Source organism: Eumetopias jubatus, unplaced genomic scaffold (genome assembly GCF_037043125.1).
Source record: "Eumetopias jubatus isolate StellerSeaLion01/CBP00866 unplaced genomic scaffold, mEumJub1_p1.0 scaffold_10, whole genome shotgun sequence".
Classification (NCBI taxonomy): Eukaryota; Metazoa; Chordata; class Mammalia; order Carnivora; family Otariidae; genus Eumetopias; species Eumetopias jubatus.
In genome coordinates this window covers 68,091,754-68,163,554 of record NW_028274816.1, presented here as the reverse complement: position 1 = coordinate 68,163,554, position 71,801 = coordinate 68,091,754, and the positions used below count along the sequence as shown (strand labels likewise).

Sequence of the window (71,801 nt, the reverse complement as noted above, 5' to 3'; positions counted from 1 at the left end):
TGGGATGCAGGAAAGGCAGTCCTAAGAGGGAAGTAGATAGCAACACAAGCCTTTCTCAAGGAACAAGAAAGGTCTCAAATACACAACCTAACATTCCACCTAAAGGAGCTGGAGATAGAACAGCAAATAAAGCCTAAACCCAGCAGGAGAAGAGAATTAATAAAGATTAGAGCAGAAATCAATGAAATAGAAACCAAAAGAACAGTAGAATAGATCAACGAATATGGAGCTGGTCCTTTGAAAGAATTAATAAGCTTGATAAACCCCTGGCCAGACTTATCAAAAAGGAAAGAAAAAGGACCCAAATAAATAAAGTCATGAATGAAAGAGGAGAGATCCCAACCAACACTGAAGAAATACAAACAATTATAAGAACATATTGTGAGCAACTCTATGCCAACAAATTAGGCAATCTGGAAGAAATGGATGCATTCTTAGAGACATATAAACTACCAAAACTGAAACAGGAAGAAATAAAAACCTGAACAAACACATAACCAGCAAGGAAATAGAAGCAGTAACAAAAATCTCCCAACAAACAAGAATCTAGGGACAGATGGCTTCCCAGGGGAATTCTACCAAACATTTCAAGAAGAATTAATACCTATTCTTCTGAAACTGTTTCAAAAAACAGAAATGGAAGGAAAACTTCCAAACTCATTCTATGAGGCCAGCATTACCTTGATCCCCAAACCAGACAAAACCTCACCAAAAAGGAGAATTACAGACCAATATCCCTGATGAACATGGATGCAAAAATTCTCACCAAGATACTAGCCAATAGGATCCAACAGCACATTGAAAGGATTATTCACCACAATTAAATGGGATTTACTCCTGGGCTGCAAGGGTGGTTCAACATCCAAAAATCAATCAATGTGACACGCTACAAAAATAAAATAAAGGACAAGAACAATATGACACTCTCAATAGATGCAGAAAAAGCATTTGACAAAGTACAGCATCCTTTCTTGATCAAAACTCTTCAGAGTATAGGGATAGAGGGAACATACCTCTATATCATAAAATCCATATATGAAAAGCCCACAGCAGATATCATTCTCAATGGGGAAAAACTGAGAGATTCCCCCTAAGGTCGGGAACACAGCAGGGATGTCCACTATCACCACTGTTGTTCAACATAGTACTAGAAGTCCTAGCCTCAGAAATCAGACAACAGAAAGAAATAAAATGCATCCAAATCAGCAAAGAAGAAGTCAAAATGAAGTCACAGATGACATAATATTCTATGTGGAAAACCCAAAAGACTCCACCCCAAAACTGCTAGAACTCATACAGGAATTCAGGAAAGTGGCAGGATATAAAATCAATGCACAGAAATCAGTTGCGTTTCTATACACTAACAATGAGACAGAAGAAAGAGAAATTAAGGAGTCAATCCCATTTAAAATTGCACCAAAAACCATAAGATACCTAGGAATAAACCTAACCAAAGAGGCAATGGATCTATACTCAGAAAACTATAGAACACTCATGAAAGAAATTGAGGAAGACACAAAGAAATGGGAAAACATTCCATGCTCTTGGATTAGAAGAACAAATATTGCTAAAATGTCTATGCTACTTAGAACAGTCTATACATTCAATGCAATCCCTATCAAAATACTATCAACTTTTTTCACAGAGCAGGAACAAATAATCCTAAAATTTGTATGGAACCGGAAAAGACCCTGAATAGCCAAAGGTCTGCTGAAACAACAACAACAACAACACCAACAACAAAGCTGGTGGCATCACAATTCTGGACTTCAAGCTCTATCACAAAGTTGTAATCATCAAGACAGTAGATACTGGCACATAAACAGATGCATAGAATGGAACAGAATAGAGAACCCAGAAACGGACCCTCAACTCTATGGTCAACTAATCTTTGACAAAGCAGGACAGAAAGGGCCACCTGGGTGGCTCAGTAGGTTAAATGTCCAATTCTTGATCTCAGGGTCATGAGTTCAAGGCCTCGGTTGGGCTCCACACTGGGCATTGAGCTTACTTAAAAAAAAAAAAAAGCAGGAAAGAATAGCCAATGGAAAAAAGTCTCTTCAACAAATGGTGTTGGGAAAATTGGACAGCCACATGCAGAAGAATGAAACTGACTATTTCCCTACACCATACACAAAAATAGACTCAAATGGATGAAAGACCTAAATGGGAGACAGGAATCCATCCAAATCCTAGAGGAGAACACAGGCAGCAATCTCTGTGAGCTCTGCCACAGCAACTTCTTGCTAGACACATCACCAAAGGCAAGGGAAGCAAGGGCAAAAATGAACTATTGGGACTTCGTCAAGATAAAAAGCTTTTGCACAGCAAAGGAAACAGTCGACAAAACCAAAAGACATGGCATGCCTGGGTGGCTCAGTTGGTTAAGCGTCTGCCTTTGGCTCAGGTCATGATCCTGGAGTCCTGGGATTGAGTCCCACATCGGGCTCCTTACTCAGCGGGAAGCCTGCTTCTCCCTCTGCCTCTGCCTGCCGCTCCCCTGCTTGTGCTCTCTCTCTCTCTCTGACAAATAAATAAAATTTTATTTAAAAAAAAGACAACGGACAGAATGGGAGAAGATATTTGCAAATGACAAATCAGATAAAGGGTTAGTATCCAAAATCTATAAAGAATTTATCAAACTCGACACACAAAGAACAAATGATCCAATCAAGAAATGGGCAGAAGAGGGGTGCCTGGGTGGCTCAGTTGGTTAAGTGACTACCTTCGGCTCAGGTCATGATCCTGGAGTCCCGGGATCGAGTCCCACATCGGGCTCCCTGCTCAGCAGGGAGTCTGCTTCTCCCTCTGACCTTCCTCTCTCTCATGCTCTCTACCATTCTCTCTCTCTCTCTCAATAAATAAATAAAAATCTTAAAAAAAAATAGGCAGAAGACTTGAACAGACATTTTTCCAAAGAAGACATCCAAATGGCCAACAGACACACGGCATAGCCATGCAATGGAATATTATTTGGCAATAAGAATGAATAAAATTCTGACTCATGCTACTACATGGGTGAACCTTGAAAACATTATACAAAGTGAAAGAAGCCAGATACAAAATTCCATCTATATGAAACATGCAAAATAGGGAAATCTATTGAGACAGAAGGTAGAATGGTTGCTGAGGCCTGAGAGTGAGGGAGGGATGGGGATAAAGGTGTGATAGCTAAAGGGTATAGGATTTCTTTTTGAGGTGATGCAAATGTTTTTGAGGTGAGGCAAGTCTTAAATTGACTGTGATGATGGTGCTTGAATATCTTACAAGCCACTGAATTGTACACTTTAGATGGATGGATTGTATGGTGTGTGAACTATTTCTCAATAAAGCCATCTTTTTTAGGGGTGTCTGGGTGGCTCAGCTGCTTAAGCGTCTGCCTTCGGCTCAGGTCATGATCCCAGGGTCCTGGGATCGAGCCCCACGTCGGGCTCCTTGCTCAACAGGGAGGCTGCTTCTCCCTCTGCCTCTCCCTCTGTGCTCTCCCCACCCTCTCTCCCTCTCTCAAATAAATAAGTAGAATCTTCAAAAAAGTAAAAATAAAAATTTTTTTTTAAAATGAGAGTATTTTCATGATCTTGGAGAAGGTAATGCTTTCTTAGGACACTAAAAGTGCTAACTATAAAGAGAAAAATGATAAACTGAACTATGCTAAATTAAGAATGTTTGTTCATCAAAGACGTTATTCCGAGAGTAAAATGGCGACCCATAAACTGGGAGAGTATACTGCAACACATATCCAGAATATATAACATCTCCTAATTTTTAGGTTAATTTTTAAGTCCCTTTGCCTATTCTGGATGTGTCTTGATTTTGAATCCCTCCACCAGCCTGGTTGTGTAGACACTGCTAATGGCTGTGCTAAAACCCACCAACAGCCCCTCCTTCTCTGCAACTCCCTACAATAGAGGCTAGGAAGCCCCAAATTCACTTCCCCAGTCTTCCTTCCAGTTAGTGTGACCATCTTATCTGGTTTGCCCAGGGCTTGTCCAGTTTTAGCACCAAAAGTCCCTGGCAAACCGAGATGGTTGGTTAACCTACCTACCTACAAGTACAAGTGCCCATATGACCCAGTTCTGGACCAAGATCTAAATGAAAGTCCCTTCAGAAGCACCTGGAAAGGCCCCTGCATCCCAATAAGAGGGATGACATGGGAAGTGAGCTTGTAGGTTTGATCTGTTCCCCACCTCCCTGCCTTGAACGTGGGTATTATTCCTGGGGCTATGGCAGTCATCAAGCAACAAAAGAATAAAAATGAGCACACCAAGGAGAGAAGCAAGAGTACAGATGGAGCCTGGCTGCTTAGGGAAACATTGCTGGACAGTTTAATCGTGCCAGCCGCTGGGGGACCCCAGGCTTCTATTTGTTTTATTCACCATTGGTTGCATTTTTCTCTTACTTCCAGCCAAAAGCATTTCTAACATTTTTTCTTCATTTGTTGTGATATCTCTTAAAATTCAGCACTCAGAATTGATCTCAACATCCACTTCCCTCCCCTTCCTCCCCAATAATCCCTGATTCCAATTGAGATCCATATGGTCCTGGTTCCACACCTGGATCCTAGGGCAAAACTAATTATAGGACTCAGTCTATGCTAACTAGAACATTCCATCCCTGGCCAGCGTCAAGTTGGTCCACTTGGAGTCACTCCATCTTGGGAACACTCCTGAACCTGAGCATGGGGCACATATCCCTGGGAACTCCAACACCCATCATAGGGCCAGGAGGAACTCCTCCTTCTCCCTAGGACAAGTATCCTCTGCAGAAGGCAGGGCAGAGAGACAGGGAGCAGGACCTGAGAGACCTCACTGAGCTTGGAGCAAGCCCTGCATGAAACAACACTGTTCGGGATTTTCTTTTCAGATACTTGAGCCCATGAATTCCCTTTCTTGTTACGTGAAAGTAACATAACAGACACAGCAGTTCCACCAACCTCTTTGATATGGATAAAATACCTATAATACCTAGCTGTGGTCACATTAGAGTTTTAGCAGTTATGTGTCCTTATTGAATTACCTCCCAGCACTTCACCGCACTCCGGACACCCATTTCCTCCCATGTGAAATAAGAAGCCTGGATTAACCCTTCCGCTCCAGCAAGCTGCTCAGGGAGGGTCACCAGGGCCCCAAGCCCCACGAATGAGCAGGCAAGCTTGAGGATTGACTGGAGTAGGTGAGGCCTGCCTTCCCCTAGATTGCCCCTCTCCTGGGTCCTGCTACCAGTCACAGCAGGTCACCCCAGGACAGCCCTAACTCCCCTCCAGGCTTTGCCTATGCAGTGCCACTGCCTGTAAACCCCTCTCCACCCTGCCCTCCTGGGAAGTCCAGCTCAAAAGCAGCTTTCAGTCCCTCTGTGCGCAAGTGTTTACTCCCCACTCTGGCTTCCCATGGCATTTTGTTCAACCTTTCCTAAGACCACATTCATCAATACCTTATATTATAAACTTGTCACAGGTATAAGTTTTCCCACAACACCATGGGTCATACATCACCTCATTATTTTTGTTTTGTGAACTTTACATTTTTACTATGGTAAAATACACATAACAAAAATTTTACTATTTGAACCATTTTTTTTTTACCTGCTCCATTTCTGACCTGGGCAGGTTCAGCCCTTCTTGCACAACCTGTTGCTTCTGGCCTCAAGTGATCCTCCTGCCCCAGCCTCCTGGATTGCTGGGACTACAGGTGTGCAGCCCTGTGTCTGGCTTAACCATTTTTAAGTGCACAGTTCAGCAGAATTAAGCATATTCACATTTTTGTGCAACCATCTTTATCATTCATCCACAGAATTTTTTCATCTTCCCAATCTGAAACTCTGTCCCAGTTAAATGCTAACTCTTCATCCCCTTTCCTCTAGCCCCTGGCAACCACCATTTCACTTTTTGTCTCTATAAATTTGACTACCGTAGGTGTCTCATGTAAGTGGAATCACACAGTATTTGGCTTTTTTTCACTTGGCAGAATGTCCTCAAGTTTCAGTCATGTTGTAGCAGGCGTCAGAATTCCTTCTCTTTTTCAGACTGAATAATATTCTCTTGGATGTGTAGACCATATTTTGTTTATCCATTTCTCCATCAGTGGACACTTGCATCATTCCCACCTCTTGGCTGTTGTGAATAATGCCTCTGTGAACATGGGTGTATAAAAACCTGTCTGAGTACCTGTATGCAATACTCGTGGGTTTTTTTTCCTTTGTTCTGTGAATGTGGTATATCATATTAATAGATTTTTGTAATCATCCTTGCATTCCTGGTATAAATCCCATTTGGTCATGGTGTATAATCCTTTCAATATGCTGCTGAATTCAGTTTGCTGGTATTTTCTGAGGGTTCTTGCACCAATATTCATAAAGGGTATTTGTCTGTAGCTTCCTTGTAGTTTCTTTGGCTTTGGTTTCAGGGTAATGCTGGCCTCATAGAATGAGTTAGAAAGTGTTTCCTTCTCTTCAAATTTTTTGAAACATTCAAGGAAGATTGATGTTTGTTCTTCTGTAAATGTTTGGTAGAATTCACTGGTGAGGCCATCAGGTTTACAGCTTTTGTCAGGAGGTTTGTGATTACTGATCTGATCACCTATTCAGATTTTCTATCTCTTTGTGATTCAGTATTGATAGGTTGCATGTTTCTAGAAATTTGTCCACTTCATCTGGCTTATCCAATTCATTGGAGTAAAGTCATTCATGGTTCATAGTACTCTCTTATAATCAGTTTTAATTCCCTAGAATCAGTAGTAATGTCCTCACTTTCATTCCTGATTTTAATAACTTGAGGTCCCCCCCCACCCCAGTCTCTCTCAGTCCCTCTAGCTAATGGCTTGTCAATTTTAAAAATTTTCTTATGTTTTGAAGAACCAAATTTGGTTTCATTGATTTTCTCCCTTGTTTCCTATTTTCTATTTTATTGATCTCTTCTCTAATTGTATTTCCTTCTTTCTGCTAGCTTTGGGCTTAGTTTATTCTTCTTTTTCTAGTTCCTTAAGTTGTCACATTCGGTTGATGACTTGAGATCTTCCTTCTTTTTTAATGTAGTCATTCACAGCTATAAACTTCCCAATTAGCACTGCTTTTGCTGTATCCCAGAAGTTCTGGTCCGCTGTGGTTTTCTTTACATTCATGCCTCTTTAAAGTCATTTGAAATCCCATTTGAGCAACCACTTACCCATAGATGAGGAGAAGTCAGAACCAATTAATTTTGGGATCTCTTCCCTCCCAGGCCCACAGAACAGATGAGAACTTGGCTACTCCAGGACTACATGGGCAGGTCCTGACTCTCAGGTGCAGGGATCCTCAGCTGGCATCACCCCTTGCTCAGACCACACTGAATGGCTGGTGGCCTCCAGTTCTCCCAGTCTCCAAGTGCCCAATGGCCCGGTCGGGTTCAGTCTTGGAGAACCCAGCCCTCCATTCCTGCTCCTTCTCAAATTTTTGGTGATGTCTCCAAGTGCCTGACAGCTTTACCTGCTCTTTTCCCGCCCTAGAATCCAAAAATCTTTTCCCACACCTGGGAGTCAGAAGGGTATGGACCCTTGTCCCAGGTGGGGCAGGGTCCCTTCTGGACAGGGGACCTGCCCTCTCTTCCTTATGAGGCTTTCACAGCATCACACAGTGAAGAAGCAATTTCTCAGTGTGACAGTTTACTCCAAAATTTAACTAAACCTCCGGGTTTTGAGTTATTTGTTTATATACTTTTCACTCCAACTCAATTATATGTACCTTTGTCTTGAATCCTCTTCCCCCCAAGGCCTGTAAGTTACTAAACAAGTGTGTCCAGAGGATGAATGAATAAATGATGGATGCCTGGAGTTGATTTTTTTTTTTTTTTAATCAGAGATGGTGTTAGGAGTGGTGGAGAGTAAGTGTCTCCAGGGATGGAGGACAAACAAAAAAGTGTGCCCTGCACACTGGGATGGGGTCTATACTGTCGACCTCAGCTTCTCCTTATGGATTGTAATGCTCACCGCTGATCCCTGTTCTTTCCTCATTGGCCCTAATCCGTCATATCATACCCACTGCCTCATCTGTCCGTGCAAATATCTGGGCAAAGCAGGGTCAGATATTATAACCAGAGAGGTCCCCTGTGTTTCTCAGGGTCATACCGCAAGGGTGGAAGAGCCAAGACCTTCCCAGTCATCGCTGACACTGAGAATACCGGATGATGCAGAGTAGCAGGCCCCACCCTGGGTCCTTCAGCATGCATGATCTCTCCTCATAACCGAAGAGGAAGCTGGGCTCGTAGAGAGGACGTCTCCTGGCCAAGATCAAGCAGTCAGCAAGCAGTGGCAGCAGCGGCAGCATTTGAACCCAGATCTGGCTGACTCCTACGCCAGCGCCTAACACAATACTCCCCTACCTCAGTGCAGCCCAAGCCTCTCCTCTCCTTTTAGAGAAGAGAACTTGAGAGGTAAACCAGAGCGGTCAAGTGTCCTGCCCAAGGTCACACAGCTAAGGAAGACACAGCCAGGGTTAGAAGTTGCCCGATGCCTAATTCAAAGCCCTTTCTGGGCACCCATGCTCCCCCAAAGTCCACAGCGAGCAGCGTCAATCTCTTCTTCCGTTTGTTGAAGAGCCTAAAGGGGACCTCAAAGTGTGGGGCCGGGAACTGGGAACTGGCTCTTCCGGCAGCCACGCGGGTGTCGCGGTCTCTCCGAGGCCGCCTGCTCGCGGGTGCCGCGGACGGCGGGCAGCACAGGGGCGGCGAGACGAAGGTGCTGGGGGTGCGGGCGCGAGGCAGGAGCGAGGCTCGGCGTCTGGGGCCCGGCCGGTGCGCGCGTGGCTCACTCGCAGCCCGCACGGTCACAGTCACTCCGGCAGGTGCACGCCAGACAGTCCCTTCCTGCCCAGCGCTCGTTGTTGGACCCCGGGGCCCGTCCCAGTGTGCACTTCTCCCACCTGGAGCGTGGGCGATCCAGGCCAGCCGGGAAGTCAGGGGGCCCGGGTTGAGCTGGGGTCTGCGCGCTCCCACCCCCGGAGTCCCACCTCCTGGCTGCGAAAGCAGATGCCTCCCCGGCACCCGCGTCCTGCTTCTCCACTCTAGACCCTGGGCCCTACGCCCCCGGGAGCAGCCCTCAGCTAATGACCCCAGCTCCCTGCCCCTCGGGGTTGGGACAACCTGATGCACGCTGAGAGGTCTCCCAGAGGTCCTGGGAAGAACTGAACCGCAACTGCACACAGTCGTAACCGGCTAGTCCCTACACACTATAACTGAACCCCCTTTTCTTCCCCCTTCTCATTTCCACTTCCCTATCCATGCTCCTTGGAATCACTTTCCAGATACACTTCTTGCATTCAGATCTTTGTCTCATCATGTGCTTTGGGGAAATCCACCTAAGATAGGGAATTGGCATTGTAGTAAGAGCTAGCACTAAATTGATTGCTGACCCAGACTCTCAACAATACCATGAGGAATCTTTGTGATTATTATTAGTTTTTATCGTTGCATCAGTCAAAAGAGTTATTTCATGCTGCAGTAACAAACCACCCCCAAATCGCAATGGCTTCATACCACAAAGGTTAGGTTTAGTGGGAAGGGTCTCTCTCTTCACAGAACTTCAGAGCACAGAGTAAGAGGTGTTTAGTGTCTTGTGACACCCCCATCTTGACATGAGGCCAAGTCGGACTTGGCCGACTTGTAGAGCTGCACAGACTCAGGCAGGACTAAGAACCACACATGGTTTTTTTGCCTCCAGGATGTGTCAGCTATCACTTTTGCTTTGGTTTCCCTGGTCAAGGCGCGTTGGCCACACCTCCTCTGGGGAGCGAGGGGGAAGGGATGGAAGTTCTGGTGAGCACTAGTTAAGCTGATCAGAGCCATCATCTTGCCATCACTCACTTGATAGAAGAAGCTCCCAGAGCCCCAGAGAAGCCAGCTCAGCAAAAGGTCCACAGCTACCCAATGTCAAATCCGCCAAGAAAGTGGAAACCTCATTGCCTTTTCTGTCCTCAGCCTCAGGTTGCTTTGCACATTCGATTGCTCCAAAGTGAGTTCACATTCACCCAGATTCAAGGGGGAAGGTGAGGTCACATTGCAGAGAACATGTGGGAGAGAGAGATTGGTGTGGCCACCACATCCTGCAAAGGGAGAGGTCATGGGGGTGAACCCTGGCCACATCCGGGCGACTCTGTTCCCACGAGGGGAGCTGAGAGGCATCATTGCTCCTCACCAGGACTACCTCAGAAATCACCTTGTACAGGTGGCCCCCCTACCCTGCGTGTCAACTCTCATGAATTTTCCGGTACCTGAAGTGCTCAGTTGATATCTGGACTAGAGTACATGAAACTTGGTGGCATTGAAGGGACCCTGAGTCTCATCAACTACATACATTTTTTTGTGACTTTGGAGTCCCACCACTGCTGTCTAAAGTGAGCAGGGTGAGCATTGTTACCCCCTCCCCCACCGCCTTTTGACAGATATGGAAACAGACCCAAAATGTTGCAAGGTCAAGACTAGGACTCAGGGATGCTGATCCCTGTCCCCACAGCCTCCCAACCCACTGCAAGGACCCTGGCAGGACCCCTCCTCCAGGTTAAAAGTGGAGCTTTTTTAGGGGAATTAGTCAAAAGATGGAGAGGGACAGGATGTTGAAACAGAGAAAGGAAGCTGCCTCCCCGTCACACCTGTCTCCTGCAGGGAAAAAGTTCTTGAATCACCCAAATTTAAACAAGAATCAACTTGTCCGAATTTCTCTTTATCACATAGTAGAAACTGAGGCACAGGACAAGAAGGGGGTTGGCTAAGGTCACACAGAGGGTGAGTGGCAAAGTGGGGGCTTGAGCCCGGTTTCCAAAGCCCCTGGGCCCTCAGGGTGGGGGGGGGATAGCATGCACTTCCGTGAGACAGAACGCAGATGTCATCCTGCTTTCCAAACAGAACAGCTGGGAACCCGACTTTTAAATTTTTTAATTTTTGTGTCTTTTTAAATGTTTTCGTCAGCCATCCCCAGGGCTGTAAAAATAGAGCTGCACAGACGCAGGCAGGACTAAGCCAGGAGCCAGCCTGAATATTCAACTGAGGGGTGCAGAGCTTCGGAAAGCAGCAAAACCCAATGAATTAACCAGTGTCCCTGAGCAAGGTGGCTGCCTTGTTCCCACTTCCTGTTGCTCCCTCCCGGGCCCTCAAACCAGAGGAGACAAGCCCCTGTCAGAAAGGGAATGGGCTGGGTCTCTAGGTTCAAGGGAGAGTGGGTCAGAAGTCCAGTGGGGCTAGAGGAGACAGCTACCTTGGGATCACCTCTTCCAGGGAGCCTTCCAAGGTTTCAAGAAGGTGTTTCCCCTTCCAGAAGAGCTGTGGAGACCTGATTTCTCTTTCTCCCTGTCTGGCTCCCTTAAGCACACTCTTTGGCTTAAGAGTGGAGGCCCACCCAGGGGGCTGCCCTACCCATCCTAGGAATTCAGGGATATAGCAAGGACACAGGTCTCTCAACCTCACCTAACCCTGGTTTTTATCTCTCTGTGAGATTGGATGGTTAATTGGAACATCTAATTCATTTATGGGTCCTGTGGACAATCACCAGGCACCAACCAGTCCCTGTGTCAGGTACAGATAAGGCTAAGAAGGACAGTCTGACCTGGAGGACACTTACAGTCACCCAGGGAGATAAGGTGTGGGCAGGTCACTGTAATAAGCTGGCTGATAGCTAAGGGTGCCATAACAAGCTAGGGTCACCAGATAGGGACAGGGTAGAGGTTCTGCCTACCTCTGCCTCTTCCTTCACCTGCTTCCTGTCCCCATCTACACTAGCCACCATATGGGCCTTGTTTCAGTGCCCGCCTATCAAGACCATGTCCCTCCTGCCCCAGGGTCTTCACACATTATCCCTTTCCCCTCACCCCTACCACCTCCTCGGCCTAGCTGACTCCTGCTCCTCCTTCTTGTCCCAGTTTATATGTCTGTCCCTCCCTCCCTTCTGCCCTCACTCCCTCTCATGGAATCCACAAAGCAGTGGGTAATCATCAAGGTGTCCACCATCAGGGACCTGATCTTCAGCTACCTGGATCCAGAAACTGTTTTCCAGGGGCTCCAGTGGGGAGGAGTTTCTGGGGGCTGGAACCTGGGAGACCGCTGTATCCACGGGAGAGCCAAGGTCCCCCAGCCAGTTGGATTGCTTGGGTGCAAGGTCCTGGTGTCCACTCAGTGCTGGCATATATGCCTTGGGGCTCCTGGGGCCTCCTGAGCATCCTCGGTGGCCACCCCTACTCGGAATCCATACAGGGAAGAGAGTGGTGTTCCTCATGGCCCACCACCACCTTCTCCTTTGCTTGTGTGGCCTATGCTCAGGAAGGCAGGGATGGGGTCTGCCTTCCCCAGCACGATCCTGCACCTAGGACAGGGCCCAGCATGCTGCAGACCTCCTTTTTGCCTTCCGCCCTCAGGGATCAGCTGGAACCTGAGCCAGAGCCCACGCTGAGAAGACAGCATGAGGCCTGACTCAAGTCTAATGCAGCCACAGATGAACGCCCAGCCTTCCTGCCAAAGAGGAGGAGAAGGAGGCCCACCAAGAGGCCAGTCACTGCCCCTGGAGGCTGGTTCTTCATCTGGAGGAAGGGCTTGTGGAATGGCCACCAGCCGGGTGTTTGTGTTATGTTCAGGCTCCAGCACATTGACACGTGGGCATGTGGGCACCCTCCCCCGCCTCTGTGTGCTGCCTGGGTCCTTGATGGGGCTGAGGATTATACTCACTGTTGGGGTGTACCCCTTCACTCGCAGCCTGCCAATGGGGACACAAACCATCTCACCAAGAAATTGCATGTGTTCCAGTCACACTGGAGCAAGATCATAATCTCTCAGCTATCTGTCAACTCCCCCAGGCTCAGCAGGCCCTTAAGGGCCACAGTAGCCAGGAAATATGGGATCTGATGACAGCCAGCCCTGAGAGGACCCTCATTCTGACCTTACCCCCCTGAGAGAGGCACTTCTCTCAAGAGCCACCATCTCTCCTACATCTGTCTGTTCTGGAGCCCAGGTCCTAATCTCTGACCGTCTTTTTTGAAAGTCAGAGGGGTTTTCTGTTGTTCCCAGGAGCCCAGCGATCTGTCTTAACCCCTGAGGAGAGAGACTAACTGTTTCAAGCCTATACTCCGCCCCTTTACTAGCTGTGTGGTCCTGGGCAAGTGGCTGAACCTCTCTGAGCCTTGGTTTCCACATCCACAAATGGGGACAATACTAGTACCTGTCTCAGGCCTTGCTACGAGGATGAAGTGGGACAATATGCATAGTTAGACCAGCAGCACACAGTAGGTGTACCATCCTTACCCTCATGACCTGTGGTCCAGGTGCCAGCATGAGGCGGGGGCTTGTCACCTGTTGGGACCCATGCTGCAGGGACACTGAATGTCAAAGAAAAGAGGCAAGCACAGCTGGAGCAGACTTGAGAAAGAAAATGCATTGGGAGGTCCGAGGGGTCATGCAGGCCCTGGGGGAGTGGGTCTGGAACCCAGGAAAGCAGATGCAGCTGCTGGGGGTGGGGGGCAGGGAGCTGTCCAGGAATGGGGTGCTGAACGTAGAGAGGAGGGGCCAGGAAAAATCCAGTCTGTTGTGGACTTCAGTTTGGTGGTTCCTCGACAAGTTAAGCATAGAATTACCATATGACTCAGGAATTTTGCTCCCAAGTATACACCCAAAAGAACTGAGAGCAGGTGTTCAAACAAAACCTTGTACATCAGTGTTCATAACAGCACTAGTCACAACACCAAAAGATGGAAACAATCCAGATGTCCTTCAACAGATGAATGGTAAACATTAAAATGTAATCTATCCACACAATGGAATATTATTAGGTCATAAAACAGAATGAAGTCCTGATGCTTGTTATAGCATGGATGAACCTTGGAAATATGCTAAGTGAAAGAAGCTGGACACAGAAGGCCACTGTTGGATTCTGTTCACATGAAATCTCCAGAATAGACGAATGCACAGATGGAAAGTAGACTGGTAGTTTCCAGGGGCTGAGGGAGGGGAGCATGAAGAGTGACAGCAAGTGGGTTTGGGGTGATGAGAAAGTTCTGGAACTAGATGGTGGTGCTGGTCGCGGCAGCATGGCAAATGTACTTAATGCTACTGAATTGTGCATTTTTTAATGGTTAAAATGACAAATTTTATGTTATATGTATTTTACCACAATTTTAAAAAGTCAACCCATTTGGCCACAGGCTGATGTCTTCTTCTGGTCCCTTTGCTGCCTCACAGGTTTCCTGGAGAACTGGGCTCTTCCTTCATTCCTGGACATCACACCATGGGAGGAGAGGCTGGACCATCGAGTTCAGGACCTTGAGATGGGAGGGTGTTGACCACTCCCTGGCTGCAACCATCAGCCACCAACCAGCTGTAGGGCCATGGGTGACCGGGGCAACCTCTCTGGGCCTCAGAGGCCCTATCTGTGATGGCAGGGTTGGACTAGAGAGGTGTTCTCAGATAGTCTGTCTCTCCTTTCTCTGAGAGCCTAGATGGAACCACGTGTCCGGTCCTGACTTGTGGGAGCATCAGAATGGCCAGCACAGTCTATCCCAGGACCTCTTGCCCAGGTTTCCGGTGGCCCCAGAAGCTCTGAGGCCAGCACCCTCCCCACTGCCAGGCTCTCAGAGTCCCCCCTTTCTAATTCGGGAAAGTAGCCCAATATGGGAGTCAGGGATTCTTAAAATTTCCTGGATCATAGACTTCCTTAAAGTCAGATAAAACCAACAGACTCTCTCCCTAGAAGGGTACACAGAGCAGGGTTAAGAGCACCTGTTTATGGTGATTTATGTTCTTCATATGGTTTAAAGATTGAGAGCAGTGTTGGCATCAGATGGACCCAAGTCCAAACCCCAACCCTGCTATGATTCACTATCCCTATGTACATCCTGGGTTTTCCATCTGCAAAATGGGTGCATTCATAGCACCCACCTCAAGGATTAGATCATTCATACACACCACTTGGAGACGCATGGCACTCACTAACCATTGGCAAGCCCAGACTCATCTGCTCTGCGCCTTCCCTACACTTGGGAGACAATCCCTCCCAGCTCTCACCTCCTCAGCCAGGACAGGCCTCCCATTATCATCTTGTCCTTGCTCTCCCTGCCCCTTGCCCCGCCTTCCAAATGTCATCTCTCATAATTGTCTTGCTCTTTCCCATTCCCACTGCCAGGGAAGCAACGGTTCTTGCATGTGGTCTTACAATCCCACAACTCTGCCATTGGCTCTTTCTCCCTTTTCTAAGGAGATGATCATATTGTCTACAAAATAATTTGCTTTATATTTTCTTTTTCGAGACTTCAATTTCATGCCCAGTCCCTGTATATTTGAAAATAGTGTAATTTCTTTTTTGAACTGTATATATAAATATATGTATAAAATACATAGTTATACACACATATATGTGTTCCTTATTTCTGCCTCTTTGATCTGTCAGTTTCTGAGAAAAAATATATTCAACTTTCCTGCTCTAATTGTGAAATTGCCCCTTTCTCTTTATAGTTCTATCAGTCTTTGTTGTAAACATTTTGAAGCAATTTTGTTAGGGGCATACAATTTCATAACTTTTATTTTGCTGGTAGATTGTCTCTTTTAGCAACATGAGTCCAACTTTGTCCCCTTTTAATGTTCTTCTTTGGATTCTGTCTAGTCTGATATTGATGTACACTCACCAATATTCCTTTGTTAGGACTCATGTAGTATGTCTCTTTCTATTCTCCTATGTACACCCTTCCTGAGTCGTTACCATTTATATGTGTCTCTTGAAGGCAGGATTGTATTTTTTATCTGTGAAGATTTTTCTTTAAATTTTAACCCATTCACATTTATTGCCATTTTTAAAATGTTTGAACTTATTCCTGATATTACTTATGTTTTCTATTTCTTATGTTGTTTTGTTTTTTCCTCTGTTGTTAATATCTGTGATCTTAGCTCCAGATTGTAATTAATTCTTACACAATCAACACTTACTTAAATTTAATAAATTTTATTGGTTCTTGGCTAAGCATTGTTTCTTGTATTTCATTTCTTGGATTAATTTTTCTTCTTGCTAGAGCACATCAATTAGTATTATTTTTAAAAGGGAGTTTTTTTCAATGCTAAACATTCTAAGAAATCACATGTCATCAGGATGTGGTTTTCTTCTTACATTTAGCTGGGTATAGAATTCTGAGTTTGAAATTATTTTCCCTTAGATTTTGAAGATAATCACTTTCTTCTTGTTTCTAGTATTATGTCATTTGCGGGTAGCCTGGTTTTTGTCCGGAAATATTTAGAATTTATTATCCCCAGTGTTCTAAAATTTCAATACTCTGTCCAGTAGTGAATCTCTTTCATTCATCCTGCCTGGCACTGGTGACCTTTTTTTTTTTTTTCTAAATTTAATTTATTTATTTGACAGAGAGAGAGAGCACAAGCAGGGGGAGAGGGAGAGGGAGAAGCAGACTCCACTGAGCAGGGAGCCCGATGCAGGGATGCGGGACTTGATCCCAGGACCCTAGGATCATGACCTGAGCTGAAGGCAGATGCTTAACTGAGTCACCCAGGTGCCCTGATGACCTATTTCAATCAGAGTTCTGGGACACTGTCAACCTCAACCCTGGACAATTTCTCCCCCACATTCTTGTCTCCTTTTGGACTAGGAAACAAAATTTCGTTCTTTGGATCTCCTTGTCCTTTTAGTGGTGCATTCTAGGAGTCCTCAACTTAATCTTCCAACCCACTATTGGCTATTCAGCTATGTCCATTCTGCTATTCAGCCTATTTATTGGTTTTTTTTTTTCCATGACTAGATTTTAATTTTCCAAATTCTTTGATCTTTTGGAGGGTCCAATATTCTACTACATCTAAGGATACTGACCACACCTGTTCTAAATTATTGTTCTGGCTACATAACTCCCTTCCCTTGAAGAAAGTCACCTTCATTCTAATTGTGTGTATCCCATTTGACACCTTTCCTTGGGTATCAATTCTCTTGTTTAGGACTTTGATGCCATCATTCATGGGCTCATCCTTGTATCTGAGTTTCACTCTAGCTGAAGACACCAAATCGATTTCCCACAGCCTGCCTTCCCTCATTCGGGGGGGGGGGGCGGGGGGAAGAGAATGTATCACTATGCAATCCCTAATGTTCTGTGCTTGGGGGTCTCCATTCTCCCTGGGTGTTACCAGCTTTCTGGGACACTGCCTATCTCTTCAGCTATAGCACCCACACTTGCTTCTCCCCAGTTCCCCAAAACACAGATACCAGAGTTCTCTGCTTGGCCCAGGTGTGTGTGTGTGTGTGTGTGTGTGTGTGTGTGTGTGTGTGTGTGTGTGTGACATGCATGTGGGTGGAAGGGAAGAGGGTTCAACTCACCTGGTGGCTCCCTAAACAGTTAGTTATTCTGCCAGGAGCCCAAGGCCCTCTTGAGTCCCCAGATCCCCCCTCCAGGGCCTCTGGCCACCCCTCTCCCATGGCTCCCTCCTTCCATCAGCCCCAGTTGCCTTCCACCTTTAAGGTGTTAGGCAGTTTCTGGTTCACCAGTGGCACCATTCCTGTTTGTCATGTTGTTGGGATTTGGGACCATGTGGGGAGGCTTCAGTGTGAGTCAGCAGCCAATTGACCCCTCCACTTGTGTGTGCCTGGGGGTGTTTTCCTTTCCACTCAGAGCAGCAGCTCTGGATGGCGGGAATGGCAGGGCTTTCGGAGTTGGGTGGAACCCAGGCTCCACTTTCTCAGCTGCAGTTTTCACAAACTTAAAACCAGATTATCCTGGTCTGACTTCATAGTTGTGTGGGAAGATTAATGACGTGATAAAGTGTCTGGAGTACACTCCAGAAATGTTGGATCCTTTCCCTCTTCCTCCTCTTTCATCCACTACACAGGAAACGCCTCCCTAGAAGTTTGAAGCTAGTGGTTCAGGCAGTTAGTGCTGAGGAGGTCAGAAGAGGGAGATGTCCCAGGGGGCTAGGGCAGTCTGCAAGAACTTTCTGAGGGGTGGCAGAGGCAAGCAGGGGTGAACTGAGTGGAGAGGAAAGGGGGGGGTTGCAGGCTGTGGGGGTGGGGCAGGATAGGAGAACAGGAAAGGGCCAGGAGTGGGAATGTTGAGCAAACAATGGTAAGCCTTGTTTCCAGTCAGAGGCCACAGGCTCAACTGCCACCAGAGGCCGGGAGATAACTCAAGCGTGTGGACAGGCCTGGGTCATGGAGCGAGTGGAGACAAATCCTCCAGCGCACACAGGAGTGAGCACATTCATCCCGAAGCTCCACTCGGCACTGCCCAACCAGAACAGCCACCAGCTGTCCCCGGCCGGACTGGGGGCACTTGAGTGGGAGGGTGTAAAAGTTCTCCTGAAAAAATGTTGTTAGCCAATAGCCCATGCCTCAGGACTCCAGCTTGTGCCTCTGGTTTGTGTGGGGTGCCTTGTGAAGGAGGGAAGGCAGCAAGCTTGGATGGGACCCCACAACAGTGTCATCTCCATGAGAACAGGGGACCCATAAGGTCTCTCAGCGCCTGCATTCTCCCCTAGCCAGGCCCGCCCAGGACTACAGTCTCCCACCTGCTCTCTCCCTGGAGCCTGAACTGCTTCCTTAGGTGAGGGTTAGAGCTGATGCCATTCATCCATCTACTCAGGAATCAGTAGCTGAGGTCCCCTCTGTGCACAGCCCAGGCTCAGCCCACAGGGGTTTCCAGAGCATACAGGGGTATCAGAAAGAGATGCACCTGGGTGGCTCAGTCGGTTGGGCGACTGCCTCCGGCTCGGGTCATGATCCTGGAGTCCCGGGATCGAGTCCCGCATCGGGCTCTCTGCCCCTCAGGGAGTCTGATTCTCCCTCTGACCCTCTTCCCTCTCGTGCTCTCTCTCTCTCATTCTCTCTCTCAAATAAATAAATAAAATCTTTAAAAAAAAAGAGAGAGAGAGATGCTGGTGGCTGGGAACACCAAGAGAGGACCAGAATACGGGTCAGGTCTGGTCCAGGAGGCCGACTACGCTCTGGGGACCCCAGAGAGGCACGGAGCAGCCAGAGCTGGTCCTCTGGCCCCATCCTGTGGCCATGGTGTGAACTGCAGATCCCGCGCTCCAGCCTGCATCACCGGTCTGTGCACAAAAGAGGATCCCAGCCAGGTAGGATGCTGCAGAATCTGCGAGAACACCGTTAACATCACAGGCTGCACCTCCTAAGCCCCACTTCTCCCCTGACCTCTAAATTTTAAGTACCCTGACTTCTGTCCCCTGCCCCAGCCTATGCTTCTGAACCAGCTTTGTGGAATCTAACCCAGGATTTTAAAAATTTTATCCGAATTGCTAACAGGGCTGAGGTGTTCACTGGACAGGTGATTTGGTTCCTATTTCTATGCGTTTCTATCCATAAGAGTCATTTCGTCACAGCCCCAACGTTATCTTTGGAGGGCTGCCACTCTGGGACTTGTGCGGATGTGTTCATCTCCGAGGCCTGGCCCCCAGGCCTGGGCAGCTCAGTCAGTTAAGCATCTGACTCTTGATTTCGGCTCAGGTCATGATCTCAGGGTCGTGAGATTGAGCTCTGCTTTGGGTTCCGCAGTGAGCATGGGGCCTGCTTAAAATTTTCTCTCCCTCTCCCTCTGCCCCCCGCCTGCACTCCTCTCTCGCGCTCTCTCTCACACACACACCCCTGCAACCGCAGTCACTAACTCGAACCAGCCCTTCCTTCCTGCAGATGGCGCAGGGCTGGGAGGGACGGCAGCCTGCCTCCCCACCAGGAGGTCGGAGGTCGGGGTTGGCAGAGAAACCCTCTGGCAAAGGGCAGCAAACAGCACGTGTGAAGACATGGGTAAGATGCATTCCAGTGGCCGCAGAGGTCCAGGGTATCTGAGAGACACGGGCAGGGCCAGGTCAGGGAGGGCCTTCCTGGAGTGCTGAGGAGTCTCCCCCTTACCCTCAGGGAGCCAAAGCTGGCTTGGGACCTGCACAAGCTCCTGACTCGGAAGCAGGATGCCTTTTCTCTTCAGGCCCCCTGAAGTCCCTGAAGGTGGCTGGTGTTTGAGGTTTGTGGCTGGAGACAGGGCATCCTGCCCACCAGGCAGGCTGGACAAGGGTCCTCGGCCTGACACCCAGGCCCCCCCCCCACCTCGTCCACAACAGCCCAGGAGGAAGAGGCAAGAAGAGCTGGTCCAGGAGGGCCAGCACGGAGCTTAGGGAATTTGGCCCTTCCTTCTTCTTTCCCAGCAATTGCCTGTGTACTCACTAATCACTACTGTCCCCAACCCCCCCTGCCCCCCCAAACACAATTTCAAGAGTGGGCTGTGCTGCCACCTGGTGGCCAAGCCAGGATAAGTGCCCCTGGTTCCCATCAGAGCCTCCAGAGCTGACAGCACGGACCCCGGTGGGGGGGGGGGTCCCCACCACCGATTTCACCAACTTGTTTCACAGAGCAAGTCCGTTTTCTCTAGGGAGGAATAAACGTCCTTATTTCCTCCAACCCTTTCTTATGCCACCATGGAAGCTGACCAGCTCTGGAACAGGCTGAGAGAGAAGTGGCTTTGCAGAGAGGTCCCACAGCAAGCTGGTGGCAAACCCAGTCCCAGACTCCCTGTTCCCAGGCCCTCCCACTGCCAGGCTGCCCTCTGGCTCTTCCCTGCAGGCTCTGGGAGCTGACTTCAGAGCCCATCTCTGCCCACTGGGTGGCCCAGGGCTTGTCAATTAACTTCTCTGAGCCTCGCTTCCTGGGCAGGTTGTGGGAGAAACCAAATACACGTAAGCAAAACTCTATAGATAATACCAAGCAGATACATGCTTGATATTAACTATGACTGCTAACGATTTTTTTTAATTGCCAACTAAAACTAACTCAGCCTCTTTCCACCTAAAATGGTCCTCTTTGGTCTCTCAGGCTGTTTCCCCCCGAAGCATTCAACTCTAAATCCTCGCTCCCTGGAGGGGCTGAGATCCCCTCTTGTTCTTCAGAGGGTCTCCCTCATTTCTGTCCCGGCCAAGAGGACATCTGGATCCAGGAGCTGGCTTCTGCTTGGGGCACAGGTCAGGTCTCATGTCTCCTGGCTTTAGGCCGTGAGCCTCACCCTACCTGCTTGCACTACCGAGTCCCTGCTTCAGGGGTAATGAGGGTCTGCTGTCGGCCCAGCCAGGTTGGGTGGTCCCCCTACAGCCCTCAGCCCCAGGGCCACCTGGCCTCTCCTTGGCGCCCAACTAATGGGCTCCCAGCCAGGGTCCTCCTCCATCTGCATCCTCTGCACAGACATGGAGGGACCCCGAGTTCATTCCCTTCTGGGCCAGAGGGAGAGCCGGGATCTTGGGGGCCACCTTGGCCTCACCTGCTCAGCGGCATCCCCTGCCTGTGAAACTGGCCTCCCCAACCAGGTGGGTTGGTTGCTGGAATTTCTAACATCCCTCTCACACCCCTGATGCACACACTTGCGAGAGGGTGGGGGGGTCCCTTCCCAGGACCCTTCCTGCTCATCCTCGCTCCAGCTGTGGTCACTCATCCCAGTACCAGCAGGCCACTTTCTCTCTAGTGAGTACTGACCCAGGCCATTTCCTCCTTCTTGCTCACCCCATGGGCTTCCTGTTCTGGACAACACGTGCCTGCCTCTCTGTGGGGCAGTGGGACTCCTGGCTTTGCCTGAATGGCAGGAACGCAGGGGAGGACCACTGGCAAATCAGGGGCCACAGGTCACGTACCAAGTGTCATGCATGCTCTGTTATATTCGTCCTTCTGCCTGGCCTGCAGGGGAGTCAGTGAGCTTCCCCCTCAACCCTGCCCCCCCTTCTCTTCCACCTCTTTCTCTTCCCACCCTCCCCATACCCCCTTCCTCGGGCTTGTGACTGAGGGCCAACTCAGCCAACTCTCCTGACTTCTAAGCAATGCACAGGTCTGGCCTGAACCTTTCCCACCTGCCCTCGGGTCTGCTGCAGGCTAAGTGCCTGAATACTCACCTTCAGATGGAGGCCCATCCCTTGAGCACTGACTCAGCTTTCACCACGGACACCTGAGCACTTAGGGCAGTCCAGATCAGAGGACAGTGTCATGTAGAGGTCACAAGCCCCAGAGCACACAGTTGCCTGGGTTACAATCCTGCTGGCACCACTGACCCAGCATGGCCTCAGTCGGGACCCCTGACTCTGCTGAGACCACAGCCCCGTCAGTTAAGTGGGAGTGACCGCAAGAGGGTGGTTATGAGGCCATAGAACATGCTCATCAGCCTCCGGAACACTATAAGTGCTAAGGAAATGATCATTGCTAAGGTTATGATTTTGGAATGGGTCCCAGTGGGGACACCATGACCCAGAAGACTGAAGAAACTACACTGAGTCTTTCTGCCTAAAACCCCTGGCTGACCTGGAGGCCGTCGCTCCTTCCAGGGGCTCTGACCCTAGGACCCAGAACATTTCCAATGTTTTCAAAGGGGTAACTCTCCACTTCTGACCAGGGCCACCTCATCTCAGGGCAGGACAAGCTGGCTTTCCTACTGGGAGGGCAGACTTCCTTCACTGCAGTCCATTCAATGGTTCTAAAGCAAAACATATGCCTCTCAGGCTTTGAAGAAAGTCACCTTCATTCTAATTGTGTGTATCCCATTTGACAAGAACAAAAGCATAAAGCCGCGCAGTCCTGGCCTCTGTCATCAGCTGTTGCGGGTGCCCCCCCCGCCCCCGGCACAAAGAGGTGGTGACGGGCCCCACGGCAGAGTGAGTGCCATGGGGTGGGCAGCCGTCCATGCTGGTTACCTGCCCAGGCTCTATCTCCCACCTCCCCTTTCTCTTCTCTGGCTTCCAGTTCTATGGCTTCCTCCCTCCTACACTCGCTTCTGCTCCTCGGCAACACCCTCCAGCCCCAGGGCCTCTGCACCGCCTTCCCTCAGCCAAGAGGGCTCTACCCTCTTCTACCCAACCCTCGGGTGATGCCCCCTGCTGGAAGGGGCCTCTCCGGGACCTCAGGCAGCCCATGGCCCCACTCCACTTGCCCCCCACCCCTGCAGCCCCCAGACCTCTCCTGGAGCGCTGGGTATAATTACAGTGAGTTCTGGATGGCCTGTCTGGCGGGGGCCACATTCCCAAGCACTGACTAAAGCATCCTTGCCTCCAGCAATCATTTTTTCTCCTTTAAACGAATCAGGCAGCTGAAGTGGTGAGTGGCTACCTCAGGGTGAGTGAGCTTCGATGAGCAAAGAATGAATTCAGCGGTTTGTAGCTTTGGAATTTTTTTAAACTGGCCTTTAAAAGTCCTGGTGGCCATCAGTTGAAAAGGAAAGGTTTGGGGAGACTCGGAGCGCAGCACCCTTGCCAGAGCTCCGTGAGGAGCAGATCTAGAATGAGACCCTGCCACGGGCTGGGAGCAGACAGCTGGCAGATGTGAGGGAGGGAGTCCCCGAGAGGGGGCTCTGTGCCCTGGCCTCCCGCCCTACCCCTCCTCATGCCCAGGGCCCTAGAGCTCCCTGCAGTTCACCACTGGCCAGGGAAGAAAAGGCTGCAGGAGGTGAGCAGGCAAAGGGGTCTCACTGCCCCCAGCAGGGCCCAGGCGGGAGCAACTGTCTCCCTCTGATGGAGGTGGCCTGTCCCCCAGATGTGGGGCTCTAAAGCTGACCTCGGGGGACAGGCTAGGCCAGCGGCGCCACCATCCATGGGTCCAGTGACCCCAGCATGAGGATGAGGAGGGGATTCCCTTCACCACTGCCATCACTACACGAAATAAAGCGTCCCCACATCCACACCCCCCGAGTCCCCACCACACATCCCAGCATGCCTCACACCCTACGCTTGGGACACCCCCTGGGGAGGAACCAGATGTCGCCAAGAAAAGCCTGATGGGATTAAATTTCTGTCCTCAGCAGAATGAGGCCCCAAGACAGAAATGAACTAAGTGGCTTTTTTGTTTTGAGGGCACCAGGCTGGCTGGGTCTGGTTCACTGCTGCAGCCTTGAGCTAGCACCAGCCCCACGAGCAGCAGGTGCTCTGTGGGTCCCCCTCCCAGCCAGAAGGTCAGATCCGGGGAGAGTGTGGTTCTCACCAAGCCAGAGGCTGCGATGCCCTGCCCGTCCCGGGCAATGGGATCTCAGGGGGTCTCCGCATGACCACCAAGCAGGGGGGGCTCTCAGGAGAGGGCGTGAAGGCTCGGTGGGCAGGCCTCTGCTGGCGACTGGGGGGTGGAGGCCACAAGACAGGCCCAGGAAGAAACTACGTTGTGCAGGTGGCACGGTCTCCTGGCCCTTAGACAGTGGCCTTGTCCTCAAGTGGGTGGCAACAGAGGGTCTCCGGGGAGCAGCTGGGGAGCCAGCCCTCCAGGGTCTAACCCCTCCCAGAGCTACAGGCTAGGGTGGCCAAGACTCCCCAGGACGCTGCCCTGCTTGGTCAGGTGACGCAACCCCAAATACACTCTTCGTAGGACGGGACCCGCAGAGCCCCCCCCCCCCGCCGAGGGCTACAGCCGCTGAGGTGGGGCAGCGCCATGGAAGACCGCCTTTGATCAAGCCGACAGTCCTTCCTTCCTCATCTGGATGACCAAACTGGCCTGAGAGCCACAAAGCCCCGAAGCTCAGCCAGCCCGAGCTTCAGACACTTTCCCCTCACCTTTTCTCCCACTTGACGCCACCCCGTGGGGCAGCCCGAGTGTGCCTGTCACAGGGGCCTCCCAGGACGCCCCCAGAGATGGGACAACTAGGGCTTCTCTGCAGGGTGGCGATGGGGAGGACAGCAAGTGGAGGGGCGCAGGTCTTCAAGAAAGCCTGGGGAGGTGATGGTAGGTTCAAGTTGCCACTTCCCGGTGGGCGGAAGAGAACAGAAGCCAAAAAGCACAAAAGGAAGGTGACCTCCCCCTGCCCCTTCCCCACACGGCTCCTGGGCTCTCATTAGGAACATGGTATGGGAGAGGAGCAGAGAGTGAGGTGCTCTGAACTGGGCAGGGCAGGAGGGGCTGGAGGCCGGGGCGGGGGGTCATGCACGGCAAGGAGGCACGTGAGGGGGGGGCCAGTCAGCGTGGTGGGCGGCCTACCCAGGGGACCACCATGGCCACCAGCTCCTCCCTCAGCCCATTCCCGCTTGGTCCCACACAGCATCCCCGGCGAAGTGGGCGGTGAGGCCGCGCCCTCCTCGGAGCCCTCAGCAGTGCAGGCGGCCCCCCAAGTACTTACAAGGTGCGCAGCTGGGTGTGCAGCTGGGTGCCCAGGGGCCAGACGCCGGACGATCTCGGGGCAGGGGCTAGAGGGGGCCACATCCTCGGGTGACACGTGAACCGCATTTATTTGGCCGGCCTTCCACAAATGTTCAAGGCTGCTGACTGCTGGGCCCTGTGAGCAGGGCCCCAGGGACAGGGGTGCGCGAAACCTCTGGGCCGGTCCAAGGCCGGGCGGCGTGCGGAGCCCCCAGCACAGAGCCTGGCGTGCCCTGGCACTCGGGGAGTGTTTGCTGAATCCACGGTGGGCCCCTGGGCGGGGGTGGGGAGGGGAGCGGGGCCCGGGCGGGAGGGCAGCGGAGGGAGGGGCTGTGGCCCAGAATGTGAGGACTCGTCCCACCTGCTCCTGCTCGGAGCCCTCTCGCCCCTCCAGCACCTCACTGCCGGAACCCTGGCCGAGGGGCTGCGGACCCGATGGCGGGGGACTTCCCTGAGGGATGGGGGCAGGACTGCTGGCCCTCGGCTCCTTCCGGTCTGGAGCCCGTGTAGCCCCGTGCAGCCTGGCCCGGGCCCGAGGTCGGCCTGCACCGCCTGGCCAGACGTGTCTTGTCCAGGGCCCTTGGGCCAGCCCTGCCCCGAGATCAGTTTAAGGCCTGGCAGGGCTGGGGAGAGCGGGGAGACATGCAGTGGGCCCGGGCCATGTGAGAGGGACCCCCACCCCCCCCCCGGGGCGGGGGGCCCTGAGCTGGGAGCCCTGAGGTCAGGGGCCCCGCGGGGGAGCCCAGAGCACAGTCCAGCTCAGCGGGGCCGCTTGCTGTCCAGAATGGCCTTCCAGTCGTCCGCCCACGAGTGCAGCCTGCGGCAGGGGGGCTGCAGCTGCACATGCCGGTTGTGGCAGGCTGTGAAGAGGATGTGCTCCCAGCTGGGGTTTGGCTCGGCCCCTGTGGGCGGGAAAGCAGCGCCTCAGTCCCCGGAGGCCCCCGAGCGTCCTCAGGCAGGCTTCCCAGTCCCCGTCGGTAAAGTGGTGACTGCACCTGTCTCGACACAGGTGGCCAGGATTACGTGAGCCCGGCCACGGGAAGCACGGGGGGGCGGGGGGGGGAGGGGGGTAGCACCCGGCGGATGCACCGCACACGGGGACTTCCGTGCCGGCCATCGCGGCAGCCACCATCGGAGGCTGAGCCCTGCTGATGCCCGGCCCTTGCCCTCCCGCGGGCTCAGCCTTCCCGCAGCTTCCCGGCTCTTGGCCGTGGGCCCCACGAGCCCTCCCTAAGCTCCCATCCCTCATGTCCACTTCTGCGCACTGGCACTGCCTCCCTGGCTCCTCCTCGCCCAGGCCTCTCCCCTGCTCCCCCGTGGCTGGACACGGAAGCTGAGCGGGGCGCTGGGGAGCTCCCCCTCCGTGTGCCCCGACTCTCCTTGTGACACCGCGTGGTCTGGGAGGTCAGGGAGGTCAGGGGTGGGCACACCCACGAATTCTACCCTCTGGACACTGTGATTAGCGCAGAGATGCACATGCTTCCTGAGGCAGCTCCAAAAGCCATCGGGGAAGCAATATTCTGTATTATCCCACTGAGGGATCCAAAATAGGATTTAACCCCGAAACTGCTGACAGATACTGAGAGGAGAGAGCGTGCCTGCGTACAAAGACAAACCAGAGCAGAGCCGGGAGACAAAGCCACTGAATTTGGACTCATGTTCTTCGAGCTCCTAGTTTCACCGGGCCTGAAGCCTTCCTAACTCACCTTTCCAAGTAGGTGTGCTGATAAATCTCCCCTCTCCTTTCTAAGCCAGTTTAAAGTGTGTGTGTGTGTGTGTGTGTGTGTGTGTGTGTGTGTGTGTGTGTGTGTGTTTGCTGGGAAGGAGTCACCTCGAAGCAAAAGGGATAAATACAGTTCCAAAACCACCTTCAACTAAAGAAATGATGCTTTGCTCTTCTGTTTTACATAGTAGCTTCACTCCAAATTGCTCTTGGGGGGAAAAATGGCTTTGGTGCTAAAACCAAACATTTGGAAGCCAGTCTGGCCCTCATTTTAGATGAGAAAGGCAAGGCCTCAAGGTATAAAGGGACTCATCTGAGGCCACCCCATGAGTTACCCCAGAAGCTAGGGCCTGCTTCTCCTGACTCCCAGTGGCACCCCTTCCAAGGCTGGATGCTGAGAATAACCTTGTCTTCCTGGTAGGGAAGGGGCTCAGCACTGGGCTTGAGGCTGGAGGCCTAATACACCGCTGGTGATCAAGTGGGGACCACTCAGGGCATGGGCCCTGAGGCCAGCCCCACGTGGTGTTTGTCCCGGTGGCTCTCGGCTCCACACTCGCTCCTCACCTGCCGTAGGCCACTTGCCTGTGATGTCTGGCCTGTCGTCTATGAGAAGGTCGGCAGAGACCACGGTCTTGTCTGTGGCCAGCACAATGTGATCCAGAAAGTCAGAGCCAAAGTGCTTCTCCACCCAGGCATACTGGAACACAAACAGGTAGGGGGAGAAGAGAGTGCCGTCAGACCTGGGCACAGACGGAGCTGGGGCCCGGCCAGGCTTTCTCCAGGAAGAAGGGCTGCCATCAGGGAGATGAGATGATCCCACAGGCAGCAGAGAAAACAGATACTCCAGAGATGGTGTGACTTGTCCATGTCCCCACAGCTCCAATCCTGCCCATGCCTGGTCTACGCAACCCAACACTCATGCCATGATTGCCTTCTCTGATTCCCGTGTGCATGCACTCTGTTGGGCTCTAGGGACAGAGGCGAAGGGGGACAGAGCTCAAGACACATTGAAGCAATTCGTTAGATGCCTCCAGGGAAACTGCCCCCCGAACAGCAGTCTGTAGGACCCCTGACCTGCGTGGGGTGCAGTGCGGTGCGGAGGCAGGAATGGCCCGGGGCTAATGTTTCCAGCATACCTACTCCACAAACACTCACCACCCATCACCTTATCTAAGCCTCAAACAGCCGATGCAGCAGGCAGCATTCTCTTCATTCAGTCCCTTATGCACCCAGGGTCTACTGAGCATCCACGAGGACCTGGGAGCCCCCAGTGTGTAGCAGAGACGCTCTCATGCAGTCCACATTCTACAATGCAGGAGACACAGCACACAGACAAGCAAATTCAGGTGGAACAGGCCTGCCAAGTAATACAGCAAGGAGCTCTGACAGAGGGCAGGGAGAGAAGGCCTCTCTGAGAAGAGACATCTGCAACTGGCTGCGCAGGACGTGGCAGAACCTGGGTATTAAAGGTCAAGAAAGTTCCACACAGAATAACAAATGCAAACGGTGCAGGGCAGGAACACACTTTGGAGTTTATCTGAGTGGCTGGAGTGCAGAAGAGAGAGAAGCAGGAGGAAAGAGAGAGGCAGGGGGCAGGCCAGGTCCCATGGGGCCTCTCAGGCCTTGGTGGAGAGAGACTCCTTGTTCTCAGTCTGCCAGGCTTCTATTAGAGCTTGGTTTCACAAACTATCTATGGCGAAGGACTGATTGTTTTCTTAATTCCCAATTTATTGTGGACCCCTCTGTCTGTAAGAGATGAAATCCATGTCTTCTGCCCATTTCTTGACTGGATTTTTTGGGTTTTGGGTGCTGAGTTTGACAAGTTCTTTTCTTCAAAGAAGACCTACAAATGGCCAACAAACACATGAAAAAATGCTCAACATCACTAGGCATCAGGGAAATGCAAATGAAAACCACAATGAGATACCACCTCACACTGGTCAGAATGGTTAAAATTAACAAGTCAGGAAATGACAGATGTTGGCGAGGATGCAGAGAAAGGGGAGCCCTCCTACACTGTTGATGGGAATGCAAATTGGTGCAGCCATTCTGGAAAACAGTATGGAGGTTGCTTAAAAAGTTAAAAATAGAGCTACCCTATGACCCAGCAATTTCACGACTAGGTATTTATCCAAAGGATATAAACATAGTGATTCAAAGGGGCACTTGCACCTCAATGTTTATAGCAGCAATGTCCACAATAGCCAAAATGTGGAAAGAGCCCAGATGTCCATCAACAGATGAATGGAAAAAGAAGATGTAGTATTATATATATACAATGGAATATTACTCAGCCATCAAAAAACCCGAATTCTTGCCATTTGCAATGACGTGGATAGAACTGGAGGGTATTAGGCAAAGTGAAACAAGTCAGTCAGAGAAAGACAAATTCCAGATGATCTCACTCATATGTGGAATTTAAGAAACAAAACAAATGAACATAGGGGAAGAGACGGAAAAATAAAATAAGACAAAGACAGAGATGGCGGCAAATCATAAGAAACTCTTAACTCTAGAAAACAAACAGTTGCTGGAAGGGAATTAGGTGGGCAGATGGGGTAACTGGGTGATGGGCAGTAAGGAGATGTAAGTGATGTGATGTGATGTAATGTAAATGATGTAATGAACATTGGGTGTTATATGCAACCGGTGAATCACTAAACTCTACCTCTGAAACTAATGATATACTATATGTTAATTAAATTGAATTGAAATAAAAATTTTTTTAAAAAAGATACGAAATCCAATCATGTGTTTGGATGCTGCATCCATGTCAAATGGCCATGAAAGTTTCCACCCCCATCCAAGTTCTGTGTTTCTCTGGTCTTGGGCTGGCACCTGTCTGTGCACCACAAGTGCAGCAGCTCCAAACATGGGTTTCACTTAGGAAAATGACTCTAGATGTACATTTTCAAAGGGTCATGGTGGCAAATCAATGCCATACAAATAAACTGAAGCTCAGAGAGGTTCAGCGAGTGGCAGAGTCCCGTTCAACACTGGGTCTGCACCTCCAGAGCCCACACACTGGTCATGAAGAGTCCCCAGCAAGTTGTCCAAGCCATCCACAGTAAAATGGGGATGATAACAGTATCGCCTCATGGGACTCCTCTGGGGATTAAATGGGAAAATGTACATAAAAGTCTTAGCCCAGTGCCTGGCACACAGAAAGCGCTCAGTACTAGGCAGCTGGACAAAGGCTTCTCACTTTGGGTCTTCTCTCTCCTCTCCTGTGGTTCTGATGTGTCTGAGCTGCGGGGCCTCAAACAAACCACTCAACCTTCTAAGACTCAGTGTCTTCACAGTGTTGTTGATGTGATTACATTAAATCTATGTCGGACACAGAGTAATGCCTGACACATAGTACTTACTCGATAAATGTCATTATAGTTAAACTTTAATAGCCCCAAATTATATGTAAAAAAGCTACTAGAACAAATACGTTTTTCAAAATAGCAGGATACGGGGCACCTGGGTGGCTCAGTCGTTAAGCGTCTGCCTTTCAGCTCAGGTCATGATCCCAGGGTCCTGGGACCGAGCCCCACGTCTGGCTCCCTGCTCAGCGGGAAGCCTGCTTCTCCCTCCTTCCCACTCCCCCTGCTTGTGTTCCCTCTCTCGCTGTCTCTCTCTCTGTCAAAAAATAAATAAAATCTTTAAAAAAAATAGCAGGATACAAGGTCAATATACAAAAATCACTTGTATTTATATACATTTGGATATTGAAATGAAATAAATAATACCTTTTACAATAGCACCAAAAATATGAAATAGGCTGACTACACACTTAGAAATAGTTCAGATGGTAAATTCTGTTACGTGTACTTTACCACAATTGTCAAATATTTATTTTTTTTAAGATTTTATTTATTTTAGAGAGAAAGAGGTGTGAGCAGCGGGGAGGAGCAGAGGGAGAGGGAGATAATTTCCAGCAGACTCTGCGCTGAGCACAGAGCCCGATGTGGAGCTGGATCCCACGACCCTGAGATCATGACCTGAGCCGAAACCAAGAGTTGGATGCTTATTACCCTATTGAGCCACTCAGGTGCCCCGACAATTTTTTAAATGAAGAATAAAGCTGGAGAATTCACACTGTTTTCAAGAGTCACTATAAATGGGCACCTGGGTGGCTCAGTCAGTTAAGTGTGTCTGCCTTTGGCTCAGGTCATGGCCCTAGAGTCCCGGGATCGATCCCGCATCGGGCTCCTTGCTCAGTGGGGAGTGTATTTCTCCTTCTCCCTCTGCTCCTCCCCCCACTTGTGTTGTCTCTCTCTGTCAAAAAAATAAATAAAATCTTAAAAAAAAAGAAAGAGTTGAGATGCCTGGGTGGCTCAGTCAGTTAAGTGTCTGCCTTAGGCTCAGGTCATGATCCCAGGGTCCTGGGATGGAGTCCCACATCAGGCTCCTTGCTCAGCGGGGAGCCTGCTTCTCCCTCTGCCCCTCCCCCTGCTCGTACTCACTCTCTCTCTGTCAAAATAAATAAATAAATTCTTTTTTTTTAAAAAGTCACTATAAAACTACAGTAACTGAGATAAAGTGGTATTCACATAAGGATAGATATTTAGATCAAAGGTACAGAATATATTTAAGAAACAGACCCAAAGGTACCAAGGTAATTCAACAGAGAAACGGGGGGCTTTCCAACAGAGGAAAAGCTGGGTACCCATAGGCCAAAAAAAGAAAAAAAAATAAGACATAAAACCACACACATAAAAACTTCTATTTTTAACTCCTACTGTATATAAAAATTAACTCAAAATGGACCAAAACCCAAATATAAAACCCAAAATTATAAATGCTGCTCTTCAAAAGCCACAGTTAAGAAAATGAAAAGACAAGCCACAGACTGAGAGAAAATATTTGTTAAAAAGCCCATTATCTGGTAAAGGACTTGTTTCTAGAATAAAGATTTTTCCCAACTCAAACTAAGACAAACAGCCCGATGAAAAATCAGTCAAAAAATGTGAACACTTTATCAAAGAGGACAAATAAGCATATAAGAGATGCTCAACATCGTTCATCATTAGGGAAACACAAATCAAAACCACAATGAGATATCATGAGGAACCCACTAAAACAGCTGAAATAAAAAAGATGGACAATAATAAGTGCACACAAGAATGTGAAGCAACCAGACAACCCCTACACTGCTGGTAGGAATGCAAGACGGGACAGCCGCTTTTAAAAATAGCTTGACAGTTACTTTAAAAGTTAAATACACCTGTCATACAAACCAGCCAATCCCACTCTGGCTATCTGCCCTAGAGAAATGAAAGCACACGTCCACCCAAAGATGTGGACATGAATGTTTATAGGAACTTTATTCACAGAAGCCAAAAGCTGGGAACACCCCAAAAGTCCATCAACTGGCAAATGGATAAACAAATGATGATTACAGTCATATGGTAGAATTAGATTCAGCAATAAAAAGGAATACGCTCTTGATACATGCAGCAACATGGATGAATCTCAAAAGTATTATGCCTTCAAATGAGAGCCAGACACAAACTATGTAAGTCCCTACTATATGACACTGTGTAGGAGGCAAAAGTTTAGCCATGGAGAACACATCAGTAGTTCACTCTTACCAACAATACCCAGAGAGGGAAGACACAGAGAAAAGGGCTGACTGAAAGGGATACAAAGGCACACTTTTTATTTTAAATTTATTTTTTTAAGAGCAGTTTTAGGTTCACAGAAAAATTGATCACAAAGTACAGAGAATTCCCATATAATTCCTGTCCCCAAATATGCACAACTTCCCCCATTACTGACATCCAACAACGGGGTGGGGCATTTGTTACACTCAAGGAACATACACTGACACATCATTATCATCCAAAGTCCGTAATTTACATGAGGGTTCAGTCTTGGTGTTGCACATTCTATGGGTTTGAACAGAGGTATAAGGACAAGCATCCACCATGAATAATTTCATTAATCTGAAAATCCTCTGCTCTCCATTTATTCATCCCTCCCTCCCCACCAACCTCTGGCAATCACTGATCTTTTTACTGCTTCCATAGTTTTGCCTTTTCCAGAATGTCATATAATTGGAATCATACAGTATTGTAGCTTCTTCAGATGGGCTTCTTTTCACTTAGTAATATACATTTAGGTTTCTCCATGTCTTTTAATAGCTTGTTGGTTCATTTCCTTTTAGTGCTGAAAATATTTCTCTACCTGGGGCATACCACAGTTTCTTTAACCATGTAGGATATCTTGGTTGCTTCCAAGTCTTGGCTATCATGGATAAAGCTTCTATACACATCTGTGTACAGGGTTTTGAGTGGACATATGTTTTCAACTCATCTGGATAAATACCAAGGAGTGTGATTAGCAGATCATACAGTTAAGGGTAGGTTTAGTTTTGTAAGGATGTGCCGAACTATCTTCCCAAGTGGCTCTACCATTTTGTATTCCCACCAGCAATGAACGAGAGTTCCTGTTGTTACATATCCTCTCCAGCATTTGCTGTTGTCAGTGTCCTGGAATTCGGCCATTGTTTTTTTTTAAAGATTTTATTTATTTGTTTGACAGAGACAATGAGAGAGGGAACACAAGCAGGGGAAGTGGCAGAGGGAGAAGGAGACTCCCCGCTGAGCAGGGAGCCCGATGCGGGGCTCGATCCCAGGACCCTGGGACCATGACCCGAGCCGAAGGCAGACACTTACCTGACTGAGCCACCCAGGCGCCCCATTTTAATAAGTGCATAGTAATAGCTCACCGTTGTTTTAATTTGCAATTCCCTAATGACAGGATATTGAGCACCCTTTTATGTGCTTATTTGCCATCTGTAAATCCTCTTTGACAAGGTGACTGTTTAGGTTTTAAGACCATTTTTTTCAATAGGCTGTCCATTGTCTTATTGTTGAGTTTTCAGAACGCTTTGTATATCTTAGATAACAGTCCCCTATCAGTTGTCTTTTGGAACTATTTTCTCCCAGTCTGTGACCTGTCTTCTCATTCTCTTGACATCATATTTTGCAAAGCAGTTTTTCATTTTAATGAAGCTCAGCTTATCAATTATTTCTTTCATGAATTGTTCCTTTGGTGTTGTGTCTAAAAAGTCATCATCATCATGTCCAAGGTCATCTAGACCTTGCTATAAATTGTCCACTAAGCACTGCTTTCACTGCATCCCACAAATTTTGATAAGCTGTGCTTTCATTTTCACTTCTAGGTATTTTTTTTACATTTCTATTGAGCTCCTTCTTTGAACCATGTGTTATTTAGAAGTGTGTTGTTTAATCTCCAGGACTTTTCGGATTTTCCAGCTATCTTTCTATTACTGGTGTCTAGTTTGAGAACATATATTGTATGATTTCTATTATTTTAAATTTCTAAGGTGTGTTTTGTGGTTCAGAGTGTGGTCAGCCTTGATGAATGTCCCATGTGAGCTTGAGAAAAATATGTATTCTTCTGTTATTAAGGTAGTCTCTAAATGTCAATTATATCTAGTTGATTGATGGTATTGTTGAATGCAACCATATCTTTACTGGTTTTCTGCCAACTGGATCTGTCCATTTCTGATAAAGGGATGTTGAAGTCTACAACTGTAATAGTGGATTCATTGAATTCTCCTTGAAGTTCTATCAGTTTTTGCCTCACATATTTTGACACCGTTGTTAAATGGATACACTTTAAGGATTAGCATGTCTTCTTGGAAAACTAACACTTTTACCATTATATAATGCCTTTATTTATCCATGATAATTTTCTTTGGCCTGAAGTCTGCTCTGTCTCAAGTTAAAATAGCTATTCTCACTTTCCTTTGACAGTGTTAGCATGATAATAGATATATCATGCTATATATATCATGCTATATATCTCTTTACTTTCAATCTGTCTATGTCTTTATATTTAAACTGTGTTTCTTGGAGACAGCATGAATGTGGGCCTTGTTTTTTTGACCCACTATAATAATCTGTCTTTTAATTTAGACCATTGATGTTTAAAATGATTATTGGTATAGTTGGATTAATATCTGCTGTATTTGTTACCATTTTTGAGAGAAAAACCATTTTCTTTCTGCCTTTATTCCCTCTTCTATTTCTGTTCTGTCTTCCACTCTTTTCTACCTTTTATGATTTTAATTGGGCATTTTATATAATTCCACTTTCTACCCTTTCTTAGCATATCAAGAAGCATGTACTTTTTTTTTTTTTTACTTTTCTAAGTGGTTGGCCCAGAGTTTGAAATATACATTTACAACTAACCCAAGTCCACTTTCAAAAACACGTTGCTTCACAGATAGTGAAAGTACATTATAATAGCAATGTACTCCTAATTTCTCCCTCCCATCCCATGTATATATCATTGCTGTAATTCATTTCACTTGCACAGAAGTTATAATCGTCAAATACATTGTTGCTAATGCTATTCTGAAAAAACTGTTAGACGAATCAAAAATGAAAATTTTTATTTTACCTTCATTTATTCTCTAATGCACTTTCCTCCTTCATGTAGATTTGAGTTTCTGACATATCATTTCCCTTCTCTCTGAAGAATTTCTTTTAACGTTTCGTGCACGGCAGGTCTGCGGACAACAAATTCCCTCCATTTTTGTATGTTCAAGAACATCTTTATTTCTCCTTCACTTTTTTTTGTTTAAGATTTTACTTACTTATTTGACAGAGAGAGACAGCGAGAGAGGGAACACAAGCAGGGGGAGTGGGAGAGGGAGAAGCAGGCTTCCCGCAGAGCAGGGAGCCTGATGTGGGGCTCGATCGCAGGACCCTGGGATCATGACCCAAGTCGAAGGCAGACGCTTAACGACTGAGCCACCCAGGCACCACTCTCCTTCACTTTTGAAAGAATTTTGCTGGAGAAAGAATTGTAGGTTTGTGGGTTTTTTTTTTTTCTCAATACTTTAAATATTTCACTCTACTCCCTTCTTGTTTGCATGATTTCTGAGAAGTCAGATATAATTCTTATATTTGTTCCTCTACAGCTAAAGTTTTTTATTCCTCTGACTTCTTTCAAGGTTTTGCCCTCATCTTTGATTTTCTATAGTATGAATATATGCCTAGGTATGGGTTGTTTTGTTTTTGTTTTTGTTTTTCCTATTTATCCTGCTGGGTGTTCTCTGAGTTTCCTGGATTTGTGGTTTGGTGTCAGATATTCATTTGGTGAAAACTTCTCAGTCAATTTTGCGTCAAGTATTCTGTTCCTCTCTCTCTTTCTTATCTTTCCGGTATTCCTATTACATGTATGTTATACTTTTTCTAGTTGTCCCATGGTTCTTGGATACTCTGGAGGTTTAGTTTTTGGTTTTTACACTCCTTTCACCTTTGCTTTTCAGTTTCAAAGTTTCTACTGAGATATCCTCCAGCTCAGAGAGTCTTTCCTCAGCTGTGTCCAGTCTACTTAACAAGCCCATCAAAGGCGTTCTTCATTTCTGTTACAGTGTTTTGAACTCCAGCACTCATTTTTTATTCTTAGAATTGTTTGCTCTTTCTTCAAACTGTGTTCTTTGCCTTTTATTTTTTTTAAGATTTTATTTATTTATTCATGAGAGACAGAGAGAGAGAGAGAGAGAGAGAGGCAGAGGGAGAAGCAGGATCCCCTCTGAGCAGGGAGCCCGATGCAGGACCCGATCCCAGGACCCTGGGATCATGACATGAGCTGAAGGCAGACGCTTAACCATCTGAACCACCCAGGCGCCCTGTTCTTTGCCTTTTAGTATGCCTTGTAACTTTTTGCTGAAAGCCATACAGATGTACTGGGTAGAAGGAACTGCAGAAAACAGGCCTTTAGCAATGTGGTGGTGAGGTGTGGGGAAAGGGACAGCATTCTCTAGTTCTGTGATGAGGCCTCAGTCTGTCGATGAACCTGTGCCCCTGAACTGTGAGCCTTGCCAGTGTTTCACAGTGCTTCGCTCTTAAGTGGGATAGGACAGCTAAACGGGCAGGAGGAAAGGTCAAGTTAAGTTCTGATAAAACGTCAGCAATTTAGGCTTTTGTAAAACAGTTTTTGTTGAGGGTAGGCCTTGTTAATAAGAATAGAATATTCTGGCACATTTCAAAATAGTTACTTTTTCCTCCCCCTACCAGAAGTGCAAGGGAATTTTTTTTTCCCGAGCTTCACTATGAGAACCTGGTAAAGCTCCTAAAAGCAAAACTCACAACAGTGTGGGGGCCCCCGATGACTGGGGCCCGAGAGGAAGCATTTTGACTGTGGTGGTGATTATCCTTTAAGGAAGTAAATTTGCTGAGTTTCAATTATATCTTAATAAACAATGCAAAAAATATATATATAGCAATAAGGCAAATGTTAAGGAATCTGAGATTTCTGCTAAATTGCCACCCAGAAAGGTTTTATGTTTATTTCCATCAACCATATCTGAAAATGCAAACATTTACCTAATACTAGTTATTGTAATTTTTGAACAGTTATCCCTAATAGGAAAAACAAAATCACTTCAAGTGTAATTTCTTTCCTAATAAAGTTAAGTGCTCTGCGTGTAAGTTCGCTGTAGGTTTTTGCTTTCAGGGAGCTTTCTATTCACATCCATAGCCCGTTTATCTCTAGGGTGTTCACCGTTTCCCATGGGTGTAAGAAGTGTTTCAAGTCATCCCCATGGCAACAGGTAAGTCCATTTGGGTCTTTGTCACTGTCTTGGTTTAGGTCCCCCTTATAGCCCATCTGGATCACCACAGCAGGCTCTATGTGGCCTCCACTGATGAACCCCCATACTGCTGCAACGAGTGTTCAAAAACACCAATGGGATTTATGACAGCTTTGTTTAAAAATCCTTCAAAAGCCTCTCAGTGCCTGTAGCCTCAAGTACAAACTCCTGATTACCAAAGGCTCCCTGCCTGCCTATTCAGTCTCATCTCTAGCTTCTCCCCTCTCATCCCGAACCCCCCCCGCAAGCACCATCTCCCTCCCATGCCTCTCTCTCCTTTTCCCCTACACCCCACACTCCCACCAAGATCCCTGGAATTCCTCTTTGCCTTTGTACATGCTGTTCCAACCACTCCGAGCTTGCTCTCCCACTTCTTTGTCTTCTCACCTCCGTGACTCGACTCACTTCCTCCTTTCCCCAAGAAGCTGACCCTGGCTTCCTCCTCTTGTGTGACTACAGAGCCTGTGACACAGACTGATAACCACCTATCTTCCTAAAGCAGAGACGGGGCATTTTGTAAACATTGTAGCAGATTATCGCTCAGTAAATGTTTGCTGAATGAATGCCAGCCAAAAAAAATTTACACTTTTATTGCAAAAGTAATGGCTTATCAAATAAAATTTGGAAGATCGAGGAACGTTAGAGAAAGAAACATCTGTAATTGGCTCTATTTCCTTCCCCTTTTTAATTTACTATTTTAAAAAACAGTTCTAATCAAACTGTATAGGCAACAGGCAACTTTAATAATTTTTTATTGTTATGTTAATCACCATACACTACATCATTAGTTTTGGATGTAGTGTTCCATGATTCATTGTTTGTGCATAACACCCAGTGCTCCACGCAGAACGTGCCCTCTTTAATACCCATCACCAGGCTAACCCATCCCCCCACCCTACCTCCCCTCTAGAACCCTCAGTTTGTTTTTCAGAGTCCATCGTCTCTAATGGTTCGTCTCCCCCTCCGACTTACTCCCCTTCATTCTTCCCCTAACAGGCAACTTTAAACAAAACTTATTTTTCTGGGATCCAAGAATGCAGAAAAACTAATCAACCATAGAATTGTCTAGGGTTTCTAGTTTGAGAAATGTGTGTTGAAGTCCATTCTTTATTGCTGGACAGGAGAATTTGGAGACAGAAACAAGGGGATGACACTTACTGCTAGCAAGCATAGTGTCAGGTGCTTTATGTAAATTTCTTCTTCAACTTATTTTTTTAATTTACATTTATTGAGTTATAATTGACATATAACATTGTAGAAGTTTAAGGTGTATAATGTGTTGACTTGATACATTTATATAATGCAATTTGATTACCAGTCAATTTTAATTATGCCCATGGAAGGTATTTTACTACAACTGTACTGACAAAGAAGCCAAGTCCCAGAGAGGTGAGTTGAGAAGCTCACAGGCGGGGCCACAGATCCAGAGGTGAAAGTGTGACTCTCAGGTTCAGCCAGGGCTCAGAGAGGTCAGGTGTCTGAGGGACAACCTCTAGGGATAAGTCAGGGCTTGGACAAGCTTCATTCATTATGTTTATTAGCTGCTGTTTTGAAAGAGAGGCATTGCTCATTATTCACCTGATTACAATTTCACTTCCTAAAAATACTTGGGGATAAAATGAATGTAGAGCTATCCAAGTGTAAAATGGTGTTGCCATTCCTAAACCAGAATCTGTCAAAATGACTGAAACTGAATCCAAACTACATGTTAGCAAAAGAATCACAAGAAGGACTTTCAAGGGAGGTGATCTCTCAAGACCTACGGTATGAGCAGCAAGCTCATAAAACCAGTCACTGTAGGAGTGAAGAATTTAGTGTGAGGATGATGAATGTGAGGAGGCAGATGCTGATGAGGATGGTGCTGAGAAAAGACAGGGGGCAAAACACCCAAGGTAGTGACATGGCCTGGAGCAGCTCCCTGACACCTCCTCACAGCCCTCTCAGAGCCATGTGGGTCCACAAGCAAAGACGCAGCTCAGAAATGAAGATCTGTGAGTTAGACATGGTCCTTGCTCGTCGGATGTTGGGTGGAATCCCCCCAAAAGTCTTGCTCTGCTCAGATGTGCAGATCCCAGGACAAGCCTCAAATCGGGGAGGGGATTCAAGTCCTGGGAGATGGTGGGGACATGCCATTACCCAACGACAGGTGTCATCATTACTGGCCTACTTCATTTAGTGAAAGATGTGAAAAATGGTGGCATTAAGCCCAAGATTTTCAGGGAAAGTGGCCTGACCCAGGACCCAGTACAGGTATCGTGCACTTCTGTCCACAAACCCAATTAAGATAATAAAATAACCACATCTAAGCAGAAGAATAGAGTTGGTTTTGGAACTATCGGCCATTTGAACAATTTTTTTTAGCTATAATTCACATACCATAAAATCTACCAATTTAAAGTATACAGTTCAGTGGCTTTTAGTATATCCACTATACCAAAACATGGCCTATCTTGCTAAATGTTCTTCGTGCACTGGACTAGGACAGATATCTACTGTTGTTGTGCGAGGTGTTATATAAATGTCAGCTTGGCCAAGCTGGTTGTCAATGCTTGTTCAAGGGCTTCTACATCCTGGCTGATTTGGGGTGGGGGGGCCTACTTATTTTATCAGCTATTAAAACAGGGATATTAAAGCCTCAGATAAGAATTGTGAATTTGTCTATTTCCCCTTGCATTTCCATTAGTTTTTTTTTTAATTTGATTTATTTAAACTAAAACAAGCAAATTGTTCACCCATTTCTCCCAACCCTCACCTCTTATAACCACCAATCTGTTCTCTGCATTTATAAGCTTGGATTTGGGGTTTTTGTTTGGTTTGTTTGTTTTTATTGTTTTTATTATTTTTTTAAAGATTTTATTTATTCATTTGAGAGAGAGACAGAGGGAGCACAACCAGGGGGAGAGGCAGAGGGAGTGGGAGAAGCAGACTCCCTGCTGAGCGGGGAGCCCGACATGGGGCTTAATCCCAGCACCTGGAGATCATGACCTGAGCCTAAGGCAGACACTTAAACATCTGAGCCACCCAGGCATCCCTGTTTGCTTGTTTTTAGATTCCACATATAAGACATCATACAGCATTTGTCTTTGTCTGACATTTCACTCAGCATAATACCCTTGAGGTCCATCCATGTTGTCACAAATGGCAAGATTCCATTATTTTTTATAGCTGAAGTCATATTCCATTGCATATGAGAACAAAATTTCTTTATCCATTCACCCATCAATGGACACTTAGGTTGTTTCCATATCTTGGCTATTGTAAATAATGCTTCAATACACATAGAGGTACATATATCCTTTCAAATTAGTGTTTTTGTTCTCTTGGAATAAATACCGAGAAGTAAACTTGCAGGATCAGATGGTAGTTTTATTTTTAATCATTTGAGGAATCTTCATTCTGTTTTCCACAGTGGCTGCATCAATTTACATTCCCACCAACAGTGCACAATAGTTCCTTTTTCTCCTTATCCTCACCAACACTTGTTATTGCTTGCCTTTTTGATAAAAGCCAATCTAACAGGTGTGAGATGACATCTCATTGTGGTTTTGATTTGCATTCCCCTGATAATTAGTGATGTTGAGCTTCTTTTCATGTACCTGTTGTATATCTTCTTTGGAAAATGTCTGTTCAGATCCTTTGCCCAGTTTTTACTCAGATTGTTTGGTCTGGGGGTTGTTTGGTTTTTGCTTTTGAGTTGTATGAGTTCTTTATGCATTTTGGATATTAGCCACTTATCAGATATATGATATGTAATTATTTTCTCTCATTCAGGCGGTTGCCTTTTCATTTTGTTGATGGTTTCCTTTGCTGTACAGAAGCTTTTAGTTTGATGTAGTCCCACATGTTTGTTTTTGCTTTTGTTGCTTTTGTTTTGGTGTCAGATTCAAACCATTGCCAAGAGCTATGTCAAGGAGCTTACCGCTTATTTTTCTTCCAGGAGTTTTATGGTTTCAGGTCTTACATTCAAGTCTTTAATCCATTTTGAGTTAATTTTTGTGCATGGTATAAGATAGAGGTCCAGTTTCATTTTTTTGCACGTGGCTGTCCAATTTTCCCACCACCATTTCTTGAAGAGACTGTCCTTTCTCCATCGTATATTCTTGGCTCCTTTGTCATAAATTGACCATATATGCATGGGTTTATTTCTGGACTATTAGTTCCATTGACCTATGTGTCTGATTTATGCCAATACTATACTGTTTTGATTACTATAGCTTTGTAATATAGTTTGAAATGAGGGAGTGCGACACCTCCAGCTTTGTTCTTCTTTCTCAAAATTGCTTTGGCTATTGGGGTCTTTTGTGGTTCCAAATTTTCGGTTTGTTCTAGGACTGTGAAAGTTACTATTGGAATTTTTATAGCAATTGCACTGACTCTGTGGACTGTTTTTGGGTAGTATGAATATTTTAACAATATGAATTCTTTCAACCCATGAGTACAGAATACCTTTACATTTATTTCTGTCTTCTCCAATTTCTTTCATTAATGTCTTATGGTTTTTTAATATATAGGTCTTTCACCTCATTGGATAAATTTATTCCTCAGTATTTTAGTCTTTTTGATGCAATTGTCAATGGAACTATTTTCTTAATTTCTCTCACAGTTCATTATTAGTGTAAAGAAATGCAACAGATTTTTGTGTATGATTTTGTATCCTGTAACTTTACTGAATTTATTAGTTCTAACAGGTTTTTGATGGAGTCAGTAGGTTTTTCTATATATAATATCATGTCATCTACAAATAGTGGTAGTTTTACTTCTTCCTTTCCAATTTGGATGATTTTTTTTCCTTGCCTAACTGCTGTGGCTAGGACATCCAATATTATATTGAATAAAAGTGTCAAAGTGGACATCCTTGTCTTGTTCCTGATCTCAGAGGAAAAGCTTTCAGCTGTTCACCATTAAGAATAACATTAGCTGTGCATTTATCATATATGACCTTTATTATGTTGAGGTACATTCCCTCTACATCTGCTTTGTTGACAGGTTTTTTTTTTCTTTTATTAAAATGGATGTTCAGGGGCACCTGGGTGGCTCAGTCAGTTGAGTGACTCTTGGTTTCAGATCAGGTAATGATCTCAGAATCGTGGGACTGATCCCCATGTCAGAATCTGCACTCAATCTGGAGCCTGCTCGAGGTTCTCTCTCCCTCTCCTTTTGCCTCTCCCCTTGCTCACACTCTCTCAAAATAAAGAAATAAAATCTTTTAAAATAAATAAATAACATGGATGTTGAATTTTGTCAAATGCTTTTTCTGCATCTATTGAGATGATCATATACTTATCTGTTTTGTTAATGTATTGTATCACATTAATTGATTTTTTTAAATTTTTATTGTTATGTTAATCACCATATATTACATCATTAGTTTTTGATGTAGTGTTCCATGATTCATTGTTTGTGCATAACACCCAGTGCTCCATGCAGAATGTGCCCTCTTTAATACCCATCACCAGGCTAACCCAATCCCCTACCCTCCTCCCCTCTAGAACCCTCAGTTTGTTTTTCAGAGTCCATCATCTCTCATGGTTCATCTCCCCGTCCGACTTACTCCCCTTCATTCTTCCCCTCCTGCTATCTTCTTCTTTTTCTTTTTTCTTAACATATGTTGCATTGTTTCAGAAGTACAGATCTGTGATTCAACAGTCTTGCACAATTCACAGCACTCACCATAGCACATACCCTACCCAATGTCTATCACCCAGCCACCCCATCCCTCCCACCCCCCACCACTCCAGCAACACTCAGTTTGTTTCCTGAGATTAAGAATTCCTCATATCAGTGAGGTCATATGATACATGCCTTTCTCTGATTGACTTATTTCACTCAGCATAACACCCTCCAGTTCCATCCACATCGTTGCAAATGGCAAGCTCTCATTCCTTTTGATGGCTGCATAATATTCCATTGTGTGTGTGTGTGTGTGTGTGTGTGTGTGTGTGTGTGTGTGTGTGTGTGTATCACATCTTCTTTATCCATTCATCTGTCGATGGACATCTTGGCTCTTTCCACAGTTTGGCTATTGTGGACGTTGCTGCTATAAACATTGGGGTGCACGTACCCCTTCGGATCCCTACATTTGTATCTTTGGGGTAAATACCCAGTAGTACAAATGCTGGATTGGATGGTAGCTCTATTTTCAACCGTTTGAGGAACCTCCATACTGTTTTCCAGAGTGGCTGCACCAGCTTGCATTCCCACCAACAGTGTAGGAGGGTTCCCCTTTCTCCGCATCCCCGCCAACATCTGTCGTTTCCTGACTTGTTAATTTTAGCCATTCTGACGGGTGTGAGGTGGTATCTCATTGAGGTTTTGATTTGGATTTCCCTGATGCCAAGCAATGTTGAGCACTTTTTCATGTGTCTGTTGGCCATTTGGATGTCTTCTTTGGAAAAATGTCTGTTCATGTCTTCTGCCCACTTCTTGATTGGATTATTTGTTCTTTGGGTGTTGAGTTTGATAAGTTCTTTTTGGATTTTGGATACTAGCCCTTTATCTGATATGTCATTTGCAAATATCTTCTCCCATTCTGTCAGTTGTCTTTTGGTTTTGTGGACTGTTTCTTTTGTTGTGCAAAAGCTTTTTATCTTGATGAAATCCCAATAGTTCATTTTTGCCCTGGCTTCCCTTGCCTTTGGCGATGTTTCTAGGAAGAAGTTGCTGCGGCTGAGGTCGAAGAGGTTGCTGCCTGTGTTCTCCTTTAGGATTTTGATGGACTCCTGTCTCACGTTTAGGTCTTTCAACCATTTGGAGTCTATTTTTGTGTGTGGTGTAAGGAAATGGTCCAGTTTCATTCTTCTGCATGTGGCTGTCCAATTTTCCCAACACCGTTTGTTGAAGAGACTGTCTTTTTTCCATTGGACATTCTTTCCTGCTTTGTCAAAGAGGAGTTGACCATAGAGTTGAGGGTCCATTTCTGGGCTCTCGATTCTGTTCCATTGATCTGTGTGTCTGTTTTTGTGCCAGTACCATACTGTCTTGATGATGACAGCTTTGTAATAGAGCTGGAAGTCCGGAATTGTGATGCCGCCAGCTTTGCTTTTCTTTTTCAATATTCTTCTGGCTATTCGGGGTCTCTTCTGGTTCCATACAAATTTTAGGATTATTTGTTCCATTTCTTTGAAAAAAGTGGATGGTATTTTGATGGGGATTGCATTGAATGTGTAGATTGCTCTAGGTAGCACTGACATCTTCACAATGTTTGTTCTTCCAATCCATGAGCATGGAACGTTTTTCCATTTCTTTGTGTCTTCTTCAATTTCTTTCATGAGTATTTTATAGTTTTCTGAGTACAGATCCTTTGCCTCTTTGGTTAAATTTATTCCTAGGTATCTTACGGTTTTGGGTGCAATTGTAAATGGGATCGACTCCTTGATTTGTCTCTCTTCTGTCTTTTTGTTGGTGTATAGGAATGCCACTGTTTTCTGTGCATTGATTTTATGTCCTGCTACTTTGCTGAATTTCTGTATGAGTTCTAGCAGTTTTGGGGTGGAGTCTTTTGGGTTTTCCACATACAGTATCATATCATCTGCAAAGAGTGAGAGTTTGACTTCCTCTTTGCCGATTTGGATGCCTTTGATTTCTTTTTGTTGTCTGATTGCTGCGGCTAGGACTGCTAATACTATGTTGAATAGCAGTGGTGATAGTGGACATCCCTGCCGCATTCCTGACCTTAGGGGGAAAGCTCTCAGTTTTCTCCATTGAGAATGATATTTGCTGTAGGTTTTTCATAGATGGCTTTTATGATATTGAGGTATGTACCCTCTATCCCTATACTCTGAAGAGTTTTGATCAAGAAAGGATGCAGTACTTTGTCAAATGCTTTTTCTGCATCTATTGAGAGGATCATATGATTCTTGTTCTTTCTTTTGTTAATGTATTGTACCACGTTGATTGATTTGCGGATGTTGAACCAACCTTGCAGCCCAGGGATACATCCCACTTGGTCGTGGTGAATAATCATTTTAATGTACTGTTGGATCCTATTGGCTAGTATTTTGGTGAGAATTTTTGCATCCATGTTCATCAAGGGTATTGGTCTGTAATTCTCCTTTTTGATGGGGTCTTTGTCTGGTTTTGGGATCAAGGTAATGCTGGCCTCATAAAATGAGTTTGGAAGTTTTCCTTCCATTTCTATTTTTTGGAACAGTTTCAGGAGAATAGGTGTTAATTCTTCTTTGAATGTCTGATAGAATTCCCCTGGGAAGCCATCTGGCCCTGGGCTTTTGTTTGTTGGGAGATTTTTGATGACTGCTTCAATTTCTTTAGTGGTTATAGGTCTGTTCAGGTTTTCTATTTCTTCCTGGTTCAATTTTGGTAGTTGATACATCTCTAGGAATGCACCCATTTCTTCCAGGTTATCTAATTTGCTGGCATAGAGTTGCTCATAATATGTTCTTATACTTGTCTGTATTTCTTTGGTGTTGGTTGTGATCTCTCCTCTTTCATTCATGATTTTGATTTGGATCATTTCTCTTTTCTTTTTGATCAGTCTGGCCAGGGGTTTATCAATCTTGTTAATTCTTTCAAAGAACCAGCTCCTAGTTTCGTTGATCTGTTCTACTGTTCTTTTGGTTTCTAGTTCATTGATTTCTGCTCTGATCTTTATTATTTCTCTTCTCCTGCTGGGTTTAGGCTTTATTTGCTGTTCTTTCTCCAGCTCCTTTAGGTGTAGGGTTAGGTTGTGTATTTGAGACCTTTCTTGTTTCTTGAGAAAGGCTTGTATTGCTATATACTTTCCTCTCAGGACTGCCTTTGCTGTATCCCAAAGATTTTGAACAGTTGTGTTTTCATTTTCATTGGTTTCCATGAATTTTTTTAATTCTTTAATTTCCTGGTTGACCCATTCATTCTTTAGTAGGATGCTCTTTAGCCTCCATGTATTTGAGTTCTTTCCGACTTTCCTCTTGTGATTGAGTTCTAGTTTCAAAGCATTGTGGTCTGAAAATATGCAGGGAATGATCCCAGTCTTTTGGTACCAGTTGAGACCTGATTTGTGACCTAGGATGTGATCAATTCTGGAGAATGTTCCATGGGCACTAGAGAAGAATGTGTATTCCGTTGCTTTGGGATGGAATGTTCTGAATATGTCTGTAAAGTCCATTTGGTCCAGTGTGTCATTTAAAGTCTTTATTTCCTTGTTGATCTTTTGCTTAGATGATCTGTCCATTTCAGTTAGGGGGGTGTTAAAGTCCCCCACTATTATTGTATTGTTGTCAATTTGTTTCTTTGCTTTTGTTATTAATTGCCTTATATAATTGGCTGCTCCCATGTTAGGGGCACAGATATTTACAATTGTTAGATCTTCTTGTTGGATAGACCCTTTAAGTAGGATATAGTGTCCTTCTTCATCTCTTATTACAGTCTTTGTTTTAAAATCTAATTTGTCTGATATGAGGATTGCCACCCCAGCTTTCTTTTGGTGTCCATTAGCATGGTAAATGGTTTTCCACCCCCTCACTTTCAATCTGGGGGTGTCTTTGGGTCTAAAATGAGTCTTGCAGACAGCATATGGATGGGTCTTGTTTTTTAATCCAATCTGATAGCCTGTGTCTTTTGATTGGGGCATTGAGCCCATTTATATTCAGGGTAACCACTGAAAGGTATGAATTTAGTGCCATTGTATTGCCTCTAAGGTGACTGTTACTGTATATTGTCCATGTTCTTTTCTGATCTATGCTGCTTTTAGGCTCTCTCTTTGCTTAGAGGACCCCTTTCAATATTTCTTGGAGGGCTGGTTTCGTGTTTGCAAATTCCTTTAGTTTTTGTTTGTCCTGGAAGCTTTTTATCTTTCCTTCTATTTTCAATGACAGCCTAGCTGGATATAGTATTCTTGGCTGCATATTTTTCTCGTTTAGTGCTCTGAAGATATCTTGCCAGTCCTTTCTGGCCTGCCAAGTCTCTGTGGATAGGTCTGTTGCCAATCTAATATTTCTACCATTGTAGGTTACATATCTCTTATCCCGAACTGCTTTCAGGATTTTCTCTTTGTCTCTGAGACTCGTAAGTTTTACTATTAGATGTCGGGGTGTTGACCTATTATTATTGATTTTGAGAGGGGTTCTCTGTGCCTCCTGGATTTTGATGCCTGTTTCCTTCCTCACATTAGGGAAGTTCTCTGCTATCATTTGCTCCAATATACCTTCTCCCCTCTCTCTCTTTCTTCTTCTTCTGGGATCTCAATTATTCTAATGTTGTTTCGTCTTGTTGTATCACTTATCTCTCGAATTTTGCCCTCGTGATCCTGTAGTTGTTTCTCTCTCTTTTTCTCAGTCTCTTTATTTTCCATCATTTGGTCTTCTATATCGCTGATTCTCTCTTCTGCCTCATTTATCCTAGCAGTTAGTGCCCCCATTTTTGATTGCACCTCATTAATAGCCTTTTTGATTTCGACTTGGTTAGATTTTAGTTCTTTTATTTCTCCAGAAAGGGTTTCTCTAATAACTTCCACGCTTTTTTCAAGCCCAGCTAGTATCTTTAAAGTCATGATTCTGAACTCTAGGTCTGACATCGTACTAATGTCCGTATTGAGTAGGTCCCTGGCTGACGGTACTACCTCTTGTTCTTTTTGCTGAGGTGATTTTTTTCATCTTGTCATTTTGTCCAGAGAAGCATAGATGAATGAGAGAACAAAATGCTAACAGGTTAACGACGTCCCCAGCAAACATACTCTACACAAATTAGAAAAGACCTGAAACCCGGGGAAAAGAAAGGGAAAGAAACAAAAAAGAAAGAAAAAAAAAAACCAAAAAGATAAAAGAAAAACAGAATACAAAAAAAGCAGAATATGATCAAATATGTTCAGGCTAGTGCATAGATCAGTGCCACACACTAGATTTTGGGCGTATTTTGGTCTGTTAGAAAAAAGTGCCTCCTAAAATTTTAAAGGAAGAAAGACATATATGTACAAAATAAGGGTTGATACAATGAAGGGATGGAAGATGACTGTAAAGATGAAAATTATAAAAGATTTTATAAAAGCAATTGATAAGATAAGAAGTTGTTTGAAAAAAGAAAGAAGATTTAAAAAAAAAGAAAAAGAAAAAGAAAGGGAGAGAATGTGATCGGGCAGGAGACTAGAACAGAGCCATACACTAGTGATTTAGGGTATATTTTGATCTGTTAGAAGAAATTGTATCTCAAAATTTTAAAGAGAGAACAACTTATATATATATGCCAAAAATAAGGGTAACTACTATGAAGGGATAAAATATGACTCTAAAAATGAAAAATAAAACATTTTTTAAAAAAGGGATTGATAAGATGTTGGTTGAAAAAGGGAAAAAGAAAAATAAAAAAAACAGTTAAAAAAATTAACTTTGATGAACTAATGAATCATGGTAAAAAAAAAAGCCATGAATTCTATGTGCGGTATTCCCCTAGTGCTGGAGTTCTCCTGTTCTCCTTGATTGGTAAACTTGGTCTTGGCTTGCTGGCTGTTCGTGCTGATCTTCTGGGGGCGGTGCCTGTTGCTGTGGTTCCCAAATGTCTTTGCCGGAGGCTGAATTGCCCCGCCCTTGTCGGTCCGGGCTAAGCAAGCTGCTCGGGTTTGCTCTCAGGAACTTTTGTTCCCTGCGAGCTCTCGGTACAGCTTTGGAGGACCAGGGTGAAAATGGTGGCCTCCCAATCTCCGCCCGGAGGAGCTGAGAACTCGGGCCCCTGCTCCTCAGTGCGCCCCCAGAGAAAAGCAGTCACTCCCGTCTCCCCGGTCTCTGGCTGCACTCTGTGCTCACCCGGCCTGTGACCGAGCGTTTCTATCTCTGGCACCCGACCCCGTGTGGAGTCTCCAAACCCATCAGATCCCTGCGGTGCGCTTCCGCGCCGCTCCTCCCCGGGGAGGAAGGGGAGTCTCCCCGGATCTGCCGTTTGTTGGGTCCCTGCTGGAGGAGCAGTGGCCCGACTGGGCCGCGGATCACAGTGAATGGCAACCCCGAGCTGAGAGCCCGCGCCTCGGCTCCGTCTCTGCAGCCGGCTTCCCCGCTCTGATACCTGGGAGCTCTGCTGCACTCAGGCACCCCCGGTCTTCCTGTGACCCCGAGGGTCCTGAGACCACACTGTCCCGCGAGGGTTCCACCCCCTGCTTAGCCACTGGAGCGACGTCCCTCAGCGGAGCAGACTTCTAAAAGGTCCGATTTTGTGCTCCGCGGCTCTATCACTTGCCAGAAGCGGCCGACGGAGGCCCCCTCCCCCGCCGTCCATCCTCCCGAATATCGCCTCGGATTCACTTCTCCGCACGTCCTATCTTCCAGTAAGTGGTCGCTTCTCTGTTCAGAGAGTTGTTGCTACTCTCCTCTTCGATCTCCTGTGGAGTTCGTAGGTGTTCAGAATGGTTTGACCCCTATTCAGCTGAATTCCTGAGACCAGACGAAATCCAGTCTCCTACTCCTCCACCACCTTGCTCCGCACCCCCCCCCATTAATTGATTTGCAGATGTTGAACCATCCTTGCATTCCTGGAATAAATCCCACTTGATCATGGTGTATAATCCTTTTACTGTATCGTTGAATTCAGTTTGCTAATATTTTGTTTAGGAATTTTGCATCTATGTTCATCAGGGATATTGGCCTTGAATTTTTTTTGTGGCATTCTTGTCTGGTTTGGGTATCAGGGTAATGCTGGCCTCATAAATGCGTTTGGAAGAGTCCCCCTTCAGCCCCCTTCTATTTTTTGGAAGAGTTTGAGGAGGGTTGGGATTAATTCTTCTTTGAATGTTCGGCCGGATTCACCAGTGAAGTCATCTGTCATGGACTTTTGTTCTTTCGGAAGTTCTTGATTACTGACTCCATCTCCTTGGTAGTAACTGGTCTATTCAGATCTTCTATTTCACCATGATTCAGTCCTAAAAGGTTGTTTTTCTAGGAATGTATCCATTTCTTCTACATTGTCCAATTTGTTGGCATATAATTATTCTTAGTGGTCTCTTACGATCCTTCATATTTCCGTGGTATCAACCACAGTTGTATCAACTCTTTCATTTCTGGTTTTATTTGAGACCTCTCCTTTTCTATACTATAAAAGGCTTTTTCCCTTTATTTCACTTGATAGTCATTTTTAGTATATAATTTACATACTATAAAATTCAGCAATTTAGAGTGTACATTTCAGTGTTTTTTTCAAGTAATCCCCTATGTTGTACAACCATTGCCCATCTAATCCCCAAAAGTTTCCATCTTCTTCCCAAAAAACCCTATGCCAATTACCATGAACAGCCAATTATTTTCTAAAAAGGAGTTTGGGCCAAAACATACCATAAGCCCCAGTTTTAGACTACTGGGTAGCACACAAAGTGGGAGGTACCACCAGAGAAAGTTCCTGAATTGCTGGAGTGTGGCTCTACCTGCTCCTAAAAGAACCTGTGGTTTCTGCTGGTGGCAAGAGAAAGTGATGCACCTTTTAGTGTAAGTCTTTTATAAGAGGTTCAAGTTCTGGGAGCAGTTGGACAATTTGGTGTGAAATGTGTGAAGAAATTTAATTCATTATCTACATTTTTTTACTTGAGTTTAAGTGGAGAGGCTCGATGATGGGGTGGAAATGTTTAATGTTTATTCTTAAGATCAACCACAGCATCTGAAAGACATATGATCAGGAGACCCGACTTCAGATGAAAAGAACATGTCCCACTGTTACAACCAAGCATCTCACTTAATCCCACCTGTGATCACTCACCTTGTGGAATGAGGGAAAGTAACAGTAAAATGTCATGCTGAAGTATGAAGAATTTAACATGGATTTTTTAAATCTCCTTGGGGGGAAAACCTAGTAAACCATGCTGAGCTCTGAGTCAGGTGGAATTAGAGAAGGGGGTGAGCATAGCACAGAGGTACAGCGTACAGGCTCTGGAGCCAGACTGCCCAACTCTGACTCACCATGTCTTGCTGCCAACCTTGGGCAAGTTACTTAACCTCTCTGTGCCTCAGTTCCCTCATCTGTAGAATGGGGATAATAATAGTACCTACTTCATAGGGCTATTATTAAGGCTAATGGATCATTACAGGAGAAGCCCTTGCCTGCATTACTACCAACTCACGAGTCAGCTACTACTGAGCAGGTTTGGGTTTAAAATGTCAGCAAGCTCCAGCCAGAATGAAGGTTCTGATAAACTAAATGGCACCTAAGTCTGACTCCTTAGGTATGATAAAGAAGTTGACCTCTTAGCAATTAGGCTTCCCTCTTTTGACTGGGTCTCGAGAGGAATCAACTAAGGAGAAAAGCTCCCACTTCGGCTGCCCAAGGCTGATGCTGCTCTGGGGGGCAGGAGCAGAGGGAAGAACTCTGTGAGAGTTCTGGGTCTTGAGCCCCCACTGGGACCACCATGAGGGTAAAACATCCATCCTCAATTGATGTCCTGAGACTAGCCCCCGCACTCCCCCACCACAGGCACCAGGCAGAAGAATCATCAGCACCTGTCTGCCCCCAGCCTCAACTAGCCAAGGATGCAAGGTCCATCTACCAGGGATGGGACAGAGCATGGATGATGGGAGAGGAGGTGGTTGGGGCTATTTTCATCTCTTCACAAGATACTGTTGTCTGCCTTCCCCACTGACTTAGTTCTGGGGCAGGGGTGGGGGTTTGGAGGTGACAACATGGCTGGGAGATAAGTCTGTACCCCAGTCTGACCCCAATCCCACAGGTTCTAGGGCTACCAGCCAACACAATTCACCCAAAGTTCCTCAAACATACTCCGCATTTTGCTGGCTTCATGTCTTTGTTCAGTGTCCCACTTCCTCCACTGACCAACCGTACGTGGCCCGGCCTGGCCCCTGGGTGGGAAGGGTGCTCTGGTGGCCGCCAGCACAGTGGCGACAACATGCCCCTCCCTGCAGTGCGTGTCACAATGTGCCCTCCTTGTGAGAGCCAGGAATTCTACCTCCTGGAATCTATCCTATGGACATAATCACATGGAGATGTAGGTAAGAGATGACTTCAGCTCTTAGCAATCATGTTTTTGAAGAATATTTGGTGACAGAAAAAAGGCTAAAACTCCATGAAGGAGAAAAAGGATATTAAACCACATGAGATTCAAGTTTTATTAAAATATATGTATTATATTTAATATGCATCAAAGAAAAACTAGAAAGAAACACCTCAAAATATTAACAGGGTTTCTATCACTAAGTGGTAAGTTGGTAGCCGGGGTTTTGTTTTTTCCCCTTTGTTTGGTCAGGGCATCCACTATCCACTAATCACGGCGCCCCTTCCTCTGATATCAGCACCTCGATTTTTCTCGGCAAAGACCCCTGTCCTTAATGCGACATCAGTCAGGATGCCTATGCTCCCCTGGCCAAGTGCCAGGAGTGTGACCTGAGCTCAGCTGGGAAGCCTCCCTCCTGGGAACGGGAATCCTGGGCAGAGACACCCACAGATGGAGAATGAACGGCGCTGTGGTCTTCTGCGAGCACGTATGCTTGGGGAGACCGCCTACCGGCTCTGGCTCCCAGCCTGCTTGTCAAGGGGCTGCTCCTTCAGATTCTCCTGTGATTCTCTGAGCAAACCAACAGTGTCCTAATAAACTCTACTTTTGTTCAAGTTAGCTGGACACCATTCACGTTGCTGCAACTGAAGGGTCCCAAGTGATATCCTCTGCCCACGTGTTCACTGGACTCCAAACCCTCGGCAGGGAGCATGCGCTGCTAGTGGGAGCGGCTCAGGGGCACAGGCTCTGGGATGCACAGCTCTGGACCGAGCCCCACAGCCTGTATGATCACGAGACCCAGGAGACAAGCTGCCTTGCCCCTCTCAGCCTCCTTCTTCATCTGTCAGACCAGAGGAGTCCTCTGTTTCACAGGGAGTTGCTGTACTGATTATAAAAAGTATAGAGCTTGGCACATTGGAGGCAAATATTATTACGAAGATATGTTTGATAAGCTTCTGTTGAACAAATGAATCTATTCATCTGACACAAATCCTGAGTGCTTACAGCACGCCAGGCACGGGGACCCACAGTCAACAAGACAGACACGGTTGCTGCCCTCATGGGCTTGCAGTCCACTGGGGAGACAGACAGGTAACAGGACATAGACAAAGATGCGAACCCATTTCAAGTGTTTCTACAGGAAACAAGGGCTGAGGGATGGAACAGCAAGGCAGAGAAAGAATAAGCTTTAAGATATGGCCAGGAAATGGGGGAGGGCAGCTAAGTGAGACCTAAGGGATGAGGAGGAACGAGGCACACAGGGGGTCCCCGCACGTTTAAGGGCACAAAGTATGTCCAAGAAATAGGAACATGGGAGCATCGTGAATGCAGAATCAGGAACTTATGATAGAGAGGTGGCTGGGAGGGGCTTGGCAGGTTTTGACGAGGAGTTCATGTGTGTGTGTATGTATATATTTTAAAAATTCTATTTTTAAGTGCAGTGGGAAACTGTTAAAAGGTTTTCTAGTAGGGGGCTAGCATGATCTACTTTACGAAAGACCTCCACTGGCTCTGGGTGGAAACGAACAGGCAGTGTAGAAGGCTCTCTGAGTGGTTCTGGGAAGAAATGCTAAGGTGGTGTGATGGAGCAAAAGCAGGCGGACGCCAGGTACCCGGAACAGGTACCCTGAACAGGACGCCAGGTACCCTGAACAGGACACACAACTTGCTGATGCACTGGGTGTGAGGGGTAAAAAGGGTGTCACCAGGATGGTTCCCTGGCTTTCAGGCTCAGAGGCTGGTGGACGATGCCAGTCTACCGAGAGGGGAGGGACAGACATGGGACGGGGATGTCAGGAGCCCAGGGAGAGACACATCAGTTGACACATCTTCCTCCAACAAGCCCTGGACGATCACCCTGACGGCCCACTACAACCACAGCCGAAACAGGTGCTCCGGCTCGATAGTTACTCACACTTAAGGGTGCACCTGCAGGACTTGTTAAAACACACTGGGCAGCTCAGAAGGTCCCAGGAGGGGCTGGAGAACGTCCACTTCTAGCAAGTTGTTAACTCCCGAGTTTAGCTAAACTCCCGTAAAAAGTCACGGGGATAACCAGGGAATGGGGCGCGGGAGCACATGATGACTCGGTGGCCGCCAAGCACCTTCCGTAACACCGCTGTTAACTACTCAGTAAGGGTGAGTCCCCATTCCATTTAACACACGCCAAAGGCATTTAATGTTGGGGGACTGTGTGCATTTTGTTTCTAATACGGAGTTGGAGAGGGAGAGATCATGTGAACACACTTGAGAGAACTCATGCCTAAAGGTCTGTGCTGAGCAAGCACCACCCCCCCGGGAGGAGGGGGGTAGTGGGGCCCCCAATCCCGCCTTCCTGGACTGGGGAGGCTGCTCCCACTTCCCCTGAACCCACCTCCTGTGCAAATGCCCACCTCCTGGGCAACACACCTTTCCCATGGGTTTGGCCACCACAGGCTCCCAATTTCCAGAAAAGCCTCAGTTTTAAGTAATTCTATTTGCAACAAGGATGAAGACACGAGTGTGTGGTGAAGCGCAATGTAACTGTTTCACCTTTGTAAGACTTTTGCATAAATACATTCACGCACCCTAATGTTTGGGTTTGGGTTGCCTCCAGTGCCTCTCCCGACACGTTTTCTCTCCCTGCCTCACCCTTCACGAGGGATGTCTCACTAGCATGGGGGTGGTCACCTTCCAGAGAACCTGGCATTCTCATCAGGCTCCCTGCAGAGAACGTGCTGGAATGTCAGACTGGTGCTAGTGAAGGTCTTTGGGAGGGGAGAGCCGGGCAGACGGACAGGAGAAGAGGCAGCAACGGGGCCACCCCAGCTGCCGAAGGCCTCGCTGTGAGGCTCTGCACCCCTCCCCCGGGGTGTGTTGAGCGCTAGCACCCCTTACCTGTGACACGTGGGGTCAAGATGAGAGGAGGCTGCAAGCAGGCTGCAAATCTTACCTTCTCGTAGGGACAGTACTTGTACATCTTCGTGGGGCTCGTGCAGATGAAGACATCAGTGCTATGAGAAACAGGAAGGACAGTCAGCCTGAGCACCCACGTCCACGCGGCCTTCGTCACTCCTGCCCCCCTGCCCTGCAGGCGTCAGGCCCTCCCAGGTCTGCCCCCATCACCTGGAAACCGGAAAACCCACGGCCCCGCACTGCTCTCCCAGCCAGACACATCCCGTCCCCCAGCCCTGAGCAGCCACATGTGACCTCTCCTCTGGCCCAGTGACCCGCTCAGGGATGGGCGTCCATGGATGGCAATTCTGCATGGCCGGAACCCAGAGCTTGGCTGGGCGAAGCACCTGCCCTCTCTGGAATCTGAACAGGGAAATACTGAGAGAAAGAAGCATTAGCAATGAGAGACGCAATAAAGGGGTGCAGGGCAAGTCACTTAAGGGAGACTCAGGGCCTCGTGCAATGCAAAGCAAAGAAGCCCATGAGAGTCTTCTGGTAAAGTATGTCCGCCAAGCCCTCCGGCAGGGGGGGAGGGGGAGGAGCCCCCTCCTCACAGCCAGCCTAAGCTCCCACAAAACGGACAAGGGCTCTGCTGAGGATCGCCCCCTCCCACAGTCTGGTTCTTCTGTGCTGGTGAGAGCGGGGGAGCTGACCTCAAGGGCCTTGTCCCCACAGCCCAGGGGCCCCAGACCCTCCCCAAAAGAGCCATCTGGTCCCGAACATCTGCAGAAAGCCACCATCTACCACTCTGCGGACTGAGCCTATGGAAGACTAGATTTTCTGGGCTCCTTCACTCTTTGACAAATTAGTCCCGAGAGTCCTGCCGACGTCAGACTGCCAGGTCCCTCGGCAGAGAGCACGCGCCTTCTCGTTACCTCTCAGCACTGCCTCTGCCAACCGCACTGTCCCCTTCAGAGACACAAGGTGAGGAGGGTCTTCCTCGCCCTCCCTTGTCACTTCCAGGCCATTCCTCCTGTTAGAGTGGGTGGTTAGTTAGGTCCTAACGGGGTGCCTGGAGGCCGGCAGAGGAAGTCATGGTCAACTAGGAGGAAAGTCAGAGGCCTGTCCAGGCAGCACTCCAAAACAAAACCACAAGCAACCGGATCCCACCAGACAGGCCCAAGACAGCTGACAGAGTATCATTCCTTCATCACGCTCCATCGTCATACTGTCCTTGAATTCTTTCTCCAGAGGAGACCAAGAGCCTCCAGCGACATCATTTGGTCAGGCTAGGTAGAGGACTCAGGGGCCGAGGTCTCCCCGGTTCACCCAGCGACTCCTTCAAAATCCCTAACTTGGCGAGGCCCGTGCCCCACAACCACGGGCGTGCTGCCCTTCCCTGCTGCTGTCACTGTCCTCCCCACAAACACGTGCTGACATCTTCGCTCCATCCTTCAGCCTCAGCAAGACAGACAACTCCCAGAGGCTCAGTGCACTTTCATCCTCCCTGGGGGCCTTCTGGCCCCACTGCCATCTCCCTGCTGGTCTTTCTGTCCCTCCGCCGCGGCTGGAAAGAACCCCACTCTCCAGCTTCTTGGACCCACAGCCAAGGAACCGAATGTTGCTGGAGGAAAAAAAAAAAAAAAACTCGCATAATCGGTTTGGCCATTTTCATCTTAAATTCATAACCCCCACCCCAAGGCAGTGGTGCAGTTACCAGGCAGCCTGTCCCCAGGGCCCTGGCAGGTACTAGTCTCCAGGACAGCCACCACACACCACCCCGGAATCTAGAACCATGCCTGTGTCTGAACTTCTTCTCCCTTTCAGTTGCACGGGAGGAACAGGCATCCCTCCTTACTCTCAAGGCGAGCCCTTCATTTGCGCGCAGGATTCCATCCCGATCTTCGCAAGGAGGAAATGCGCTGCCACATTCCCTTTTCCGGGATTGTGCTTCCCGACAACTGAAACCTGTTGTGCTCTCTCTCATCTTAAAACATACACATACACACACACGACCTTGACCTCACACCCGCTCCTGTGCCATCCCTTCTCTCTGCTCCCAAGACATCCCAAGTGGCCTGCACCTGTGTGTGCTTTGATCCACCCCGACCTGGAGTCCATGCCCTCTACTACCCAGAAAGTGCCTGTTGTCACCAAGGACCCTCATGTCACCATAGCCAATGTGCACTCCCCTTTCTTTGGCTCACCAGCACCCAGGTAGCCCTGTCCTCCTCTGTGAGAGCTCCTGGTCCTGGCATGCCTGCCCATCGTCGGCCACCCCAGGCATAATCTCCCAGCCGCCCTGGTGATTCTGACCCTCAGGGGCTCTTCGTCTACACTCCCTGCTCAGCGAAGTCATCAAGGGCTTTACGCACCATCTTCATGCTGGTGCCCCCAACTTCACCTTCACCATCCAGCTCCGTCCCCCGAGTGCCAGGCTCACGTCCTTAATAGCCTACTGAATATCTCTGCGTGGACATCTCGGCAACACTCGTTTTTTTCCAAAATGGCACATATGGTTCTCCCCACTCGCCAAACCTGTTCCTTCCCCAGTTGATGGCACTATTATACAGATCTAGATGCTCAAGCAAAAAACCTAAAGATCACCCCTTTTCCTACCCTTTCCCCTTCCCCAAGATCCATCCCCAGACCTATGGCTTCTTCCTCCAAGGTGTGTTTCATTCCATCAACTTTCTTCCATGGTCGCCACCCCAGTCTCAAGGACTGCCACCTCTCATGGCTCTTCAACTTCCAATTCTGCTCCCCGCTGAGCCTTTCTCCACCCAGCATCCAGACTGATTTTTTTTTTTGAGATTTTATTTTTATTTATTTGAGAGAGAGAGAGACTGCGCGAGCAGGGAGGGGGCAGAGGGAAAGGCAGAGGAAGGGAGAATCTGAAGCCGACTCAGCGCTGAGCACAGAGTCCAACACGGGGCTTGATCTCACAACCCTGAGACCATGACCTGAGCCGAAACCAAGAATCAGATGCTCAACTGACTGCACCACCCAGGTGCCCCTGGACTGATTATTTTTAAACAGCTTCATTAAGGTATGATTGACACACAATAAACTACACAGCTATGATATGATAAGTTACATGTGAAACACAGATCTCCACAATCAAGATAATAAATAACCCCCTAAAGTTTCCTGGCACCCTCCTGTCATCTCTCCACCTGCCCCTCCTTGTTCCTACCCCACCCCTGGGCCCCAGGCAACCACTGATCTGCTTTCTGTCACCACAGATCAGACTGTACTTTCTAGAATTTTATATAAATGGAAACACAGAATATGTACTCTTTTTTGTCTGGCTTCTTCCATCCAGTAAAGTTATTTCTGGGACTCAGTCATGTTATTAAATGTATCCATAGTTGGTTGTTTTGTTTTTTGTTTTTGAGCAGGCTGATTTTTTAAAAAACAACTTCATGGAGATATAATTCCTAAACCATCACAGATGCCCATTTTCAGTTTGTATTCCAATGAATGTTGCTACATTTACAGACTTTGACAACAATCACCAGAACACTTTCATGCCCCCAAAACGAACCTTGTGTCCATTAGCAATTACTCTGCATTCTGCCCTTGGCCTTAGGAAACTACCAACCTACTCCCTATCTCTGTGGATTTGCCTGTTCTGGATATTTCACATACATGGAATCCTATAATACACGGTCTTTTGTTACTGGCCTCCTTCATTTAGGAAAACGTTTCCAAGGGTCACCTGCATTGTAGAATGTACCCGGGCTTCACGCCTTTGAATTGCTGAGTACTATTCCATTGGATGTGGATGGATGGGCCTCATTTGTTCATGCATGTATCAGCTGACGGACACGTGGACCGTTTTCACCTTTTGGCTATTACGAACAACGCTGCTAGGAACATTCATGCACAAGTTTTTGTGTGGATGTGTGTTTTCATTTCTCTCAAGTATACTCCCAAGCGTGCTACTGCTGGGTCATATGGTAACTCCATATTTACTATTTGGAGGAAATGTTTTCCCAAGTGCTTTCCACAGCAGCCGCACCATTTTCCAGTCCCACCAGCAGTGATAAGGGGTCCAAATGCTCTCCATCCTCAGTCACACGATTGTCCTTTTTTTTTTTTATTATAGTCATTCTAGTGGGTGTGAAGTGGTATCTCATTGTGGTTTTGATTTACATTTCATTACGGACTACTGATGTTGGGGCAAAATTTCATGCATTCATTGGCCATTGGCATATCTTTTTTGGAGAAATCCCTGTCCAAACTTATCACTCCAAGCCCATGTTTTTGTAACTTAAGTCACATCATTCAGTCTTCAATCATCCGCCAGTGGACCATCCCTCCCATCCCTGCCACACTAACTGAATTCTAGTCATACTGGTCTCCTTCAAAATGTCACTCAAATAAGCAAATCCTTGCCCATATCAGGACCTCTGCCCTCTGGCTTCTTACTAACCAGTTCATTCTTAACATGAAGCTCTGAAGTCACATGTCACCTCCTCCCCATCTGAAGTAGCCCTTTCCGCATTTAGTCTCAAACACATCGGCTATTTCCTTCATCAAGCTTACTGCGAGCTAAAATTAGTTCTCTGTTTACTTGTCATCCTCTGCACCATAACGAAAACCCCTCAAGACCCAAGACCTTAGGCTAGGTGTCTTAGTTACAAATATACGCCCAGTGCTAGCACAGTGCCAGGCACATATGAGGTGACACAGAATATATGTCTACTGGGTGAATGAATACATCGCCTCCTATGCCAGGCTCCTCAACTGTAGGTAGGTTGACAACACTGACTCCATCTTGTTCATGTCCACGCGATGACCTCCCTTGGGGGGTATGTGTTCCAGGCCCCTGGGAGATTAACGTATGCCCGGCCCGGAAAGCGGGAAGACTTGTTCTGATCTCCCCTAAAGTTGCTTAGGTAACTAGTAGAGATAACATACTTTCTTCCCCCCTCTTTCGGCACACAGGTGGCACCATGAGGTCTGATAAGTGTTAGACCCTTTGCCCTTACCATAGTGCCCTCTGTACATCCCCTTGCCCTATAAAATCTATGGCTTAAGATTGGGACTTTGCACAGAATAGATGGGCAGCTCTGGATACTCACCCGCCTGACCGCCTGTCAGTGTTACCCTGAATAAAATTGAATAAACTGTATGGAGTCTCCAGTCTTGAAGTACTTTCTCAGGGCGCCTGGGTGGCTCAGTCAGTTAAGTGTATACCTTCGGCTCTGGTCATGATCCCAGGGTCCTGGGATCGGGTCCTGAGTCAGGTTCCCTGCTCCACAGGGAGTCTGCTTCTCCCTCTGCCCTTCCTCCTACTCATTCTCCCAATCTCTCTCTCAAATAAATAAATAAAATCCTTTTTTTTAAAAAAAAAAAAAAGAGTACCAAAAAATAAAAAATAAAAAAAGAGTACCTTCTCAGTTTGGAGGATGCTGTATTATCCTCCCTTTAACTTCTAATGATAAGTATTGAAAGTCATGTTTATTAAACACAGGTGTAAGCACATCTAAACTTATCCTTCTAGATGAGTGGTGTTAAGTCGTCCCCCTAGGATGTCAAATACTTGTTTTGGCAAATACCACTACTTCTTAATACATGTTTAAGAGCTATACATAATATAACAACTATGGGGAAAAGATCTATATGAGCAAAAACTCAAGCAAAAACACCAAAATGTAAGAAAGCGGTGGTTTCAAACGACGAGATTATAAATGATTTTTTTATCTATTTTAATTTTCCAAAATTAACCATAAGCTCTACTTTTTTAAAAGATTGTATTTATTTGACATACAGAGACACAGCGAGAGAGGGAACACAAGCAGGGGGAGTGGGAGAGGGAGAAGCAGGCTTCCCGCGGAGCAGGGAGCCCGATGCGGGGCTGATCCCAGGACCCTGGGATCATGAACCTGAGCCGAAGGCAGACGCTTAACGACTGAGCCACCCAGGCGCCCCCTCATAAGCTCTATTTTCTTTAAAAGCAAACATTTTTTTCCCTTAGGGAAGCCAATTACAGTCCCATCAGAAAGTACTCATTGCTTTAGACATCATGAGTTCCTTTTATTCAACATATATTAAAATCCATCATAGTCTAAGCACTAGGGAGATTCAGATAGGACTCATTTATTTGCTGACATTGGCTCCAAATCAGTTTTGGCTTTTCTTTTTTTTTTTTTTTAACACCAAATGCCCCTTTCAAGGATAAGTCAGGTTGATGGAGGGCATTTTATATGAAATATACTATGCTACTTATTATGGGGGAACATCTGCTTAAAGGATAGTATCTAAGTATCTATCAAGTTTAAATGCAAAGAACAGACTGAGAGTTGCCAGAGAAGTTGGGGGGGGGGGTGGATGGTGAAATAAACAAAGAGTATTAAGAATACAATTATTGTGGGGCACCTGAGTGGCTCAGACGGTTAAGCATCTGACTCGGCTTCCGCTCAGGTTATGATCTTAGGGTTATGAGATCGAGCCCCTGCATCAGGCTCTGCACTCAGTGCAGAGTCTGCTTGGGAATTCTCTCCCTCTGCCCCTTCCCCTACTCGTGCGCACGCACTTTCTCTTTCTTCCCCAAATAAATAAATAAATCTTTAAGATTATATTTATTTATTCATAGGAGACAGAGAGAGAGGCAGAGGGAGAAGCAGGCTCCCTACTGAGCAGGGAGCCCGATGCAGGATTCAATCCCAGGACTCCGGGATCATGACCTGAGCTGAAGGCAGACGCTCAACCATCTGAGCCACCCAGGCACCCTAAATAAATAAATCTTTAAAATAAAAGAGTACACTTATCGTAATGAGCCTGAGTAATGTATACAATCGTTGAATCATTAAACGGCCCACCTGAAACTAACATAACACATATGTTAATTATACCTCAATATAGACTATTTTTAAATGCACATGGCTTTGGGGTGCCTGGGTGGCTCAGTTGGTTAAGCAACTGCCTTCGGGTCAGGTCATGATCCTGGAGTCCTGGGATCGAGTCCCACATCGGGCTCCCTGCTCAGCAGGGAATCTGCTTCTCCCTCTGACCTTCTTCCCTCTCATGCTCTCTCTCTACCATATTCTCTCTCTCAATAAATAAAAATCTTTAAAAAACAAAATAAAAATAAATGCACATGGCTTTGATTCAGCTAGCCCACTACTGTACAGAAATACTTGCCCATGTACATCCACACTCACTGCAGCCCTGATATACAGGAAGAAATGAGAACCGACTTAAATGTCTCTGTGGAAATTGTTACATACATGATAGTATGTGGTGTACAATAAAATACTACGCGGCAGTTAAAACAATGAGATAGTTCGAACGTGTTGTTATGGAAAGATAGCGAACACATATTGCTAAGTGAAAAAGAAAAAGCAGTAGCATAATATAGAGGACTATAATCCTATTTTATAAGCCACAACTATGACGTGAATGTTTCTTCAGCAGATGCCTGAGCGTGTACCATGCGCCAGGCAGCACCCTAGGGACCGAGACAATCCCTGAACTCAGGGAACTGACATTTGACAGAGGAAGGGACAAACACAGACACAGAACTTCAGCTTAGCCTGGGGAATGCGGCAGAATGACTAATTGGGGACAGTGGCCTCTACAGCTACAGCAGGATGGCCTCTTTGAGAAGGTGACACGCAAAGTGCTCGGAGTTGAAGGATTAAAAACAATGTGGCCAGGGGTGCCTGGGTGGCTCAGTTGGTTAAGCGTCTGCCTTCGGCTCAGGTCATGATCCCAGGGTCCTGGGATCGAGCCCCACATTGGGCTCCTTGCTCAGCGGGGAGCCTGCTTCTCCCTCTCCCTCTGCCTGCTGCTCTGCCTACGTGTGCTCTCTCTCTGTCAAATAAATAAATAAAATCTTAAAAAAAAAAAAAAAACCAATGTGGCCACGCCAAGTACTTGAGGAGAAACACCACAAGAGGATTTGTTAGGAACAAAGGCTGTGAGATCAGAAACGAGCTTGGCCTGGAATAGGGGAAAAGAGGTCAGAGGGTAGCATGGCCGGGTCGCAGACCACCTCACAAGCCTGGCTGAGTTAGGGTTTTATCTGAGTGCAAAAAGAAGCCAAGAGAGAGTTTTAAGAATGGACCCACAAGAGCAGAATTTGGTTTAGAAATACCACTCTGGCTGCTGGATAGAACAGATACGTTGCAAACCTATAGACAAACATGTATGCAAGTGCTTTGAGAAGGTCTGGAAGTGTACACCCCAAATTGTTCACTAGGACAGGAAGAGTGGCATTGAGGGAGATGTACACGGGGAGAGAGGGACAAAATGGGCAACTCACATTTGTTTCACGTATGCTCCCACCGTTTGAGTGTTTCGTAAGAATATACTCAGGTATTACTGAATTAAGGGTAGTCGCCCCTGAAGATATTCCAAGGAGGCTCTTCAGGATGTGATGTGAGGCCCAGGATGGTACGGCCGCCTGCCCAGTGCTTCCGGAGCCAGGACACAGCCTGCCAGGGAGGCGGTTTTAGATTTTAGGACAGCGGGCAGATAAGGTGTTTGCTCACTGTTCCCCTCCTACTGGAAACCCCTTTGCCTTCTCCACCTGGCAGATTCCTTTTCATGTCTCAGCACAGCAGCTCCTGTGTCACTGCCTCCCCTGGGGAGTAGCCCTGCCTGTCTCCATCCGTACATCTACCACAACGCTTTCAGAACTCTGTTCTAGTCATTCGTTTCCTAGTGAACTTCTCCAAGGCCAGAACTGTCTTTTATCTACTTCTGTATCTGCAGCATCTGGTATCAGGGCCTCGCCCATAGCAGGTGCCTGACAAATATTCCTTCAGTAACATTTTAAATCTTGGCCGCTGTCTACTTCAGCACCAGACACAAAGCTAGCCACTTAGCTATGGACTAGACCCCTGTCTGTCCACACTTTGGGCATTGACTGACCTTGGAAATCTACCCTGTTAAGAGCCAAAATAGAGGTAAAAGACCTGTGGTATGGTCTAGACTTGCATTTTCACAAAAGTGTTCACAGGGAAGCTGTGGGAAAGAGTGTTCTGGACTAGAATACATATGAAGAAAAGCTGCATCCTTTGCTACCCCAGTGAAGAGGCACGATACATATTAGCAAACCTGAAGCCCTTCAAAGTCTTATGGTAAAGAAACCTCCTTAATCCAATGTCCCCCGCACTGTTTTGGTTAAAGAACGCTTTTTTTGTTGCATACCTATTAAATCTTGCAGAATAACAACCGCGGCTAACGGTTACTGAGCACCTACTGTGTGCCAGGAGCTATAGTGAGGCGTCTCTCATTCCCCTCATTTTACAGGTGAAGAAACTGAGACCCAGAAAGCTTAATAACTTGCCCAACGTTTGAGGATTAGATTCTGGAAGAGTCCGGGCTTGAGCCTGGGCAGCCTCACTCCAGTTAGGACATAACCTTATAGCCCCTATGCCATCTAGCACCCCAGGATACAGTTGGCTGAATGTGGTCCAGGAAACGCTGATCCAGACACAAATAGAGCTTTGAAAAGCTGCAGTGCAAATACACATATGCTTTGCCTCTCTAGGCTCTTCCTGCAGATACAAGAAGTTATACAACAGTACTCCACTATCAGTCAAGTTCAAATCATAAACCAGAACGAAATATACTACTCTGCACAACCTGAGTCAAGTCTAAAAATAAATTACCAAACGAGTCTATGATTCAACTCAAACTCTAAGCATTTTGTGTTCCTCTGATGCCCATTTACCAAGTCAGAACTTTGAACGCTGATGATATTTGGAGGCCTTTATACATGGCACAATAAAGACCGAATTGGACCTTATGTTTGATTGGTCTTTCAGGTGGGTAAATTCAATCAAAACTGTGACCAATAAAAGTATATACAGGCCTAGAAATAAATCCTAATATTGATGGTCAGTTGATGTTTGCCAAGAAAGCCATGACAATTCAATGGGCGGGGGGGAGGGAGTCTTTTCAACAAATGGTACTGAGAAGTGGATTTCTGCATGCAAAGAATGAGGTGGGACACCTTCCTCACACCATATTCAAAAATTAACTCAAAATGGATCAAAGACCTAAATGTAAGAGCAAAAACTATAAAACTCGTAGAAGAAAACATAGGAACAAGTCTTTGTGACCTTGGATTAGGCAAACAACCCCTAGATACACACCAAAAACACAAATGACAAAAGAAAAAAAACAGGCGCGTGGCTCAGTTAGTTAAGGGTCTGCCTTCGGCTCAGGTCATGAGCCCGGGGTCCTGGGATGGAGCCCCGTGTCAGGCTCCCTGTTCAGTGGAGAGTCTGCTCCTCCCTCTCCCTCTGCTCTGCCTCTGCTCATGCTCTCTCTCAAATAAGTAAATAAAATCTTTAAAAAAAAGAAAAGAAAAAAACCAGATAAATTGAACTATATATCCACATAAAAATTTTGGGTTTCAAAGGATACCATGAAGAGACTAAAACAACAATCCACAGAATGAGAGAATATATTTGCAAATCACATATCTGATAAGGGACTTATCATCTAAAATACATAAAGAACTCTTTGTGTGCCTGGGTGGCTCAGTTGGTTAAGTGTCTGCCTTCAGCTCAGGTCATTATCCCAGGGTCCTGGGATCCAGTCCCTCATCAGACTCCCTGCTCCACAGAGAGTCAGCTTCTCCCTCTGCCCCTCCCCCACTCATTCTCTCTCTCTCTCTCTCTCTCTCTCTCTCTAATATTTTTTTAAAAAAATAAAATGAATAAAGAACTCTTAAAAAAACAGCAATAAAAAGATAAATAACCCAACTGAAAAAAATTAGCAAAAGATAATTCTCCAAAAAACATAAACATATGGCTAAAAACACACAAGAACATGCTCAAATCATTAGCCATCAGAGAAATGCAAATCAAAACCATGATGAGATACCCTTCACACCCACTAGGACGGCTAGAATAAAAAAGACCACAAGTGTTGGCAAGGGTGTGAAGTTGGAAACCTCATACATTGCTAATGAGAATATCAGATGGTACTGTCGCTTTGGAAAACAGCTTGGCAGTCCCTGAAATGTTAAACATGGATTTACCACATGACCCAGTGATTCTGCTCCTCGGTATAGACAACCTATATGAAAACATACAACCACAAAAAAACTCCTACATGAGTGTTCACAACACTATTATTCTTAAAAAGCAGAAACAATCCAAGTGTCTACCAACTGATGAACAGATAAACAGAATGTGTCATATCCATACAGAGGAATATTACTCAGCAATGAAAGGGAATGAAGTACTGATTTGTGCTACAAAGGAGATGACCCTGAAAACACAATGTTGCATAAAAGGAGCCAATCACAAAAGACCACATAGTGCACTATGTGAAATGTACATGGAATATACATGAAATGTCCAGCACAGGCAAATCTACAGAGCCCTAAAGTAGACAGTGGCTGCCAAAGGCTGCAGGGGAAGGAGAGGGAAGGGGTAGTGACTTGGTAATGGGTATAGGGTTTCTTTTGGGGCTGATGAAAGTCTTCAGAAATTGACTACGGTCATGAATGCACAACTCTGCTGTGGACATACTAAAAACCACTGAATTGTACACTTTAAATGGGTGTAGGGTATGTGAATTATATCTCAATACGGCTGTTGTTGTTTTTTAAGTCCTCAGGGAAGCACATCATCTGTAACTGCTGATGGATTTTAGTGAACGCTTATGGAGCTGGGGCTTCAGCTCCCAGAAGCAGCCACTTCACTAGAACAAAACAGAAATAGCTCACACACTACTCCTCCTGCTGCTTCCTCACCGAGTTTTCTTGTTAGGTTTCCTTTAGACCTCTTTGTACTCCTTCCTCGGTTCCTTTCCAGTGCTTACCACAGTCTGTGATTATCTCGGCTTGTGAGATTCTTTGTTTAATGTCTACTCTGTGAGCTCCATGAGGGCAGGACCATGTTTGTTCATCTCTGTATCACTGGTGTCCAGCAGCATCTAACGGTTGGTTCTCAGCTATTTGCTGATTAAATGCACATCCAGCACCCAGTCAACCAGGTCCAATTAGACTCAATATTTTCTCCTGTTACTGGATCAAAACACCTCACTGGTTTACAAGCTAATACTGTTTCACTCAGTTAGGGTGTCACCAGGTTGAGTACCAAAGAAACAAGCATGGGCCTGTGCAGGGGTGAGGAGAGGCAGAGGGCGGGGAAGAGTAGGGGAGGCCCCGGCAGGGGGAAGGCACAGATGCTCAGACGGGAAGACAAACTTACTTTTCTAGGTTGGCCATCTGCTTCACAGCTTCCACAGCCCCTGGCAGAGGCTCCAGGTCAAGAAAGAAATTTTCTGATTCCCATATGCTAATGGCCTTCTCCTAAGAAGACGAGAGAGAAGTGGGTGACTTCAGGGGACTCAGCACATTGCCTCATCACAGGGACGATGGCGCAGCTGGGAAGAGCTGTTGACAAGAAGAGTGTGAGCCTTCCACGTTCCTCCCCCAATACACACACACATACCCAAGGTCATATCCTGGGGGGACCAGGGAATCACATGGAGCATGTGTGTGTTCCAGCCCCTCTCCAGGGGCTCTGACTTCTGCAAAGATCCAGTAGAGATCAGCCAAGGAGTCAGGAGCAATGGATCCCAAAGCCTGCTCTCCTTGAGGCATGGCTAGAGCCATCTGGGACCAAAGGCAAGTCATCATGAATCATGCGCTTGCTTGATTCTAATGGCCAGAGACATCGCAGAGGCTCTGCGGGTGGACCTGGTCTTGCCATGGCGCTGAAGTCCTTAAATTCAAGAGCTGGAGGAACTCAGAGATTCTTAAGAGCACTACTGTGCCATGTGGGGTAAGGGGGGCCAGGGAGGGCGGGTGGAAGGCCAAATGAGCAGAACTCCAGGTTCCTCACCCGTATCAACTGGAACAGCTCTGGTATCTGTCTTAGGCATTGGTATGTCATTAAGTACTTTGTTTAAAAAGTATTCTGCAGCTTTTAAAGTCTGAAAACCAAAAATCCAGACTCTCATTGTTCATATGAGAAAATCAAGGCTCTGAATGGGGAAGGGATTTACTCAATGCCACACAGCGGAACAGTGGCATTACTGAGAGCTGAACACCATCTCCTGACTCCGAGGCTACAAGCGTCTACCTTTTGTCACCAGCCTAAAATCAAGTTTGCAGAATGCCACACTTTTCCAGGCCCAGGACAAGGGGAGGGGAGACAGACCCTGGCCTCCGAGGAACAGGAACCTACATCCCATGTGTGCAGCAGGAGCTGTCTCTCCCAGGTCAGAACCCGCACACTCTAGAACAAGCACCACCACCACGTCCCACTTAGAGGCGGAGCACCCTGAGATCACACTGGCATTATTCTTGTGAACTATGTGGGCTGAAGCAAAGGAGTACTGATAGTTAATATATGGTCTCTCTTGTTTGACCCTCACCTCCCACAAGGGGCAAGAATCACTATCCCCGGTTTACTGATAAGGAAACAGGCTTACAGAGGATTGTTTTCAAGGCCACTTATGGGTGATACTGTCAGAACTTGACTCAGGGCTTCTGACTCACCCAGAGGCAGGGGGACGGGGGGAAAGTGTACTTGACGGAGGAGTAAGAGGTCCTGGTCCTGGCTGTGTGATCTTGGCCTCACCACCTTGCCTCAATAATCAGCATCCCGGCATCCCCTCCCTCCTTCCATCACTAACTTGGCTCTGAAACCCTGATCAAGGCACTTCTCTCTCTGGGCTGAGTTCCTCAACTGTCCTAACAGTGTAGGATTCTAAGTCAGTTAAAATGAGCTTTGCCTTCCACCTCTGCCCTGATTACCTCTGCAGGCCCTGTGAAGATCAAAGGGGTTACCGAGAGAGTGATATTTTGTAAAGCAGAAATGCTTACATAATCAAGGTGGGTTGGTTCATTGGTTGTTTTTACCTGTAGGTGCCGGGCCAGCTCAGCCAAGGGGAGACCCAGGGATGTCCTGCTGTGGGCTATGCTGGGGACACGGGGCATGTGTTCATCTATTAAAATCCTGTTTGCTGCAATGCTCCCAGAAGCAGAACTCAGCAGGTCACTCCCAGAACACTGCATCCTTAGTGTCCCAAGAGCTCCGTTCCTTTGCCTAGTCCTTAGAAAATGGTAAAATTATCTCCTTAGATGTGGAGTCTGCACATCCGTACAAAGGAGTTCAAAAACCACTGTCCTTTTCAGAGTTGGGGGTGGGCTTTATTTCCTCACCCCAATACACTCCTGGGAGGAAATAAGGGGCCCAGACTGCCAATACTGTGCACTGTCTATAAATGAACAGCCACATAGAGCAGGGCAGTCTGTTACGAGACCACAAAAATTACTAGGATATTCTCTCCAGCTTGAAGTCGGTAATCAGGTATTAGAGCTGGGAGAAGTGAGCACACAGAACTCGGAGAAAGTCGCCTTCTGAAGTGCATGGTGTTGATGAAGCGCCGTGGTGCCTGGTTTTCTTTCTAACACTTGCCTCTCAACAAACCAATTATTGTCAAGTTACTTTTTTAAGTCAAAAGATGTGTCACTTGTTAGAGCAGGACAGAGAAGAGGATTTTGGGGTGGGGAAAGCTAAATGTGCCTGGGAAGGCAGACAGACTTGGGCTGGAATCCTAGCTGAGCCCCTTACTAGCTATAGGACTTGGGACAAGTTTCCTCATCTGCATCATGAAGATAATAAATGTCTACCTCACATGGGAGACAATGCAGTCAACCTGTGGATACAAAATAGGCTCGAATATTATCATCATCACACTTCTGGTGGTGACCTTGGGCGGCCAATCAAGGGATGCCAGAAAACATCCAGCCTCTTTAAGTTTGTGCAAGGCAAAATCCCGTTCCTTTCCCGAAATAGTTTAAACTCACAAACTAAGCCATCTGTCTCTAAACATGCCTGGATAATTTCCCCTCCATCCATCCTGGACTCAGACAGCAAAGCACAGCGGGAGTCAGGGGGATGCGGTGGGCTCAGGTTCAGCAGGGCCACCAAAGCAAGAGGATAAACCAAGGAGTTGAACCCACCCCATCTTGACCACTGACTCATTGTGTGATGTCCAGAAAGTCACTCAACTTCGCTGGGCCTCAAATACTGGGAGCTATGCATTCATGGAAAAGGACAAAAAAGAACGGTAAAGACACTCATCAAATTAGTGAGCATGAAGAAATGGGCATGTGACTGTGGCAGGGGTGAAAGAGGACTTTACTTGTAACGTTTATTTCATTTTAAAAAATTTCAAGACTTGCGGCCAAATGCACCAAAAATTAAAGAGTCAGCTTAAGATAGAGTTCGTATTTTACGCCTCATATTCTCCTGACTTTTGAGAAGCCCTCGATGACAGCCAACAGTTCCTGAGCGCTGGGCTGCGCAGGGCGCGGCGGCCCCGGTCCTCCCCGGCCACCACCACCACCACCCCCTGCCCGTTTTACGAGAGGACCACCCCGAGGCTCCGGGAGGTGACCCCCACCCAAGGTCACGCGGGCTCCCGGCCCAGGGCTGGGAAGGAGGGCTGCAGTCCCGCCGGGTGCGGGTGGGCTCGGGGGCCCCCCAGAGCGGGAACGGGGCCCCGGGGCGGGGGATGCTCACGCTCAGGCCGGGCTGCAGGAGGCCGTACTGCTCGGACAACCAGAAGCCGCGCCGGTCCTCCAGGGCGATGAAGGGCTGGTCGGGGAAGCGCGCGCGGAACTTCCTGAGGAAGCCGCCCTCGAAGTCGGCCAGCACGCCGTCCATGTCCACCAGCACCCGCAGGGCGCGGCCGCACTCCCGGCCCGCCGGCCAGCCCGCCCCCCAGCGCCGCCCCGCCGGGAACGCCGCGCCGCGGGGCCGCAGCGCACACCAGCCGCCGAGCCGGATCATGGCCCTGGGCGGTCGCTCGCCGCGGGCGCCGGGGCCTGCGCCGCGCCACCCCGCCGGGCCGGGCCCGGAGACATGACAGCGGGGGCGGGGAAGAAACCCCTGCCGGCCGGGGCGCGCGAGGAGCGCGGGGAGCGCGGGGAGCGCGGGGCGCTGGGCGCTTGGGGCGCGAGCGCGCAGGCTCTGGCCCCACAGCGAGGCTGCGGCACGCGCCCCGGCGGAGGCGGGGCTCGGGGGGCGTGGCTTTGGGGACCGCCCACAGTCCCAGGCTCTCCACTCGCATCTTCTCCCAGGACCGCGGGCCTGGGCTCCCCCCTCCCAGTGCAGCAGCGAGACCGCCGGAGCGGTGTACGCTGATGGAGCGAGGGGCTGCGTCGCTGAGCACTTACCGTATGGGGCCGTGGGCAAACCTCGCAAGGTTCCTGGCATCCTGGAATTTACCTTTAAGAAGAGGAGACAGACAAGCGTACACAACAGGCAAAAAAAAATTTTCAGCGGCGCCTGGGTGGTTCCAGTCGTTAGGCGTCTGCCTTCGGCTCAGGTCATGATCCCGGGGTCCTGGGATCGAGCCCCGCATCGGGCTCCCTGCTCGGCGGGAAGCGTGCTTCTCCCTCTCCCATCTCCCTGCTTGTGTTCCCTCTCTTACTGTGTCTCTCTCTGTCAAATAAATAAATAAACTCTTTAAAAAAATTAAAAAAATTTGTCAGAGGGTGACAATAGTATGAAGGAACCAAAACAGGATGAGGTGCACTCGGAGAGCCTCCCTGCTTTATAGTGAACATCTGGAGAGAAGCTGATACTAGTAGGACAAATA

The 71,801-nt window shown here is 47.1% G+C and overlaps 1 protein-coding gene across 1 annotated transcript; it reads right to left on the bottom strand.

Moving 5' to 3' along the window:
- Positions 1-25,832: 25,832 nt before the first annotated feature.
- NT5M (5',3'-nucleotidase, mitochondrial) lies at positions 25,833-70,990 on the bottom strand. Its single transcript, XM_028089448.1, has 5 exons — positions 70,721-70,990; positions 67,394-67,494; positions 55,264-55,324; positions 27,379-27,493; positions 25,833-25,975 (listed from the first exon to the last, which is right to left on the bottom strand). Exons 1-5 carry the CDS (start codon positions 70,988-70,990, stop codon positions 25,833-25,835), a joined length of 690 nt encoding a protein of 229 aa, XP_027945249.1.
- Between the last annotated feature and the right edge of the window lie 811 nt (positions 70,991-71,801).

Coding starts and splice junctions, on each gene's coding strand:
- NT5M (XM_028089448.1), bottom strand. CDS start 70,990: ATGATCCGGCTCGGCGGCTGGTGTGCGCTGCGGCCCCGCGGCGCGGCG. Junction 67,495..70,720: donor TCCTGCAGCCCGGCCTGAGC/GTGAGCATCCCC, acceptor TCGTCTTCTTAG/GAGAAGGCCATTAGCATATG. Junction 55,325..67,393: donor CAGATGGCCAACCTAGAAAA/GTAAGTTTGTCT, acceptor TGTTTCTCATAG/CACTGATGTCTTCATCTGCA.